Source organism: Aegilops tauschii, chromosome 6, assembly GCF_002575655.3.
Source record: "Aegilops tauschii subsp. strangulata cultivar AL8/78 chromosome 6, Aet v6.0, whole genome shotgun sequence".
In the NCBI taxonomy this organism is placed as follows: Eukaryota; Viridiplantae; Streptophyta; class Magnoliopsida; order Poales; family Poaceae; genus Aegilops; species Aegilops tauschii.
The window spans coordinates 83311355-83367857 of NC_053040.3; the positions used below are offsets into that span (position 1 = coordinate 83311355).

General features: G+C 47.4%; 3 protein-coding genes and 1 long non-coding RNA gene across 4 annotated transcripts; 3 read left to right on the top strand and 1 right to left on the bottom strand.

Moving 5' to 3' along the window:
* The first annotated feature begins 15301 nt into the window (after positions 1 to 15301).
* Positions 15302 to 20774, top strand: LOC109733028 (putative disease resistance protein RGA4). The gene is made up of 3 exons (XM_020292231.3): positions 15302 to 15668; positions 16615 to 20102; positions 20484 to 20774. Exon 2 carries the CDS (start codon positions 16646 to 16648, stop codon positions 20099 to 20101), a length of 3456 nt encoding a protein of 1151 aa, XP_020147820.1. The 5' UTR covers positions 15302 to 15668; positions 16615 to 16645; the 3' UTR covers position 20102; positions 20484 to 20774.
* A 2571-nt stretch (positions 20775 to 23345) lies between these two features.
* On the top strand, positions 23346 to 26125 carry LOC109733030 (uncharacterized). The gene is made up of 2 exons (XM_020292232.4): positions 23346 to 24865; positions 25798 to 26125. Exon 1 carries the CDS (start codon positions 23530 to 23532, stop codon positions 24859 to 24861), a length of 1332 nt encoding a protein of 443 aa, XP_020147821.1. The 5' UTR covers positions 23346 to 23529; the 3' UTR covers positions 24862 to 24865; positions 25798 to 26125.
* Positions 26126 to 34261: 8136 nt separating this feature from the next.
* Positions 34262 to 35482, bottom strand: LOC109733013 (GDSL esterase/lipase At3g14820-like). The gene is made up of 2 exons (XM_020292214.2): positions 35158 to 35482; positions 34262 to 35037 (listed from the first exon to the last, which is right to left on the bottom strand). The coding sequence occupies exons 1-2, from the start codon at positions 35480 to 35482 to the stop codon at positions 34262 to 34264; spliced, it is 1101 nt and encodes a 366-aa protein (XP_020147803.1).
* A 19569-nt stretch (positions 35483 to 55051) lies between these two features.
* Positions 55052 to 56106, top strand: LOC120967386 (uncharacterized). Its single transcript, XR_005761183.2, has 2 exons — positions 55052 to 55511; positions 55600 to 56106. It is a non-coding gene; the product is annotated as an uncharacterized lncRNA (long non-coding RNA).
* Positions 56107 to 56503: the final 397 nt, after the last annotated feature.

Consider the following 56503-nt stretch of genomic DNA (forward strand, 5'->3'; position numbering starts at 1 on the left):
TGATGTCCTACCGAGTGGGCCCAGAGATACCTCTCCGTTTACACGGAGTGACAAATCCCAGTCTCGATTCGTGCCAACCCAACAGACACTTTCGGAGATACCTGTAGTGCACCTTTATAGTCACCCAGTTACGTTGTGATGTTTGGTACACCCAAAGCATTCCTACGGTATCCGGGAGTTGCACAATCTCATGGTCTAAGGAACTGATACTTGACATTAGAAAAGCTCTGAGCAAACGAACTACACGATCTTGTGCTAGGCTTAGGATTGGGTCTTCTCCATCACATCATTCTCCTAATGATGTGATCCCGTTATCAACGACATCCAATGTCCATGGTCAGGAAACCGTAACCATCTATTGATCAACGAGCTAGTCAACTAGAGGCTTACTAGGGACATGGTGTTGTCTATGTATCCACACATGTATCTGAGTTTCCTATCAATACAATTCTAGCATGGATAATAAACGATTATCATGAACAAGGAAATATAATAATAACCTATTTATTATTGCCTCTAGGGCATATTTCCAACAGTTCGCTCTAAGTGTGGAGCAAGCAAGGGCTGGAAAACGAGCCCAGCTTCGTGAGCACTGCCCGATCGCGTTCAACAACTATCTCGCATGGTTTCTTGCAAGTACCCGCGTGGAGGTATGCCAGCCGGCGTATGCTAAGGAGATTCTGGAAGAACCCACCGTTTTTGATGAGGTAGCCCAGCACCAGTACAACGCATTAGTCAGGAAAGGCAACTCGGTGATCCCTTCAGCTCCAATGATGAACTTTGTGGTTTGCCCTTTTTGCTTTTCCATTCGCACTTTTCACATCTTCGCTTGCCTAACACTTTGATACCGTTTCTGTTCATAGCGTGCCCAGATCAAGAAAGCAGCTGACGAGACCGAGACTATTCTGGAAACAACCCCGGCTGGCAAAAGCAATGGGGAAGGTGCACTTCGAGAATTCATTAAGGTTCACATCTCCTTCAAACTAGCACTTAACATTTGTTGGTACGTTCCATGTCTCATTCACTTGTACATGTTGCAGTGCCAGGGCCAAAAGTTAAGGCGGCTATCAAACCTTTTCGGTTGTCGTGACCCCGAGTATGTATCACCAGAACGGTCTAGGTCGGCGACACCATCAGATCCCGCTTTGGGGCAGAGCCATGGTGAACCTTTCAAGGATGAGGATGTGGGTGGGGTCACCCAAGAGGTATGGCATGACGATATATATCCATTTGTTGATGCATTGCTAACTATATCCTCACACACGGTCTTTCCATATCTTTTGTTGATGCATAGGTTGCTGATGATATGACCTTGGGGACGTACCGGGCTCGGTCTGCATACGAGTTGAAGCCTAGGAGGGGAATCAACAAGTACACACCTGAAGACTTCACACAAAGAGGCAAAAGGACGGTCGGCACCTCGCGGATGGCGGCTTTGGATGACTATTTGGATGACGATGTCGAACCGGAGGCGGAGCCGGAGCCGGAGCGGGTTCCTCTTCCTAGGAAGGTGAAGAAGATAAGCGTCAAGAGGGGGGTAGGACCCAGCAAGCGTGGAAAGCACTAGTCATCTTAGTTTTTTTATAATGTTGAACTTCGAGTGCGATTTGTTATGTCGTTGAACTTGGAGTGGTCGTACCTTTTATGTCGTTGAACTTGGAGTGGTGGTAGCTTTATGGTAAACTAGAACTTATTGTGATGGTCCTTTCTATGAAATGATGTCTTTTGTGAACCCTTTGTTTGTTATACTAATTGTTATACTTGGAGAAATGATGTCGTACCTGAATGTTTGTTATACTAATTGTTGAACTGTGGCTGAAAAAGACCCGGTAGAGGGGGGAGGAGGCACAGTAGGTAGGCCTCAAGTTTTAGGCAAAAAAATTGCTAAGTGTCTGTGCAGCGCCCAGCACGGAGGCGCCACACTCTACAGTGCAACGCCCGTGAGCTAGGCGTTGCACTGTAGAGTGTGGCGCCTCCGTGCTAGGCGCTGCATATGTCTGTAACTAGCCAAACTTCTGTTGCTTTCTGGATAGCTACAGACATATGCAGCGCCTAGCTCGGAGGCGCCGCACTCTACAGTGCAACGCCTAGCTCGCAGGCGCTGCACTATAGAGTGTGGCGCCTCCGTTCTAGGCGCTGCATATGTCTGCATCAACTTGTTCATCGGGACCATCGTCATCCGAGTCCGATGCATATGCACGGGAAAAAGGGATGGAATGGTCCATTGTCTCTTGCAAATGATATTTGTCGAGATCACCCACATTGTTGTCATGGAGATCAACTTCATTGTCATCGTCCGCATACTCATCATTGTCCTCTTGCAAAGATTCATCTTGGTTGTTTCTATACGGGCTCAATGTTGGCCTCACTTCTTGGGTCAAAAGAGGTTCAACAATTTCATCTCGCTTCAAGGATGGGGGGCTACTAGCAACCAAAGGGGAGGGGTTCCGGTTCAAGTCCAAATGCAAACTTGAATCAACCTTCTTCGTTGCAAATAACTCAAGAGCCTTGTCTAGTGATTCGGCCACCGTCTCCTTGTATGCAACCCAACGTTGCTCCGAGTTTACACGCATTGTCTTCCAACGGATGTGCATTCCAAAACCAACATTATGCCTTCCCTCCAACTCAATGATATCACTAGGGTCCATCCAATTCAAATCTTTCCTAACTTGTTGCAAGAGCTCCGCATAGCTAGGACTACTATCAAACACCATGTCAAACTCATCCGGGTCCGGTTCTTTATTGCCTTTCAAAAATGCGTCTTTGTCCCCATGATGAACAAACACACATGTTCTTCCCATCCCTATAAGCAATGAACACAAGGTAACATTGCTTCCATGAGTACTAATCCATGGATTAACACCGAATACAAACCCTAATATATATATGAAACAACAACCCTAACCCTAACCATAACCCTAACCCTAACCATAACCATAACCCTAACCATAACCCTAGCCCTAAACCTAACCCTAGCACCAACATAAGAACACCCATAAGAATAACCCTAGCATACTAACAAAGCCTAATCATAGATATTGGCAAACAAACATCTCACATCTCCATGCAAATCTCTAAATCCAAACAAAACTAGGGTTTCCCCAAACTACCAACAAATGAGCAATGAGAGAACTTTACTTCGATCAAAAAAAGGGGATCGGAGATTATTACCTTGAAGGAGGGTTTGACTTCGAAATCCACGGACAAATTCTTCAAATTTGCAAGATTTGGAAGAAGATTTGAGAGGGGGGAGAGTGGGAGAGGGGGCAAAGCTCGGGGAGAGAGTGAGAGAGTGTGTGGTTGGGGGGGGAGGGGGGCCCAGCCAAGTGGCTGGATAAGTCACAGTGCAGCGCCTAGCCGCTAGGCGCTGCACATTACACGTGTAGCGCCTAGCAGCTAGGCGCTGCACATTACATGTGCGGCGCCTAGCTCGGAGGCGTTGCACTGCTGGGTGCGGGCCCATGGGCTGCCACGGTGGACAGAGGTGCAACGCCCCGGAGCTAGGCGCTGCACCGTAGGGTGTGGCGCCGGCGTGGCGGGCGCTACACAAAAGGGTCAGGGGAGTGAAATAGTTTCGCAACCAGTTCATTCTATGATTTGATTTTGATTATAGGTCAAAATTGTCAAATTTGCTAGCTCCGGCATTGAAGAACCCCCCTGTCATCTCCCATGATGCGCTGCTACTGAACCTCCTCCATCGGGCATCATATGTCATTGGCATCACACTGATGTCTTGGCTGGCAGCCATACGTGCCACATGAGGCAAGGACGCCCTGCAGGCCTGCAGCCGCTCACGAGGCGGTGGGCCATGGGCACTCAGACATGCATGGCTCTGTTCTTCTGCCGTCCTCGATCGTGAGAAGCACCAAGTGGCTAGGCAGACGGCGATCGGTCTTTCAGCTGCTACTGTAGCTAGCAAAATCTGCCGTACATTACAATCTGACGGCTCCCTTTCTTCCTCTTACTTCTGTTATTAATTGGAACAAACAACTAAAGAAGAGAATTATCCCATGGCCGTCATCCCAACAGAAATTACCATCCATTGCCTAAAATAAACATCAGACATGAGCTTTCCTGATGTTGCCGAGGCCAGTTAGATCAATCTGTGTATGTTGTGTGGTGCCATGCCAAGCATATAGTACGATGAGATTCCCCTTGCACAAATCGGTGTTTGATTTGTTAGGAAAATTAAGGAAGAGTGAAGAAAGCCGTTAGATTACCTGACCGGGGGCCATGGCATGCACTCGATCTTGATGAGCTGCACTGCGCCACGGTGTAGACCTGCTGCTAGCTGATACCGACAAAGACGCTGGCGCTGGTACTGGTGCCCCCCTCGAGCTGCGTGAAGGTAACGTCCCAACTCATCTCAAAGTCGTCGGCCCTGGAGTTGAGCTGGATCCATTGCCACGGCGCTGCCTCCACAGAGGACATGACGGGAGATTGCAGGAGGTCTGCGGTCACCGGATCGTGACACTGCAAGATTGGGCGAGATAACAATTAGATTAGATTTTTTTTTTCTTTGTTTTTGGAAGGAGACGGTTAGACTTTATGAGTAGATAGAGTTTTTTTAAAATCAAAGTTATATACTACCTCCCTCTCACTTTACAGGGGCGCGCGTATCCCTAGGTTGTCAATTTGACAAATCTAATACAAGTCATATATTACGAAAAATATACCAACATAAACTTCAGAGTTTCTACTTTCAAAAGGTATACTTTTTGTGTTATATAGTTTATATTAGGATGATAAAATTGGCAACCTAGATATACGCGTAGACTTGTAAACTGAAACGGAGGGAGTAGATTGTTTTATTACGGGAGGAAGAATCGGTGGATTAATGGAGTGCTTTTATTACGGGCCGGAGGAAGATTGCTTTTAATACGGGAGGAAGAATCCGTAGATTAATAGCAGTTTTTTTTCACAGTTGACCAAATTTTCAAGGGAAAATTATGGATTGATCTACACCGTAATAACTCGGCCCCATCAGATTAACGGCTCCTAATTATTGACTAACGTGGTGGGAGTCTGTAATTAGTATAGGTAGGTATATGTATAGATGGTTGCATGCATTATCCAGATGCAGAGGCTGGTGGTACATCCTTCTTTAAAAAAACAAACTAGTATCGGGCACTCGGGCTACCAGCGAATGGTACACCGTCCAAACTTGCCAAGATCCGTGCAATCATATGCCCACTCCAGAAGTAATTCGATGTATTGGGTCCCACCACTTTTATTCACAGTAAAATCCACCACTTTCTGTGTAAGAGAGGTACAAACAGCTGCACATGGGCCCCCAAGTATCTCTTTTTTTCTTTTCTTTTTTTGCGAAAGGCAAATATCTCTCCTCAAAACCCCATCTGATCAATTCAACCACAATTACGCAGCCTCTCTTAACCCTACCCGCCGCTGCCAAGTTTCTTGGGGAGCCGTTTGTTCCTTTTTTCCTTCTTAGGTTTTGTTTCCCCAACGACATCAACGAGGTGGTGGCGACGATGGAGTGTTGGAATAAGGTCTCTCCCGTCTCTCGTTACCTCGACGACGTTTGATCCCGTGCAGACACAGGGCCTATAAGAGTTTGTGTCCCCGGATCTGCTAGTTCTCTTCAAATCTTTGAAAATAAAGAAATGGTTAAGGATACAATCAACCAACAAATTCTTACTCCTAAGGTAGTTGGTGTGTCCTTCAAGAAGAGCAATTGGTTGACCATTGGTGCAATGACTTCGACATCTTCGTCTTCTGTGTTGTTCGCGGCATGGTCCGGTATCTCCAACCCTCTGGATCGGTGGTGATGGATTGCAAGCCTGTTTTTGCATTGGGAGATGCTCCAACTGATGCTTCTTCAACGACTTCTAGATCACGTCTTAAGGGGCTAGTGGTTATTGCGGTCTTTGAAACTTGGTACGGCGAAGGCATTAGCAGTGTGTCTCTTTCCTTTACTATTGGTTAAGTGCAATGTTCAATTTTGGGCGGATGTCGTTGTTGGAAATATGCCCTAGAGGCAATAATAAAATGGTTATTATTATATTTCTTTGTTCATGATAATTATCTATTGTTCATGCTATAATTGTGTTATCCGGAAATCGTAATACATGTGTGAATACATAGACCACAACGTGTCCCTAGTAAGCCTCTAGTTGACTAGCTCGTTGATCAACAGATAGTCATGGTTTCCTGACTATGGACATTGGATGTCATTGATAACGGGATCACATCATTAGAAGAATGATGTGATGGACAAGACCCAATCCTAAGCATAGCACAAAAGATCGTGTAGTTCGTTTGCTAGAGCTTTTCCAATGTCAAGTATTATTTCCTTAGACCATGAGATCGTGCAACTCCCGGATACCGTAGGAGTGCTTTGGGTGTGCCAAACGTCACAACGTAACTGGGTGACTATAAAGGTACACTGCGGGTATCTCCGAAAGTGTCTGTTGAGTTGGCACGGATCGAGACTGGGATTTGTCACTCCGTATGACGGAGAGGTATCTCTGGGCCCACTCGGTAATGCATCATCATAATGAGCTCAATGTGACTAAGGAGTTAGCCACGGGATCATGCATTACGGTACGAGTAAAGTGACTTGCCGGTAACGAGATTGAATAAGGTATTGGGATACCGACGATCGAATCTCGGGCAAGTAACGTATCGATTGACAAAGGGAATTGTATACGGGATTGATTGAATCCTCGACATCGTGGTTCATCCGATGAGATCATCGTGGAACATGTGGGAGCCAACATGGGTATCCAGATCCCGCTGTTGGTTATTGACCGGAGAGGCGTCTCGGTCATGTCTGCATGTCTCCCGAACCCGTAGGGTCTACACACTTAAGGTTCGATGACGCTAGGGTTGTAGAGATATTAGTATGCGGAAACCCGAAAGTTGTTCGGAGTCCCGGATGGGATCCCGGACGTCACGAGGAGTTCCGGAATGGTCCGGAGGTGAAGAATTATATATAGGAAGTCCAGTTTCGGCCATCGGGAAAGTTTCGGGGGTTATCGGTATTATACCGGGACCACCGGAAGGGTCCCGGGGGTCCACCGGGTGGGGCCACCTATCCCGGAGGGCCCCATGGGCTGAAGTGGGAGGGGAACCAGCCCCTAGTGGGCTGGTGCGCCCCCCCATGGGCCTCCCCTGCGCCTAGGGTTGGATACCCTGGGGTGGGGGGCGCCCCACCTGGCTTGGGGGGGAAGTTTCCCCCCCTTGGCCGCCCCCCCCCCATAGATGGGATCCCAGGGCCGGCGCCTCCCCAAGGGGGCCTATATAAAGGGGGGAGGGAGGGTTGCTGTACCCTAGCCCCTGGCGCCTCCCTCTCCCTCCCGTGACACTTCTCTCTCCCGCTTGCGCTTGGCGAAGCCCTGCCGGGATCCCCGCTACTTCCACCACCACGCCGTCGTGCTGCTGGATCTCCATCATCCTCTCCTCCCCCCTTGCTGGATCAAGAAGGAGGAGACGTCGCTGCTTCGTACGTGTGTTGAACGCGGAGGTGCCGTCCGTTCGGCACTCGGTCATCGGTGATTTGGATCACGGCGAGTACGACTCCATCAACCCCGTTCACTAGAACGCTTCCGCTCGCGATCTACAAGGGTATGTAGATGCACTCCTTTCCCCTCGTTGCTAGTAGACTCCATAGATGGATCTTGGTGATGCGTAGAAAATTTTAAAATTCTGCTACGATCCCCAACAGTCGTACAATCGGAGAAAGAAGAAGGCTAGTATGTTTTGGCAATGTAATTTTATTTTGTACAAGACATAGACTCTTTCCATTATACTTCCTATTGTTTTCTTTGATAAATCCTAGCAAAACGGGCCATGCGTTGCAATGGGAGAAAGAAATCATAATCTCCAATGGCCATGACGAAATTTTGCTGCATCACCGAGATACACTTTCACTCTCATTTTTGTGAAATCATGGACAATTTTTTAAAATCATGAACATTTTTTAAACTAGTGAACATATCTGAAATCATGAACATTTTTATAGATTTTCAAACATTTTCTACAATCATAAAAAAATGAATTCATTAACATTTTATAATATTTGCAAATATTTTTTTAAAAATTATGAAAATAAAAAAAAACTTGAATAGGCGGACATTTCTAGAATCGGTGAGCATTTCTTTGGGAAATTGTGGAACAATTTTTGAAATTCATGAACATTTTTTTGATTTAACGAACATTTTTTGAAATGCATGATCATTCTTTGAATAAGATAACATTTTATGAATAAATAAATTATTTGATAAGTCACAAACAGTTTTTGCATTTATAGGATAATTTTTAATCATGTACATTTTTTGAATTTCCGAATTTTTGATTAATTTAATTAACATTTTTTAATACAAGAGCTTTTCTAAAAAATCATGAATATTTTTTGATTTTATGAACATTTGTTTTCAAAATTACGAACATTTTTTTAATATGCGAATATTTTCTGAATCCACAAACATTTATGAATTATTAAATATTTTATCTCAAAGTTTTCATTTTTTTAATTTTCGGAATTGTTTGAAGTCCCAAATTATTTAAAGTAGAAAAAAGAAGATGAAAAAGGAAACTTAAAAAAAGACAGGCCGCCCGGACATGGGCTGGCCCAAAGAGGCATGTTGTGTCTTGTTCCAGCATGCGAAGCACAGTATGGAAGGTTTATCACTGATAGGTGGCATCGATGGGTTATATTTTGTAACTTTGGGCGTAATTTCGATGACGTACCGGCAGAACCAATAACCCATTTATTATTAGGTATAGATATAGATATATGAGATGTCCCTTGGGTGTCCCTAAAAGAAGTCTCTAACCCATGCTTTATTTTCTTTTGAAACTTTACATAACTTATGTCTTTTAAACTGAAATAATGTTTTATATATCCTGTTTAAATTCTCTCTCACAAATTGATCGAAGCAAATTTAATAAGTGATAAAAATATTCGAAAATTATTTCAGTTATTTCAAAAATATTTCAATTAATTCAGAAAAGATTTATGCTATTTCTATTATCTCAAGAGTTTTTAATTATTTTTCAACTTTTTTGACTGAAATATATGAAATAGGTTTATTTAAATAATAAACATAGTTGGAATCACTTTTTTGAAATAATAATTTTTTTCATATATCACTTTTTTTAAACGGACCAAAAGATTTGCCTCGTCTATTAATTAAAAGAGAATAGAGTTTGTTGTGTTACAGTTGGGCATTACAACACACCGTCAATACAAAAGTCATTACTCTCCCGGCATCATAGTTCCCCAAGTGTTTGGCACCTGCACTGACCCAAACCGCCGCCTCAACCTTGATATTTCTAAGCAGGACCATCAGTGGGGCGCTCTTTTGACGGAAGACGCGTGCATTTCTTTCATTCCTGATGGTCCAAGAGATAAGCATGGTTAATGAAGCCATCGCCTTCCGGTTTGGAATATTGTTGTCAGATTGACTCACCCACCAATCGTTTGCGGACTGGAAGAGATTCCAAGTGGAGGTGTCGAGATGTCCGAGCTGTAGCCATCCCTTTATCATCTCCCACAATCTGACCGTGTATCGACACTTGTAGAAGATGTGGTCAACAGTCTCTGGTGCCTGCTTGCATAGCAGGCATGGACCAAAATTTTGCCAACCACGTTTTGCCAACCGGTCATTGGTCCAAATCCTATTTTGGTTGGCGAGCCAAGTGAAAATTTTCACCTTCGGCGGTGCCCAAACTTTCCAAACAGTGCATTTCAATGAGGACCGGATGGTGCCTTGGAATTGAGCTTCGCAGGCGGAGGCCGCGGAGTAGGCGCCATTAGCGATGTGCTTCCAGACAATATCATCCTCCATATCTTCCTGAAGGTGGAAGTCACGCAAAATGGCCCAAAGGCGGACGAACTCCTGGAAGTGAGCTATCGAGAAACTTGGCGTGATGTTAATTTTAGAGATCCATGCATCATTTTTCAAGGCCTCTCTAATATTCCAATTTTTGTGCATGGAGGCTGCGTAGAGAAGGGGTGCAATGTCCTTTGGCTTTTGATCATGCATGGACCCAAGGTGCATCCCAAAAGGGGGTGCGCGCCCCATTTCCCACGGCGATGGTGGTGGAGGCATAGAAACGGTTTTAGTCCATCTCGTCACATGGGTTACCTAACCCAATCCACATCTTACTTGGTTCCTTCCACTCAAACCATAGCCAGCGTAGCCTTAGAGCCCTTGTGAATTTTTCCGTGTTGAGCACACCAAGGCCTCCAAATCCAAGAGGTCGACACACCGAATCCCAATTTACTTTACATTTTGCACCAGTGGTCTTGTACGTGCCCACCCAAAGGAAGGCCCGCTCGATCTTGTTTACATTGCGGAGGGTGCCTGGCGGAACAATGAGGGAGGTGATGAAGTATAGTGACTGTGAGGAGAGCACCGACTTGACAAGCGTTGGGTGACCAATGGAAGTGATGTTCTGACCGTCCCAAGGAACCAACTTGGTGGCCACCTTGTCCACCAAGAACTGGAAGTCGACCGCCTTGCATTGAGCTTCCACACCGATAGTGGGAGGCCCAAATATTTCAAGGAAAGGTTGCACGGGCCGCCGGAAGGTTCTACAGTAGACTAGATAAGTTGATGCCTCTACATCAGATTGGAACCATGGAGCTCTTGGTGAAATTTGTGGCGAGGCCGATGACGTCCCTGAAGAGGCGCAAAATGTTGGAGAGGTTGTCAATGTCCTTCTTGATAGGAGCCATAAACACAGCCGCATCGTCCGTTTATAGGGATGTTCACAGCACCGCCTTGCGGCCGCGGATCCTGTGGAACAGACCTTTAGTCGTTGCCACCTCCATGATTTTTTGTAATGGGTCAATGGCTAACACGAATAGCATGGGGGAGAGCGGATCTTCCTGACGTAGTCCAATCCCGTGCGCAATGGGGTTACCGGCAATCCCGTTTCAAGAGGATGCGCGAGGAAGAAGTGCAGAACAAGGCGGCAATCCAATTTCAAAACGTGCTAGGGAAGCCTCGCCGTTGGAGGAGGTCGAGAATGTACTCTCATTTCACCGAGTGAAAAGGTCTTCCTGATGTCAAGCTTGAATAGCAAGACCAGGGTCTTGCGCACATGGAGTCGGCGAGCAAGATTCCGCACATACATGAAGGGCCAGTTCTTTTGAGCTATGCTGTGGAAATAAGCTGTAAATAAGCTCCAGATAATAAGCTAGCCAGTTCTTTTCAATGCCTTTTTTAGCTTATCTGTGATATGATTTGTGAAAAGTCTGTAATGCCCCTAGACTATTATTGTCTCACGTATCAACGAAATGCTCACTTTCTACTGTCAAATATGTTCACAGACGAAATGCTCACTGTCTACAACTATCAAATATGTTCGGTCTCAGTTATCATCTATCAAATATCTCATTGTCTCACATGGCACACACAAGCATGACATAATTCTCACATAGCACACACGCTATAAAAAATGTTCAGTCTCCATAAAAAATGCAGTATGTCGTCGATTTTCACTCTCAATCAAAAATGTTCATACATACGAGGTAGATGGCCAGAGTCAAGGTCAAAACACTGCCGGAGCTTGGCCAGGGGTAGCTCGATTTGGGAGGCGGCGACCTGGACGCGGAGGGCGAATTGGGAGGCGGCAAACTGGGACGAGATGACCGGGGCAGCCGGCGGCGCAGGGTGGCCGGAGCACCGTGATGGGTGGCGGCTAGCTGAGGCTGTCCATGGCGGGCGTGGGGGCGACCGAGGGAATGGCGTGGAGTGAAGGCGCTAGAGGGAATGGCGGGGAGAGGCGGCGCCGGAGGGAAGGGCGAGGAGCGGCGGCGGCACCGGAGGGAAAGGCCGGGAGCGGTGTCGGCGCCGGACGAACCCTAGCTTCAGTCACGGGAGAGCGTATCGTGCGGGAGGGACGAGCGACTATTTCCACACGAGCTGGTCAGGGGTGAGTGGGGTCTTGCTCGGTGGCAGTTTCGTTGTAATATGGGTGAACGTACCCCTCCCCCCCCGGCCCCCGCGTCGCTCCGCTTGGGGCGACTCGGGAGGCGACGAAACCCTAGCCGCCAGCCCTCCCTCCCCTCCTCCTTCCCCCCTCGCCACCGCCTGAGGAGGCCTCCGGCGATCTCCGCGTGGCCACCAAGGACGGCGGCGGCGAGGATCTGGCTGCTCCCGCGCGGAGGGCTTCGGCACCGAGGCGGCGGCCTCGGGTGGTGAGGCGGCGTCGTCTTCTACAGCGAGCGGCGTCGCAGGTGTTGCCCCTGTGTCTCCTCGGCCGCGTGGGCGGCGAGGGACGGCGGGAGCTGTCGCCGGGCGTAGCGGGTGGTCGTCCTCTTGGCTCGCGTCCGGATCTGAAGGTGGACTCCCTCCCCCCCTGCAGCGCTGCTGCACGCCGGATCTGGTCGTCGGAGGCCTCAGGTCGAGGGTGTCGGTGATGGTGGACTGCCAGGAGTCGCGAACCTGGACCGGGAGAAATCCTTGGCTGGTTCTCTGGCCACGGCGGCGGCGACACCGGTCGGTGTCGTTCCCCTCCACGGAGGCGTCGTCGAGGTTCGGTTCCTCTCCCTTCCGCCTCTTTCCCGGGAGAAATCCCTTGTCTTGCTTAGACTAGACGGCAACGGCGCGGTGCGTCGCCTCCTTCTTGAAGGTGCCGTCTTGGGCAAGGTGGGAGCGTGCAGTGGGGCATCGTGGTGGCCGCGTCTTCGGCGAGGGAGATGGAACATGGTGCTTTGTTTCTGAATTAGTGCAGCTCGACATTCCTTGATTTGTTCAGTTGCAGGTCAGCTTCTGCTTGACTGGCGTCATTGCCTTGGGCAGGGAGGGGATAGGGGTCCTCACTAGCAACTGCTCGACGCAATGACACGAACATGGCTGATTTCTATGGGCCTGAGCTAATTCCAATTGTGGTGCTCCATCTCTTTTCGCTGTATGTTTGTTCAGTGACAGCTCCTTTGTGCAGTTTTTCCTCTTCGTGCTTGTATCAGTGAGCCTCGGTGTGGATATCCTCGGTTTCCTTCGTGCAGCGACAGGTCGGGCTGAGTATCCCCCTTGGTGGCCGGAACCGTGTCCGTTCTTTGCTCTAGGGTGAGCAATTCCATCTTCCGGCGGTCCGGCGCCTTTCGAGCCAAGGCGAGGGGCAGGGGTCCCCTCCGGATTTGGAGAACTGCGACATGTTTTCGGTGTCCACCGTCCTGGGTTGATGAGGGCGCGGTCCTTTGTCGTTGGGCACTGGCGCCGTTTGATGTTCCTCTCTGTTCGCTCTTCTGGGTCAAGTGCACTTGGAGGACTCCGTCGACTACAAGCTAGAGCTTATTTAGGATTTTGTGTAGGGCTTGTAGTCTTTGGTGCTTGTAAGCTGCTGGGCAACACTCTGTATCCGCTGTAGCTTTTCCTTTCTGTTCCGTGTTGGTTGTGTTGGTGGCCTTGTGTAATCCCTGGCCGGTTGATGGCTTCGTTAATTCAAAGCCGGGCTCCTCTGGAGCCTTCGTTTCAAAATATGGGTGAACTTAAGTGGCAAAGAGACATACCCCTTCGAGTTTAAGTGGGCTTCTGCGGGAAGCACCCCTCCCCCAGCTTTTTCTCATCGTGAAGGAAGAAGGTGATGGAATAAATTGCCACAAGCACAAAATGTGTTCTTTTGGGCTTCTGAGTTATTTTCACAATAAGTTCCCAGAAGCCTCAAAAGAAGTGGCCCGAAGTTATCATGGATACGTCTCGTCTTGATGAAGGCACTTTGAGCATGCGATACAAGGACATTATATCACTTTTTTGAAATAGTGAAATAATGAAATAGCTGTCAGCGAAATAATTAGAATAATACGTGGCATATTTAAAAAATGTGAATCGCCAGAGAGATATTGGTACTTTAACTTTCAAGTTGTGCAATGCTCTCCAACACTAATTGATGTGACGGCGGCCTGATCTTGCGATGAGAGTGGGGATAACTATCGATTTAGTGGATTTTGACCTTAACGATCCGGCTATACCATACCCGACGATACGCCTCGACAATCGCTAAACCAATCTCCGATGGTTATTGACCTTGCTGTAGGCACGATCAACCTAAACAACGAGGTTCGAGTTCCTGCAAGCAACCGAAGAACCAGCAAGAACAAAGGTGAATTGCAACTGAAATTGCAGATGATAACTTGAGTACACGAACTAGATGAAAAGTTAGGGTTACACTGTAGATCTGACAAGGCGGTAGTCCTACATGTCTCGTAAATGCGAATTATAGCAATGGCTAGATAATATAATAAAACCCGAGTCTAAACCCTAATCTATAATAGCTATTTATTACACGCAGATGTTGCGGGCGAGTCGGTTCGCTGTGTTTCTTCCGGACCGCTGTAGGTCCACGCGTGTACAGGCCGAAGCGTGGCAGGGCCGGACTCTTCTGGCACAGCCAAATATTCTAGTGCCCACATTGGTAGTTGATTCCTAATCCAAGTGCTTTGGTCCTGGTGTCTTTTGTCTTTGTACACGTAACATCAATTGATGGCTGTGATGGATGGTTCCCTGGGTACATGCATGCATGTGACATGGTTGATGGATGGAATGGATTCTATGGACATGCATGTAGTGTAGCTCCATCCGATTTGAATGAACAGTTGGCTTCATCTCTAATCTCTCCTTTATTCCTAAGTACAAGCAAATCGGAACATGAGTGTAGCATCGTATTTTTGTCAGTCAAATCATATGTACGAAGGAGTGATAGTACCTAGCCATTTATTTGACGCGCGTGTGCTCTAGCTATAGGTCCGAATGGAATAACTGATGTAGGAGTGGCGGCAGGTGTAACTGTGGCAGAGATGTCCTCATCATTAATGTGGGCGCAAAACTGAATGCGACATTGCATGGACCCTTGCAAATGTTTTGATGATGCCATGGAGGCGAAGGAGGATGCTTTTGTTGTCAAAGATGGTAAGCTACATTAAAATTATTTCAATTTTCCCACTTTATTCTTTGTAGCTCTGCATTTTTTGCATACGACCAATATGAATGGTACATTCATAGAGGCATTTGATTCCTAGAAAACCGCCTCTTCAAAATGAAATATAGTCATAATTTCAACCGCAAAAAAATAAATATATAGCCATAATTTGTACTGGTACAAACAAAGGCAGTCAGAACTGGAACGTTATGTTCGTCTCACTGGTTCTCCAGCAAGTAAAGTGGAGTACTTTCGATATTTTGAGACGAGAAAGCGAAAAAGATATCTGAGGCGAGTCCCTCGTCAAAAGAAAAAAGAAAAAGATATCTGAGACGAGAAAGCGAAAAGAATTAAAGTACCTTGCTGTGCAGAAATCTAGCTATTGCGAGACGACGGAGCTTGCCACCAGCTAGAGTCACAGGCTGCTAGTTACCTCTAGCTTGGAATAATGAACAGCTAGCCCGATCGGACTCTTTCTTGAGCATGCATGTGTGCTTTGGTGCAGCTACGAATGGCAGGTCTCGGATGTGTCTACCACGCATACATACACTCATCTAGACTAGATCTAGCTACCTAGCCAAATAGAACATGCGAACCACCGCGTCCGAAAAGCTTTTAGCGGTTCCTTTTGGGTTTTGACGACGTGCGAGTGCTCCCCCTCCAGGCAGGCTGTCGGTGCATTCCAGAGCGAGCTGCGTTCGTCGAGGGAGGGAAAGAAGCAGCGCCGCCGCCGCCACCACCACCACCGTCGCCGCCGCTCCTTGGGATTGATGCAGGTGAGCGCCGCCGGCCCCCGTCGATTTCTTGGAACCTTGATTTGCTTTTACCGGATCCACGCATCGATTTCTCCTGCCCGCGATCCACCTCATACTTTTTTTTGGCGGGGCGATCCACCGCATACTGCCTACCTTACTTGACGACGAACGGATCCACTGTCGCCGGCCGCAGCCCTTCCTTGCTCTAGTTCTTCCCCTCTATCTATCGCACCTTTCTTTGCTTTCTACCGTAGATGTTTTTTTTTTCAGATGGGCACTGCGTATATTCCTACTAGAGGAGTAGGACGCGCTGGCAGATTATGCGGGAGCAGAGTGTCATCTTCTGTGAATTTTAACCAAACTTGTAGTCACGCTTTTTTTCAACGTCTGATATATAGAGGGCAACGAAAGCCCTTTTTCTTACCAAGATATTGTAGGGAAAAAATGAATATGTCATGATTATATGAAATGCTTTAAGAGTAAGGATGGAAACTCCATTTTGAAGTTCTACAAGAAAGTATACATAACCCAAAATCTTCTCTTCAGCTTGTTTGTTCTGTAACAATGGAACACACGCGCAGGTGCTCTAAGCTGCCTCTAAATGACACAAGATTACTGACATATACACAGAGTGATGCTGCTACTCGCCAAGCTCTGTTTACCTCTATGCACGTGCAAGTTATATCCAAACTAAGTACTCCCTCCGTAAACTAATATAAGAGTGTTTAGATAACTACTTTAGTGATCTAAACGCTCTTATATTAGTTTACAGAGGGAGTATAGCTTAACCACCAAAATAAACAACTTCAGAACATCACTTAACTGCTAACTACAGAATTATGCCCACAAAACAAAGACGTGTAGAAGATGTATTCGTTGGAACTAGTTTCATTGGAACATTTGCTGGAAGAAAACTCTGAAGAAAAATACTTCAGCATTGCTAACTGCATCCACTGTTTGCTTGCAGGACGAATATAGGTGTCCACACTCCAGCCACCATGAGCTTATCTGCCATTGGGATAATTAGTGCCCTCAATGAATGTGTCACTTTGTTTCAGTGGGCCAAATCTGCCATTTCATCTTTGCACTCCCGATGGAGTGGCTCACAGGAGCAAAATCTTCAGGATCGTGTATTGCAGTTGGAGAGTGGCCTGCAATGTCTCAGGGATACTCTTCCTGCAATGTACAGCCTCATTAATAAAGCAGAGTGGAGAAGCCACGACGACGGTGTGGCCAGTCTCCTTCCTAATCTCAAGGATGCAGTGTCTGAGGCCGAGGACCTTCTTGATGAATTCAGATGGTACGAGAAGAAGGTGCAAATGGAGGGCAATGCAAGCCAATTTCCTTTCATTGACTTCTTTGATACCGTCATCCCAGGCAGCTTCAACAAACTGAATGATGTCCAGTTGAGGTTGAACCATCTTTCGAGAACGATTGACACTATGGGGCTTCATGGAGTTACACATCGCTTTGACAAATTAGTCAGGCCAGAGACCACTTCTTTGCCAAATGAAACAAAAATGTTTGGTCGTGACAAGGAGCTGAAGCAGGTATTGGGTTTTCTCAATGTACCTGCAAATTCAAAACGCAGGAGAGCAACTAGTTCAGTCAGTGCATCAACCAGCGCACCAGTGAGCAACCAAGTTAGTACTGGATCAAGAATATATGGTCTCCCTGTTTTGCCAATAGTTGGAATTGGTGGTGTTGGAAAATCTACTTTGGCCCAACATATCTGCAACCATCAACGAGTGAAGTCTCACTTTGAGCTGATAATTTGGATTTGCGTCTCGGATGACTTTGACGTGAAGAGGTTAATTAAAGAAGTTATACAATCTTGTACTGGAAAGGAGGTAACAACTGATAATTTGGATTTTCTTCAACGTGCTCTCTCTAACCTTGTCACCAATAAAAGGTTATTGATAGTCCTTGATGACATGTGGGATGACGCCTTGAAGGAAAATGAGCAGTGTTGGAAGAGGTTTATTGCACCTTTTAGAAGTGTCCAAGAGGGAAGTGCGATGTTGGTCACCACTAGATGTCCAAAGGTTACCGAGGGGGTGCGCACAATGGAGCCCGTCATATTAGAAGGTCTAAGGGATGACGTCTTCTGGAATTTCTTCAAGTCATGCATATTCGGATCTGAGAATTCTGACAATGATCCTGAGTTAGAGCGTATTGGCAGAAGTATACTTCCTAAATTGAAGGGTTCTCCTTTGGCCGCCAAAACTCTAGGACGGATGTTAAGCATGGACCTTCAAGCATCACATTGGAATTTTATACTTGAGAGTGAATTATGGGAGTTGAGACAAGAGCCGACTGACATTTTGCCTGCACTTCGGTTGAGCTACATGTACTTACCATTCTATTTGAAGCAATGTTTCGCATTCTGCGCTGTGTACCCCAAGGATTACAGATTTGAGAAGGCATGCTTAGCAGAAATTTGGGCAGCAGAAGGCTTTGTGGAACCTCAAGGTGGTGTTCCAATTCAAAATATTGGCTGTCAGTATTTTGAAGAGCTTGTAGCAAGGTCCTTCTTTCAAAAGGTAAATGGTGGATATGTGATCCATGATTTGCTGCATGACATGGCACAAATGGTTTCAGAGCACCATTGCTTCATCTTAAGAAATAAGAGTGACTTTGATAAAATCCCCCAGAATGTTCGTCATCTGTATGTACTCCCTAGCAGTGACTTTGACGATTCCAACTTGTTGGGACTATGCAAGTATACGAAGTTGCGTACCTTAATTTGCAAGAAGAGTTTAGGGAGAAAAGCAAGCTTTGTACTGGATCACTGGTGTACTAAACTTCCGCGCATGCGTGTGATTTCTTGTGCCTCTGTAGATGAGTTACCAGAGAGTATTGGCAACTGGAAGCATCTTCGGTACCTTGAAATCTGCAGAGCTGGTCTTCTCATGAAAAGGCTTCCTTCAACTTTGTGTTGGCTATATCATCTGCAGATTTTATATGCCAAGAAATGCAAGCTAGAAAACTTGCCCGATGACTTTGGTAAGTTGACTAGTTTGCAGAAATTCGAATCAGATGGATTAACATATTATGCTGGCGGCCAAATGACTTTTGATCTAGAAAAATGTGAGGAGGGGAAACGTATAAGTTTAATAAAGAAACTTAATCAGTTTCGCGGACACTTGAAGATAGCTAATGGTGGCTTGCTAAGTAAGGATCAGGCAGCAGAAGCTGAACTAAAGAATAAGAAATATCTTGATGAGTTGACACTGAATATGAATTCACAGAGGTCTCAAACCATCCAGGAGAATGTGATAGAAGTGCTTGAAGTTCTGCAACCTCCTATCAGTCTCAAGTCTCTGTTGCTCCAGAATTATGCTGGTGTCTCACTCCCAAGCTGGCTTTTGCCACAAAATTTGCCAAGCTTAAAATCACTTACTTTTGCAGGTTGTTTTGAACTCAAGAGCATATCATCTCCCATGATCTCACAGGGCATAAACTTAAATGAGATACCTGCAGTTGGTATTTTCCTCTCCCTGGCAGATATAACCATTGATGGGTGCAGGAATATATCAAGCCTCGAACAGTTTCTATGCTCAGATTATGTGCCAGCCATCAAGAAAATAAGAATTGAACATTGTGAGATGTTAGCATCAGTACCAACCGAAAAGTTTGGAGAATTTCATTTCCTTGAAGAACTAGTCATGTGTCATTGTCCAAACATCCACCTCCAGAGATTGGTTTCGCCGTCCCTTAAGAAGCTACATCTCTGGCGTGCTGGTCTCTTTTGCAATATTGACTGCTGCTCCCTCACCTACTTTGATTTATCATGCGAGTCTGTCACGTCCATCAACCTACAAACATGGAGTCTTCCAGCTCTGCAAGAGTTGCATGTTGCGTGCAAAAATCTTATATCTATTGGGGACTCCCCTAATTTTTCCATTTCTACAGGCACCACTAGAGCATTCTCGTTCCTTAATGTTATATCATTTTGGATGTGTCAGAAATTGTCAGCCCTTGATGACTTCCTAACACAAGAATATGTGCCTGCTATTGAGAAAATTGAAATCAAATGTTGTAGGGAGTTAGTGTCCCTGCCAGGTGAAAATTTTGGAAGTTTTCCCTATCTGAAACATTTGGTGATTATTGAGTGTCCAAGTCTCAAGTGGCAGAGGGGATTCACGTTGCCATCATCTCTCCAAAGGCTCAACTTGGCGCAATGTGGGGATATCTCTCCATATGTTCCCAGCTGCCTACTGAACCTTACATCCCTCGTATCACTGAGGATGATTGTGTGCCAGGGTATAACATCCATTCCAGGCGACATTTGGCGCAGTAATCTTACATCACTTGAGGAATTGAGGATTTCGGATTGTCCAGACCTAGTTTCATTTGGTGGAGCAAAGGCAGTTGCAAAGATAAAGAAGGTGTTGATATGCCGGTGTCCAAACTTAAGGGGAGTAAAGGAGATCAATAGAGAAGGGCACTAAGGTATTTTTGCTAACGATTGTTTCCCGTCCAGTTTCTACTTCTATGTACTGAAAATAACTCATGTATCATGCAGTAGCAATCCAACTTACATCATTATTATTGGGGTACACTGCTTGACTGCTTGTTGATGAGTGATGACACCTGCATGTATTGCATGTCCTGTTTCTGTTTGTTACTTCCAATGTTTAGTCCGTACAGAATCATGACATGTTAAATTTCCCGAAAGAGTAGTGCGATGTTTACAGAGACTGCACACGTGTGACGTTTTGAAAAAACTTGCTAACCTGTGATGTATAGGATGCTGCCGTGTTGCGTGTGTTAAGACGAAGCTCTTCTTTTGTTGCCAAAATCTGCTTTACTGACCATGTTCTGTTCTTGAAGGAACTGAACCCTAGCTGCATTACCTGGAAGTTGGAAGACCCGAAGACAACCAGACAGTGCGCGTTTCATCTTGCCGTCTCCATCTCTCCGCCCGTGTCTGCTTCTCGCTTGTTGCAGTTTTAACCAATTATTATTTCTCATATTTCTGCTGATAACTATCGGTCCCCAGTTTGGACAGTCATAGACTGTTGTAACTTGTGAAAACGACAGAGCCGCCGACCCGCCGTGCGTGTCTAAGACATGTCGCACCTGTTTGCATTTGTGTGCTTTGGTGCGTCTTTACGTTGGAAACATCTTTACTCTGGAATTGTTGATAGATTGTTTCCAAAGGAATTGCAGTGTGTAGCAGGGCTAGCAAAGGCGCTGTACTCTAGCTCACTAATGTCGTACTATATGCATGTGAGCTGAGAGCCTGAATCCTGCTTACTACAACATCATTTTTTTAAGACGGTGGGGGTTCAGAAGTAAGGAAAACAGTTGGATGGAATGGCCCTTGTCTTGTAAGGAAGAACCGGCGGTTTCAGGTTTCAGAACGTATGGCATGCACATGACTGACGGAGTGAAAAAGATCAGGAAAAGAGAAACGGTGATGGATAAAGATTACCGCTGCAGCCCGCATGGGGAAGGGAGAAGTCAGGCGGCCCGGGTCAGAGAGGGACGCATACTGCTCGCTCGTCGATTGGCGTCTAGGTTCGTGGATAGCAGGCGTCTGCGGCTGCTCGTTGTTCGCTGCATGAGCAGGCTGCTGCGGCAAGGATGCGCGCGGCGGCCGGAGGTGGTGGCCGAGGGCGCGTGCCTGCGGCTGCATCCGGCGTGCCGGCGGCGAAGCGGAGGGAGTGGCCGAGGACGCGCCCGCGTGCTGGACGACGTACGCGTCCGCGACGGCGACGAGTAGCTTGACCCGTGGAGCAGAGAAAACTTGTGCTCCGCTGCGGCCAGCTTGACCCGTGGACGTGGATCGGTGGTAGCCTACTAGGTACCCACTGGAGATGCCCGACGACAAGGACGGCGCGGCGCGGCTGCAGAGATGCAGAAGATGGGGAACGCGGCGCGGTTGCTCTGGCCAGTGGCCAGAGGAGGGCGCGAGGTGCGACGCAGCGCTGACAGGTGGGCCCCTGGTCCAACTCAGAGCTGGCCAAACGGGCTGGCGCGGCAAGGCCTGGCCTGCCGTAATTGTGCTGGGCACGGCACGGCCCACGGGTCACGTATACTAAACGGGTCGGGCCGGGCCGGGCTGGGCACAACCCGTAAATCCTAAAAATAAATAAACAAGTCTGTCGTGCGGGCCTGTGTGCCCCAACACTGCCCCTAGCGTGCCGCATGCTGGGCACGCCCTGTTTAGCCCGTGCCATGCCGTGCCTGGCGTGCTACTAGACCGGCCAGCTATCTCGGCCCGTTTGGCTAGATTTGATCCAACTTAATGTGTGTTAACATCAGTCCTTACATAGTTATATGCGAACCATGCCCGGTCGAAATTGGCTAACAACGTTATCAATAGTATTTTCTAATAGTATTAATAAGTATCAGCGAAAAACATTAAAAGTGATAGTCTGGAGGAATCCTAGCACGAATTGGATTTTTTTTTGTATTTATTCAAAAATATCATGATTGTTAAATTGCAGACTTCTATCTGCCATACTCATCTTTTGTTGGTTATTTTGCTCACCTTACTTCACACGGGGAAGGCGCGGGTGAGGGATAGGATTTTAGGATGTGACCGGGTTGTCAGACACATGCTTGGCATCGTTTCATACGCCCGTAAAGTTCCCTTGATTTGTCTCCGGTTTGCTAAAAAATGGACGCCCGGACCGGTCCATGGATGGATGAGGGACTGCATTGGATGACAAAATACGTCCGGACCAACCGATCCCGAATGAATGCAAGCGGGTTGAGGTTCCGCGTTGGTGATGCCCTAATCAAACATGGGAACAAAAACGACCCATGCTAAACATAGGTACGAAACCAGCCATGCTAGTGAAATGGGACCATAACATTTCGAAAAATTCCACTCCGTTTTACAACCAAACACATGCTCGGTGCATTTTACACAGCTCCACGAGAGTAATGCTATAGATTTTACGGACTGCAACATGGCAATTTGTGGTTGGCTATCAGTTGGGGAAGTGCCCCCCCCCCCTTTTGAAATTTAGAGGAGGGGGGAATTTGGTATGTGAGAGACGTGGTCTATAATTAGCCCGTAGTAAACCCGCTGGTTTAGCAATTTTGGTTCTGCAGGAAGTAACATCTAAATTCTCCACACTTCCACTCGCTCAGAGCAAGTATATTAGGGTGACTAAGCAGGCTATATGAATTGCCACTTCAGATTTGTGATGATGTGGAGGAGAGGAGAGAGAAGATGAGTGGGTTGTAAACTTGTAGTCAGCTGCAGCACGAGCTCTAGCGCACTTTGTGAGAGGAGAAGGTGGGGTCTAAGGCTATAGATGTGGCACAAAGATAGCAACCGGGGACGCGAACTTGGTGCTCTTGGGTGCTAGCGCACCCTATGTACACCAAATAGTTTAGTAATTTTAAAAAGTCAAAAAAATTCTAAATCATTTTTTGAGCCAAATATGATCAAGTACTCATATAAAAGGTTTGGGCAAGAAATGATTTCTATTGACTTTGGGGCAAAAAGATAAAGCTATGACGATAATATAACATAAATAGTACTTTTTTTGCGGGGTAGCATAAATAGGAGTACTTGTATATAGCATCTTTTATATCTTTGATCAAGGATACAATGAAAGTCATTCTGTGGCTATAATACTTAATCATGTTTGATTCCATAAAAGATTCGGATTTTTTAAACTTTTTTATTAAATTACTAAATTATTTTTACATATAGGGTGCTCTGGCACCCGAGAGCACCGGTGTATTTCTCTAGCAGCGGACGCGAACTTGGTGCTCTCGGTGGGGAGCAGCTGAGCACACACGCTCCAAGTGAGCAGCGCACCACCCGGTCTCCAGTGCTGCCGGCCGGCCCGCCAAATCCGGTCAAACCCTAACCACCGATCCCCTTCCTCTCCGCCCGATTCTTCCGCCCGTCATGGACTCGCCGGTGCTACCAACCACCGACCGCGGGACGCACCTCTCGCTCCTCGCGGACGAGATCCTGGAGGAGATCTTCCTCCGCCTGCCCACCCCGGAGGCGCTCGCGTGCGCGTCCGCCGCCTGCGCCACCTTCCGCCGCGTCATCACCGACCGCCCCTTCCTCCGCCGCTTCCGCAAGCTCCACCCGCCTCCCCTCCTCGGCCTCATCAACGACAGGGGCGGCGCCTTCCACCCCGCCCAGGCGCCGCACCCCTCCGCGCGGCTCGCCCGCGCCCTCCTCGACGCCGCCGACTTCACCTACTCCTTCGTGCCCAAGCCCAAGGAGGGGTGGCTCAGCCCCTGGCATCCCCGCGACGTCCGCGACGGCCGCGTCCTCCTCGACTGCAGGGTCCCGGGGAGGACCTTCAAATCCGCCCTCGCCGTGTGCGACCCCTTGTCGCGGCGCTACGTGCTGCTGCCGCCCGTGCCCGATGACGACATGACCGCCCAGGAAGGACGCCCGGCTGAATTGGCGCCAGTCCTCGCCCCGGTCGGTGACCATGAGGATGAGACGTCCTTCAGGGTGATATGCATGGCGCACTACAGAACCAAGGTTGTCGCGTTCGTCTTCTCGTCCGTTACTCGGCAATGGTGTATAGCTGCATCTCCCAGCTGGAGTTCTTTGGGCACAGACCGTCCCCATGGGCTGCAGAACTGTTCTGATTCGGGAGGATGCCGTGGCTTGTCAAGTTTCGACCATGTGCATGGCTGCTTCTACTCGGCGTCGCCTTGGATGGACAAATTTCTTGTTCTGGATACACGGACAATGGAGTTTTCCACTATCAGCGATCGCAGTGGCTTCGATGAGCTGCTCAGATGTCTGCCTGGCCACGCACTTGCAGAACACGGTATGCATCACCGAACTCGGCCTGGCCAGACCAGAAGTCTCCCTGGCTTTGTAGTGGGTAGAGAAGGATCCCTTGAGTTGTTGTCTCTTGTTGGTGATCACAGTCCAGATGGATCGTTTCGTCTTGTTTATACCACTCAAAATAACAGCGAATCTCCCAAGGAATGGCGGCTGGAGAGTGTTATATCCTTGCCTGGCCAATATGACTATTTCACCGTTGGCGCAGCTGAGGGATTCTTATTTCTCGGAGGCACTACAGAATCTCAGCAGGACTGTCATGAAACTGAATGGGCTGATACTTGGGATATAGATTATTTTTCAGTGGAGGTCCAGACTTCAGAACTTAAGAAAATCTGTAGGATGACAAAGCCATGCTTCAACCACGAACGCGTCCTCCCATACTTCGGCTTCCCCCCATCGTTGTCGAGACCGACTATATGAAGTTGTAAGCTTGTTCTCATACCAAGTGCTTGCTTATTTTCTGTAGATTCTCTCCTGTGAAATGGTAAATCTTATTCTGTTTTTGTTTGTGGTGTTTCGCGGTCCTAATTGTGCATGTAGGACGTTTTTGGTTGATTCTGTTTCTGTTAGGAGAATTTGTCAAAGTAGTGAAGATGGTCTTGGTTTGTTTCTGACCTGTCCAACAAATGTCAAGTGACTGGGCAAGTAACGAAAAAAATTCGTACTTGAAAAGCATTTATCCCACTAAATTTGCATAACCTGAAAAGCTTTTTTGTACACAATATATTACCTTTGAAAACCAGGGAACCGGCTTGGTTTTTCTGGGTACACTGCACCTCTGGTCCTCTGGTGGTAACCAGAGCCAGACTGGTTTGATCATTGGGTCTAACTTTTTGCTGTCCAACTGTTGGTCCACGCTGTGTTTGATTATGCTAGTTTGAATTCCACCAATTGAGCCTATCCATGCCAAATCTCAGATGTGAAAGCTTGATTGTAGTTTACCAGTTTTGATGTTATATAAAAACCGAGACTATCTATTGGAATGGTAGTGCATCTTATAGGGCTTAGTATTTACATATCATTCATTGGAAATGTTGATTCTCAAAATAAGAATGTTGCTTGAGGGCCTTGAAGCTTTTATCTAGCATTGAAATGTTGCGTTTCTACTAATCTATTAGTATTATGTTGCAGAACTAGGATTACATGTCCCTGGTGCTCCTGAAACATGAATGAGCAGCTTAATTATGTGCCGTTTACTCTTTACTTTCTAGTTTTGCATAGCTGGTCTAATTTTTTATATTGCTCTCAAAATTTCATAAGATGGCCCTGGGATTAATTTGAGAGCACAGCGGAAACAACTATTTTTATTGCACCGACATCAGTTTTCTTCTTTGTTGTAACTATTGATATCTGCAGGGATGAACCCATTTTGCTTTCGAGGTCTGTTATCTGGGCCATGCGTCTGCTGCGGATATATGGAACACGGTACTGTGAAAATGTCGGCTCGATGTAGTAATATTTGTTTGGAAATAGTGTTATGTTTTTTTTTGCGGGGGATGGAAATAGTGTTATGTTGAATGTATTTAAGCAAAGACATGATGTGGCTTTGTCTAGCATTAATATGTGCAAGAAAGACATGATGTGAATTTGACCTTATAGAAAATCCATGTGTGTCCTACATGTTCGTTGTTTCTTAAATTCTCAAAAATAATCTTGTGAATATCTGAAGAAATCTTGTTGCTTATATGTTTCATTTCTGTTTTATTCTTATGCTTGCAGTTTTTGACTTATGTGTGCTATGGTACATGCTTGTCACCCCGTACAATTTGGAGGTAATATCATCAGGAGTCATAGAACTTGCGTTCGATGTTCAGTTTGGTGCTAGAACTTTAAAAATACGGAATTGCAGTCACTTAACTTGACTCAAGCATGCACATACGGTCACAACATGCATGTGTGGGCGTATCCGCGTGTATGACCCCACCCGTCTGTGAGTGCTGGCGCTCGGACCACACATTTTTTTTACAAAAAACACCATTGTATTTTTTTATTCATGGAAAAAGCCGACCACAACTACGCCTTTTTTTTCTTAAAAAAACAAACCACTGTAATGCGCGAATTAACACATAAACCGGGTACGCGTGGAATCAATCTCACGACCCACGCTTACAACACTGGCCAGAGCTACTCCACCAAACATTCACATGTCTACTGTTGATAACAAATACATATTCGATCGGGTGTTATAAATATGTCTACTGTTTATAAATTTCAGTAATAAAAATAACGTTTAGAAATTCGTGTGTTATAAATATTCATCCAAAGGAAATAACCTACTTTCAAAACTGTTCATGTATAATTTAAAATTTAAATTCTAATATGAATATTCAATCATGTCTAATATTTAAATCATCTAAAATTTTGAATATAAGTCATGAGTAAAAATAATATACAAGTGAATATTCATAAATATTTTAAATTCATAATTTTATATAATTTAAATGTAATTTGTGAATGTCTAATTGTCTATGGATTTAGTAAACATATTTATTTAATAAAAAAATCAATGTCCACATTAGCTAAATATTTTTTATTGCTCAACCACGGCGATTACAATCATACCGGTGTAGCAACTCAATCTCATTTGGTCCAAACCGTAGCCAAACAGCTTTATATCTAAATGTTTTATTACTACTGATTATTTATTTGTGTAATAATTTTGACACACAAATATTCAAACATAATTTTATTACTTAAGTTTTACAAATTTCGTAAAAAGTATCTTAAATGTCTTTATTACTTCTGTTTTGCTAAACAATTTTTTACAGAATACACAGGTTTATATTTAATTATTTTATTTACTAATAATCGTCTTTATGTATAATATTTTTGATGCAAATATTTGAACAAATTTTATACTTACATTTTACTCTCTTCGTCCACGTCTTACATTATAAGACAAAGGGAGTACCTTTTTAGAATACTTATGTTTTACAAATATACATAAAAAATAGTGCGTGCAAAATGGGCCATAGTGTCTGCAGCCTATGTAAGCTCCACATGCTTTTTCGTTCGTGCATATACATTTCGTATCAACTGTAGTTGCTCAAAAAAAAAATTATCAACTATAGACATGTGAACGTGTTTGGTGGAGTGGCTAAACTGGCCAGTATTGTAAGCATGGGTCGCGAGGTTGATACCTGGCGCACTAATTTTTTGTGTTAATTTGCACAATACAGTGTTTTTTTTTCTATAAAAGAAAAATCAGAGGGGATTTTGTGAAAATGGGTCGTGTGGTCGGCTTTTTCCGTGAATAAAAGTGCACGCATAGTTTTTGCAAAAATGCATCATCCGAGCGCCACCACTCACTGACAGGTGGGATCATACACACGGATACGCCTACATATGTATGTTGTGACCGTATGTGCACGCCTGAGTCAAGTTAAGTGACCGCAATTCCGTATTTTCAAAGTTCTAGCACCAAACTGAACATTGAATGCAAGTTCTATGACTTCCGGTGATATTACCTCACTAGAAGTCATACAACTTGCGCTTGATGTTCACTTTGGTACTAGAACTTTGAAAAAACGAATTGTAGTCACTTAACTTGACTCAAGCATGCACATACGGTTACAAAATACGTGTGCGGACTTATCCGTGTGTATGCTCCTCGGCCAACGCAGTTTTACGCACAACACCATCGTATTTTCTTTATTTGCGGAAAAAGCCGGCCACCATGATGCATTTCTGCAGAAAACCCCCTCGCGTTTATTTTACTTACAAAAAGGCCAACCATTGTACTGCTCATTCGTGCGAAAATAAACACACAAAAATTGCGTTTGTGCGTGTTGAACCGGCGACCTACAATTTAGAGACAATTCAGACTAGCCACTCCACCAACAATGGTCCGATGACTGGAAAGGATAACAACAGTATGTGTAATGGATTCGGACGCATGCGGAGCTTAAATGCGCTGAAGATACTGCAGCCAGTATGCACGCACTATTTTTACAAAGATATTTTATACAAACGATGATCAGTAAATAAAATATTTAAATTTAAACCAATGCATTATGTAATTTTTTAGTAAAACATAAGTAATAAACATTTAAGATATTTGTAAAATGTAAGTAATAAAGATATGTTCAAAAATTTGTCTATTAAAATATTATATATATATATATATATATATATATATATATATATATATAGACGATGATTAGTAAACAAAAACATTTAATTATAAAGCTTGAGCTATACAAATATGCGTGTAATTACTGAAATGCTTTTATAAGTAAAATATTTTTTTGAATTATTAAAATTATACATACATTCTTTATAATTCATAAATATCATTTTAAATATACGTATATTTATAAAATAATACATGATTGTTTTAAAGTAAGTTATTTTGTTTGTATGTTCAGCAGTCTAAATTTTGAATATTTTTAGATATAAAAACATTGAGCTGTATAAATAATATTTTTGCATTGCAATTTTGAAAATATGTTTATTATTTAAATTATACAAACAATTTTTATGAATCATAAAAAAGATTTTAAATATATGAATATTTTTAAAAGTACGTTATTTCGATTGTAAGTGCAATATTTATAACACATGAATATCTTAACTTTTTTATTAGTGAGATTATATTGTCAGTGCTGGACGGCTGGTGAATATTTTAAAATTCCGTTTATTCCTTGGTTTGGCTGATGTCCACGAGAACATCGTATTAAAGAACTTTTGTCTGTTATTGACAGAAGAAAATTTCCTGGTTGAGTGGTTAGTGTGTGAGGTACTCTGCTCTGAGATCGTTTGTTCGAATCTTGGTGGTGCCATTTTTTAAGTTCCTAGTTTTCCCAGCCGCGTTTAGGGTGTGCTTGTTTGCGCTATTAAAAAAGAGAGGGTTTTTTCTGCAAAAATAAGTTGCGATGCACCGACAGTGGGGCCATACGCACATGGCACGCCACACAAGCAGCTCCTACTTCCGCATACATGTTGGGTGACCCGTATTTGCACGTGATGTCAAGTTAGATGACTACAAATCCATATTTTCAAAATTTTAACATCAAACTGAACATTTAATGCAAGTTGTATGACAACCAGTGATATTACCTCATACAATTTTTGTGGGAACTTAACAATGAAAATAGAAGAGTAACTACAACTAGAGATGATATCATGCGTGTTACCGCAGGAATCGGTTGCAATTATTTAAATGAGATTTGGTTGTATGAAACAATTTAGATTAACAATATGAGATTTAAAACTAAAATGTATATAAGCTACTTGTGTACTGATTAATGTATAGTTGTAAAATATATATTGAATACGAGTATCATGCATGATGCATTTGAAAGGTGGGTCTTTTTCATGAATTGTTGCATGGTGAGTTGGTATAGTTGCATTAAAAATGTATCTTTTTTACGCATTTTGGTATAGTGAGTTGACATAGTTGCATGTTCAAAGAATTTATGGAATTAGTGGGGACCAAGTACAAAGTGGAATTTACTCTAAATCTCTTCTCTCCCTAATAATAAAGCACGGATTGACTTTGTCGGGTTCACCGTCACAATACGCTTTCTTCTCATGTCATAATACGTTTTTACAATTTGTATGGACAAAATCATAATATAAACGAGGTGGTACTAAAGCGTTAATAATAAAAATAAGAAAAGGCCAACCTAAATCCCGACACATCCACCCCCACGGCCCCACCTACGCCATCGTCTTCCTGCCCCGATCCCAGCCCACTAGCCGCTCCCAGCCAATCGCCCCACCCCGCGCCTCCTCGCTGCTGTGCCGCCGGCGATGTGTGGCGCTCCCGGCCACGCGCCACTAGCCTCCTCCCGGCCACGCGCCCCGGCGACTCCTCCCTACTCCACTCCCCGTGAGTCGCGCCGCCCCCGACCACGTTGGGACTGGGACACGTCTCCTCCCAGCTCCGTCCCATTGACCAGCGCAGCTCCTCCTCCATGTGGCCTGCTGGTGAGAGCTCTGGCTGCTCCTTTGATTCGTTGTTCTGCCCAGCCATTAGAGATTTGTTTTTGCATCAAATTGTAGGACATCTGTTTGATACAATGTCCACAAGAATATTCATGTGTAACGCACGGTGCAGCCCCACCCAAGGTTTTGGTTACCGGTCGAAATTTCAAGATTTCCCATGGTTACCGCGTATTTCCGTGCCCCTCGGTAAATCACCATACCAAGCAAAAAATACCATTTTTTGAAATTTTTGAATTTAAACACTCGATTTACAATTAAGTACGTAGGTTCTAATTAATGTCATGAGAGTTGGTTCTGGCGTGTTGGTAGCAACCTAGTTCCTGTTTTGAGAGGTCTCTAGTTCGAATATTCGTTCATTCACTTATTTGAATTCATAATTCAACTATAAAATTTGCTCGAAATATTCTCGGTATTTCTCGGTAACCGTGGTAACCACATTTATCAGTCCCCCTCGGTAAAATTGCCTCATTCGGTAACCAAAACCTTGGCCCCACCTCTCTCTCTCTCTCTCTCCTCCTTCTCTCTCTCTCTCTCTCATACAGCATGCTCTACTTGCAAGTTTGTGTTAGCCACCTATTTGTTAATATGCTTTTCAAGGCCTACAAATATTTATAAAAGAGTGGAATCACAATCTAGAAGGCCAATTTATATAGAGGCAATGAGCTACTGAACGTTGGTAATAATGATGCTACAATTTTTCGGAATAGACCGAAACTACAGGAACAATATAGTAGTGGTGAAATTTTGGATAGAGTGATAAACAACTTTTGTACTTTTCTTATTCAGATTAAAGGGAGATCATCCTCCCCAGCTACTTAACAAACAATAAAATATATATACACGCTACAAATAAGTTCAAATCCTTGGGTGGGTTCAAATATTTTGTCATGAGAAGTCCATATGTTCAGTTTTGGGAAAGTATACCTCCCGCTGAAAGAACAGGGGAAAGACCGTTTCATTTACGCCAAGGTCGCCCTGATGCTGATCACCAGTGGGGCGTTGGCAGTAGCATGCCGCCTGGCCGGCCGCCTCTGCAACTACACGGTTGAGGAGGAGATAGGTGAGGTCGAGCCTGAGATCCGTAGCATGCATGACTCCGTAGACATGGCGGCGGCCATGGTGTGTGTAGGTTTTTTCTGGTAGTGACACCTATGAAGAAGGTTAGGTGATCCATACGGGCAGGGACGCTCCTGAGTTGGAAGAGTAGCCAACATAACACCAACCATAACATGTGCTTCTTACTCTGTGTATGGCAGTATGGCTTGCTGTCAAAACACCAAACATAACATGTTCTTGGTTAGTTTAGTCAAGCCATTATTTGTCTATAATGTACGAAATTGTAATGTTCTCATGTGTGTTATGATGTTTCAAGTATACTACTTCTCTGTTTTCTCGGAAAAAAAGTATACTACTTCGGAGCCAACGAGGCATCACATAACTGTGTATGATGCATTCTTCAGGTCGAGGGTCTGATAATGGACATAACACAGCTACTGGAGAGGAGATTAAAATATGGAAGATAGCAACAGCGGGGGAAGCTGAGGCTGGTAGATCCATTGAGCAAGAGTGCCAGACCCAGGTGTGTTTATAATTGAGCTGTTTGTAAGACCAATGCTGCATGGATGGTTGCACTCAGAGTCTCTGTAGTTATTTAGCTGAAGGTGTGCATGAGTTTGAGCTATATATTATTTTTGTAGTTTTAACTTTAGAACCATGAAAGTTGTCCCTTTTTTATAAATAACTTCATGTGGAGAAATATTGTTTTTGAGGGAAACAAGGTCAAGAATTCGCATTAGTGGTTGGCAGTGGTAATATAATAAGTTCGCATTTTATACCAGCTAGCAAGACTTCACAGAACCACTGCCTCAAACTTTAGAGAAGATGAGCATGAATGATTGTTTTGGTTGCAACTCCAACAACACGTGCATCATATTTCTGTGAATCCGGTAGCTTATGCAGCCCATAATTAGTTTCCCGGCAGATTGATGATTGGGAGAAGTATATAGAATGCCCCTGTATAGGTGCGTACAGAATGACGATTGGGAGTTTTCTGAAGGTTAGAATTTCAGCATATTAGTATCTTCATTTTCCAACAGACTAAAAGGATATAAGTTTTGGTTGTGTGCCCATTTGTGTGTGCACGTGGGTAAAAGATCCTTGGAGATTTTCGTTTTTTTAGATCTCTCATGCACCTTGAGCTAGCAATCCAACCTACAATGTTACTTTTCGTATGAACAAAGCTCAAAAAAATATTTTGAATATTGTCCTGTCATTCTTGTGAATCTGCACCTCAAAGTTATAATTTTCGCAGCAAACAATGCAAAGAAACAAGAGTAACGGAGTAATAGATCATATAAATGTATGGTGGTGATTGATCAGTCATGGTCCAAGAATGACAGGGAAATTAAAACTAAGCACCACATGCCCGCATAATAGCAGAACCAGAGCAAGAGAAGAATGTTGACTAGCAGGTCGACAACGACGCCTGCTAAGGGAGCATCCACACACGCATCCTTTTGCCACTGCCGAAGCCCCCTATCCTCGAGCTTGACAGGCTCGTGTGCCATCCTGGACGACGTCATCGCCATGGCCCCCAAGCCTCGCAACCACGTCGCCAGCTGCCGCCAAAGCTGAGCACGTTGGAAGACCAGGATGAGGACAGCCCATACCGCATCCAAGGTAGTACTTTCAGTCATGCTTACAAACAAGTTTTTTTCTATGAAAACAAAACTTTTGTTTCTGGGCAGCATGTTCCTCCCGGGCATCAAGACTGTGCAACTTTGAACCAAAGGGTGAGGTAGCTAGCTCCCTTACTGTTGTTTTATTTGATTTTCCTAAGGCATTACATACATAATTGTAACCCGGCCTAAGCTTCCTAGAAATACATACGTCTCGCTAGGAAGTTTGGATATGTTCTAACTCTTCTCAGTTAGGATTAGCTAGATATATTCTAACTGTTCTCAGTTTGGATATGCTCTAACTCTTCACAACGAGGAGTATATATTGATCATAGAAATTTGTCAGTGATGCAATGTTTTGTGTACAAGCTGATTCGTCTTTTTGGTGACATCAGATTTTTAGTAGATGAAGGAGAAAGTCCGCGCCAAGAAGACCATTCTGATGGATTCAAGAGAATCAAGAGTGAAGCATCGAGATACGATAAATATGTCGATGACAAATATGCCTACCGAGACATTGAATGGTTTCAGATATCTTTGGTTGATTTGGATTTGCTCACATAGAAAAAGGATGGCCACATATATATGGTAGTTACTTCCATGTCACAAAGGTGTTCTTCAGTAGGTACTGCACAATCACGTTGAAGTTTCACAACAATCACATTCTCAGTGTTGTTGTCATATCATATATCTCTACAGTGTTTGATCACAATTTAGACAATTGATCTAATGTTGCTCATCTTTCAATATAATGTCTTCTTTTTCCAGATTTACATTTCCATTCTGCAGGAGGACCTATGCTTTAGCATGTTGATCTCTTTTTAATTTTCATGTTGCTATATACTTTTGTCCTAGCTTAAGGACCTTGGCGATTCAAGAGTTGTAGGACATGATACATACTGTCAGTGTTAGTAGGAACTGTGGGCGTTAGCCCCCTGTCGAGTATTGCATATTTAGTACGTGCAAGTCTGCTAAGGGGCCTTGAGATATGCTTATTTATGATGCTAGGTCTTTTTTTTCGTTGTAACGCACGGCCTTTTTGCTAGTTAAAATAAAAAGTAGAGCGCTCCTATGACGTACTCCTATTACCCTTATTAAAAAACTCGCTAGTGAATTATACTACTGTACCAAAAGAGAGAGGAGAGAGAGAGAGAGAGAGAGAGAGAGAGAGAGAGAAAAGAAAGTTGGTATCGCTAGTGCATGAATCTGAAGTATTTGGCGACGACGGCGTCGATGAGGATCTGGTAGCCCCTCTCGGTGGGGTGGTAGCTGTCCCAGAACAAGTACTTGGAGGGGTCCTTGCAGAGCGGGCTGGCGAAGTTGCAGAGCACGGCGGCGGCCAGCCCGATGTAGCCGCAGCAGGCGTCGTGGGTGTTGGTCAACCCGAACGCCTCCGGCCGATAGATCACGTCGGCGAGGATGGTGTAGATGTCGACGTTCACGAGCGTGACCCCCGGGAGCCTGACGCCCAGCCTCGCCATCTCCTGCCCCACCCTGTGGTTGAAGAGCAGGGCGAGCTGGTTGCGGTCCGTGGCGCACTGCTTCCGGAGCCCGCCGGCGATCATGCGCTGCGACGGCAGGCACCCCACCGGCGGCGCCCCCACCAGCGCGATCCGCTTCGCGCCCAGGTCCGCCAGCGACTGCACGTAGGCGATGGCGCGGCTCACCATGTTCTCCGCGTACCCGGGCTCCGTGATGCCGTCCGCGAAGGTGAAGTGCTCCACGATGTCGTTGCTGCCCGTGACGATGAAGTAGAGGGCCTTGTCCGGGACGCTGCCCCCGACCCTCTCCTTGTACTCCTGGAACAGCTGCAGCTGCCGCTCCATCGTCAGCGCCGACATGGTCCGGCAGGTGGCGTTGTCGAAGCCGTTGCCCGCGGAGGCGAAGCTCACGCCCGTCTTGAGCTCCTCGACGGAGAGGCCCTTCTTCAGGTACGGCGGCAGCAGCTCCTTCACGCCCAGCGCCGACGCTGCACGCACGCACGCGTTTCCAAAACAAAACCATCGTTGATCCTTGGCTGCTTCGGAGATACTATTACTGGTGAATTGAAACTGCGTTTTCATGGAAAAAGTATATATTGTAGACATGCCTAGGAGGTCGACGCTGATCTTGCCGTTGGAGAACCGGCCGGTGTGCTTGTGGCCGGGGAAGTCCTTGCCGTAGGGTGGGAAGTTGGCCCGGATGAACGTCCGGAGGTGGTTGTTGTTGCCCGTGTCGGCCACCGAGTCGCCGAACGCGAGGATCGCCGGGAACTTAGGCGGCCCGGCCGGCAACGGAGGCGCCTTGGGCGGCCCTACCGCCGGCGGAGGTGTAGTGGGTGGCCCTCCCGCCGCAGGAGGTGGCTGCGCCGTGACCACGACTCCGGCGAGAACCAGCAGGGAGGAGATCACGCCAGACGCGGTGGCGACCGCCATGTGAGTGGCAGCGAGAGTTGTGAGCCGGAACCACCGTGGACGAACACCGCCCGAGATTTGTGATGTGGTGTGCATAAATAGGCCGCGCAGCTGCTCGTTTCACCAAGTGACTTCGTCTAAAGGAAAACGGCAGTTGCATGCGAGATCATGAAGAAGACCCGGTGTGGTCACATGCATGCATGTCCTTGGCAGGGTTACATTTGTGAATGGATGCGATACATGCTCTCTGTCTCTCTGGGTTTTTTCTTCTTCGTCTCTGGATGAAGGCTAAATTTGCCCAAGTCTAGGCCGGGCCAGGGCAAGATGGAATGACACTATATTAAAGGAAGCAGGTTGTAGGAATTCTGTTATGAACGATGCTATACGTACGGCGGTTTCTGTACAAATCCACCCATTCATGCATTGGGACAAAGTGTACAAGGGCATGTACAGTGGTTGATAAGACAATTTTATCTTAAACCTTGCATGTAATTTGGATGCGAGAATAAAAGTATGTCTACAATGAGTCATCTCTTAGTATTATCTTTAATAATTAGCTATTCCTAAAAAGTGGTGAGACATATTGTGCTAATACTACTAGAATTACACCCTACGTCGAGTGCTAGAAAATCTCAGGCAAAGAATTACACCCTACGTCGAGTGCAACCCTAAGCAAAGATGCATTGTTGTTGAGATACTCATGATCGCATGTACTTAGGCAGCTAGGATCTTCTTTTATTGTTTCCTAGTCTACGGATATCTCCCGATCCTTTTCATGTATATCGGATACGGTTGAGATATTCTTGCCCTTGTACTCTATGTATGCTACGAGCATACGATCAATGAACATATCGACAATCCACATGGTATCAGATACCGCGTCTCTTTCCTAACGCTTCCGCCGCCGCCGCCCAGTTGTCGCCACGCTCCCCTGCCGCCGCAGTCCCTCCTGCCGCTGCACCCCATCCCGGCCACCGCCTTCCCTTCCCGCCGCCGCCCACCCCTACTTCACTAACCTCACATAGCAACCATGTCGTTCGCTTCCTACAACTCCTCCTCCTTCCCCACGTCCGGCGCCACAAACCACTCCAACCCGTTTGCCGGCCCTGACCCCATCCCCGCCGAAGACATCTGCAACGCCGACATCCTCGCCCGTGTGCCCATCCGTCTCTCCCAGGAGGACTCCTCTTACTATGCATGGAAGACATACTTTCATCTTTTTTTTCGTGAGTTTCATCTCCAGGAGCATATCGACGGCACTTTTGACTCCAAGGCCATGGCGTTCGACGCCGAGTGGTCGGCCGTCGAGGCGACGATCATTCGCTGGTTTTTCTTAACCATCTCCAAGGACTTGTTTTACACGGTGGTGCAGGATGACGATGATGCACACGCTGTCTGGACGAAGCTCAATAGCCTCTTCACCGACAATCGGCTCCTGTTGAGGATATAACCATTAGAGTCACCCGCCCAGGAGGGGCCGGGTTACTCATAATGGTCATCACGCGAAGCCTAGTACCGAGCTTGAAGACGGCGGGTCAATAATGGGCTTAAGACCCGGAGATGGCTTAAGGCCCGTAGTGATAACCGCCATTATGGTGGAACTTGTAGTGTAAGGCAAGAATAGTTGAGAGTCCGAGCCGGACACTCTTATGAGCCGGCCGGGACTCTGAGAGCCGCTGGGCGTCAACCTCTCTATATAAAGGGGCGACCCGGCGGCGGTTTAGGGACAAGTAAGATCTCGTCGAGAACCAGGCATAGCGATTAAGCTCCCTGGTCATCGAAACCATCATCAATACCACCTCAACTGGACGTAGGCTTTTACCTTCACCGTAAGGGGCCGAACCAGTATAACCCCCGTGTTCCTTGTCCCGTTTAACCCCTTTAAACTTCCTAGCTGCGATGGCTCCACGACTAAGTCCTAACTCGAGGACATCTGCCGTGACAATTCCACGACAGTTGGCGCCCACCGTGGGGCCAGCGCACGGTGGATTTGAGTTCTTGAAGGGCAGCTTCGAAGGGCTCAAGGGATACGCTGTGGGCCGGATGACCAAGAGTCGTCGCGGCAAGCTCTACATCGACGATGCAACCTGGGGCCCCGACACCGGCTCAATCGAGTACGGATACCGGGTCCCCTTCGGCGGAATCCACGTCTTCATTGGTAAGATTGGTGAGCCGGGCCCTGAGCCGAAACTCTGCACCGATCTCATGGAGACGGCTCAGCGTGCACGACCCGCCCGGGCCCTACCTGCCTTGAAGCATGCTTTCGTGGGATGTGTCCATGGAGGACTCTCTGAAGGGTCTGGATCTGGTGATGAGACGGCTGCCGGCTCTGACAGCGAGTCGGCTACGGATGAGTCAAATTCATTATATCAACTTCAGGATGGCAGGCTCAGGGGCTGTTCCGACGGCGACAGCATTCCAGACCCCTTTGAACCGCCGAGCCGGGTTGGAATCTTCATGGCCGGCACGCAACCTGTTCAAAACCCCGCCTCCAGGTCAGGAAGCCCGGTGCCCTCACCGGCTCAGGTGCTGATGGATCTCACAGACAAGATGACGGTCCTGTTGACCGCTACGGTGGCTCCGGTGGATCAAGTTCAACATGACGCGGAGGTGGCACAGTTAAAGTTGGATCTAGCAAAGGCCAAGGAGGATCTGGCGGCGGAGGGGATCAGGATGGCTGCAGAGAGGGCGGCTCTCGACGCCCAGACTCAGCTGATTCAGGCATAGTCCTTCCGGCTCACGATGGATCAAAACGCATCCAATGAGGTCATGAGAAGGAGGCATCAAAAGGCCCAATCTCGACTCCCTCCGGTTTACGATCCTCGAAACCTCTTCAACACGCCGGGTGCAGGGTCTAGTAACCCGCCGGAGATCATAGTGCCCGGGGCTGGGACACCAATTCAGCCCCAAGTGATGGGACCTCCCCGGGTGAACCCTGCCCCGCCTTAGTACGTGCCAATACCACTGGGTCATTATGCCAACCCGCTGGAAAACATGGTCGCCGCGGGTCATTATGCCAATACCACCGGCTCGTCTTCCTTCAGCAAGAATTCTTCGGGTGCCATCAAAATAATTCCTCCGTGGATGATTTTTGCTTGCGCCTGAAGCGTCTTTGCGACAAGCTCCGCGACATCCGCGAGAAAGTCTCCGACGATCTTCTCATCAGCACCCTCATCGCTGGCCTCAACGAGGAGTTCACTCACGCGGCTGCTAGCCTCACGCTCATCCCCAACCCGACCTTCCCCAAGGTCATCGCCTACTTGCGTTTGGAGGAACGCAGGATGAAGAAGATGAGGGCGCAGGCGGTTCACACCGCCCTCGCCGCTGACACGTCGCGCGGTGCTGCTCCCCAACAGCAGCCGGTGGCCCCGTTCCCGCTGCCCCAGCCGGTCCAGCCGCCCTTCTTGTTTCCCTAACAGGGGCGCCGGCGCCTGCTGTCCCCAACGAACGCGGCGGTCGCCGCGGCAAGGGGGTGCAAGGGCCAGCACCGGCGGCCAACTCCGCCGGGCCACCCCGAGTCCACCACCAGCAGCAGCCCGTGGCGCCGTGGGCCTACGGGCACAATCCTTGGACCGGCGTAGTCCATGCATATTCTATGTCGGTCCCCCGCCCGACCGCTCCTGGCATCCTAGGTCCACGACCGGCGCAGCCCTAGGCATATCACGTCGTCCCGCAGCCACATGCGGCGTTCGCGGCGTTTCAGCAGCCCGGGTCATACCCGACCTACCCACTGTTGCTGGCCCCTGCAGCACAGCAGCCCGACGTCGTTTACTACAACACGACACCCACCCCGCTGCCTTGGGATCCGGCCCTCCTAGCTGCACTGCAGTCGGCCCCCATCCCCAACGCTTACACCGGTGGCGGCGATTGGTTCATGGACTCCGGGGCAACCGCACACATGTCCTCTAACCTGGGTAACTTAACCTCTTTCTCTCCCACCAACACCGCCACTCGCATCACTCTCAGCGATGGCTCTTCCCTTCCCATCACACATATTGGTTCTACTTCTTTTCCTTCTTCTAGTACACCTATTAATATGTCTCATATCTTAGTTTCTCCTGACTTAATCAAAAAACTTGTCTCTGTTCGCCGTCTTACTCATGAAAATCCGATTACAGTTGAATTTGATGGTTGTGGTTTTCTGTGAAGGACGCCCGTTCCCGGATGGTTCTTCATCGATGTGACAGCCCAGACGATCTCTACCCGGTCCACCCACCATCCTCCACCGACGCCGCCCCCGTCGCCCTCTCTACCGGTGTGGACCTCTGGCACGCTCGTTTGGGTCATCCAAATCACGCCACGCTCCGTCATATTCTTCGTAGTTTTTCTTTCACTTGTAATAAGGTCGATGACCATACTTGTCATGCTTGCCGTGTTGGCAAACACGTGCGCCTTCCCTTTAGCAACTCTACCACTATTGTTGCATACCCCTTTCAGTTGATACATTGTGATGTTTGGACATCGCCCATTGCGAGCAATTCTGGCTATCTTTATTATCTTGTCATCTTAGACGATTTTACGCACTATGTGTGGACTTTTCCCCTTCGGCAGAAATTGGATGTTCTCTCAACACTTACATCTTTTTACTCATTTATCTCTACGCATTTTGGTTGACCCATTCTTGCGTTTCAAACAGACAATGGGAAAGAGTTCGATAGTCTTGCTGTCCGCAACCTACTCGCCACACATGGTACTGTCTTTCGTCTAACATGTCCTTACACCTCGCAGCAAAACTGGCGGGCGGAGCGTGTACTTCGCACTCTCAACGACTGCGTCTGTACCCTCCTGTTCCATGCCAACGTCCCGCCACGGTTCTGGCCCGATGCTCTTGCCACAGCGACTCTCCTCGACAACATCCGGCCATGCCGTGTTCACTGGAATTATGCGCCACATCAGTTGCTCTATGGCACTCCATCATCATACGATGATCTTCGCATCTTTGGTTGCCTCTGCTATCCTAGCACCACCTCCACCGCCCCCCATAAGCTTGCTCCGTGGTCTCTCGCATGCATCTTTCTTGGGTACCCCTCCAACACAAAGGGCTACCGGTGCTACGACCCCGTCTCTCATCGGGTGATCACTTCGAGGCATGTTTACATTGACGAAAAAGTGTTTCCATTTCAGCAGGTACCTCCCACGGACGCACCAACTTCGTCGACCCCGCCTCTCCTTGGCGGGCCACCTGCCGTGCTGCCGCCCCCTCGCGGCGGCCGCACACGCCCGTCCCTCTCCGATTTCGGCGACTCTGTGGGCGTACAGAGTGCCTCGGATGTTTGGGTGTCGGGCAACTCCGCGGACTCGGCCGCCTCTACGGCCTCGGGGTCGCACGCCTCCGTCTCGGGCGCCTCGGCCCCGCCCTCGTCAGCGCCAGCCCCGGGCCCGCTTGCCGCCGCCCCGGGCCTGCCACCTGCGGCCCCGCCAACAGCCGCCCTGGGCCTGCCTACTGCGGCCCCGATCGCAGCCGCCCCGGGTCTGCCACCCACGGCCCCGACCGCCGCCCCTCAGGTCTAGCCGCATGCGGCCCCGTCCATGTCAGCCGCACCTGTGGCCTCGGTCTCCTCCGCTGCAGTACCGGATCGGCCCCTTGGTGACGCACCGCCGCTCCACTGTTGGAAATATGCCCTAGAGGCAATAATAAATAGGTTATTATTATATTTCCTTGTTCATGATAATCGTTTATTATCCATGCTAGAATTGTATTGATAGGAAACTCACATACATGTGTGGATACATAGACAACACCATGTCCCTAGTAAGCCTCTAGTTGACTAGCTCGTTGATCAATAGATGGTTACGGTTTCCTGACCATGGACATTGGATGTCGTTGATAACGGGATCACATCATTAGGAGAATGATGTGATGGACAAGACCCAATCCTAAGCCTAGCACAAGATCGTGTAGTTCGTTTGCTCAGAGCTTTTCTAATGTCAAGTATCATTTCCTTAGACCATGAGATTGTGCAACTCCCGGATACCGTAGGAATGCTTTGGGTGTACCAAACGTCACAACGTAACTGGGTGGCTATAAAGGTGCACTACAGGTATCTCCGAAAGTGTCTGTTGGGTTGGCACGAATCGAGACTGGGATTTGTCACTCCGTGTAAACGGAGAGGTATCTCTGGGCCCACTCGGTAGGACATCATCATAATGTGCACAATGTGACCAAGGAGTTGATCACGGGATGATGTGAGTTACGGAACGAGTAAAGAGACTTGCCGGTAACGAGATTGAACAAGGTATCGGGATACCGACGATCGAATCTCGGGCAAGTAACATACCGATAGACAAAGGGAATTGTATACGGGATTGATTGAATCCTCGATATCGTGGTTCATCCGATGAGATCATCGAGGAGCATGTGGGAGCCAACATGGGTATCTAGATCCCGCTGTTGGTTATTGACCGGAGAGTCGTCTCGGTCATGTCTACGTGTCTCCCGAACCCGTAGGGTCTACACACTTAAGGTTCGGTGACGCTAGGGTTGTAGAGATATTAGTATGCGGTAACCCGAAAGTTGTTCGGAGTCCCGGATGAGATCCCGGACGTCACGAGGAGTTCCGGAATGGTCCGGAGGTAAAGATTTATATATGGGAAGTCTTATTTTGGTCGCCGGAAAAGTTTCGCACTTTATCGGTATTGTACCGGGAGTGCCGAAAGGGGTCCGGGGGTCCACCAAGGGGGTCCACCAGCCCCGGGGGGGCACATGGGCTGTAGGGGGTGCGCCTTGGCCTATATGGGCCAAGGGGACCAGCCCCAAGAGGCCCATGCGCCAAGAGATAAGAAAAACGGAGAGTCCTAAAGGGGGAAGGCACCTCCGAGGTGCCTTGGGGAGGAAGGACTCCTCCCTGGCCGCACCCTTCCTTGGAGGAAGGGCCAAGGCTGCGCCCCCCTCTCCCTTGGCCCTATATATAGTGGGGGGGAGGGAGGGCAGCAGCAATCCTAGCCCCTGGCGCCTCCCTCTCCCTCCCGTGACACCTCTCCCTCCCGTTAGTGCTTGGCGAAGCCCTATCGGGATCCCCGCTACTTCCACCACCACGCCGTCGTGCTGCTGGATCTCCATCAACCTCTCCTCCCCCCTTGCTGGATCAAGAAGGAGGAGACTTCGCTGCTCCGTACGTGTGTTGAACGCGGAGGTGCCGTCCGTTCGGCGCTAGGATCATCGGTGATTTGGATCACGACGAGTACGACTCCATCAACCCCGTTCTCTTGAACGCTTCCGCTCGCGATCTACAAGGGTATGTAGATGCACTCCCCTTCCCCTCGTTGCTAGATTACTCCATAGATTGATCTTGGTGATGCGTAGAAAATTTTGAATTTCTGCTACGTTCCCCAACAGTGGCATCATGAGCTAGGTCTATGCGTAGTTTCTATGCACGAGTAGAACACAAAGTAGTTGTGGGCGTAGATGTTGCCAATTCTTCTTGCCGCTACTAGTCTTATCTTGTTTCGGCGGCATTGTGGGATGAAGCGGCCCGGACCGACCTTACACGTATGCTTACGTGAGACAGGTTCCACCGACTGACATGCACCAGTTGCATAAGGTGGCTGGCGGGTGTCTGTCTCTCCCACTTTAGTCGGAACGGATTCGATGAAAAGGGTCCTTATGAAGGGTAAATAGAAATTGGCATATCACGTTGTGGTTTTACGTAGGTAAGAAACGTTCTTGCTAGAAACCTATACAAGCCACGTAAAAAAAACTTGCAACAACAATTAGAGGACGTCTAACTTGTTTTTGCAGCATGTGCTATGTGATGTGATATGGCCAGAAGATGTGATGAATGATATATGTGATGTATGAGATTGATCATATTCTTGTAATAGGAATCACGACTTGCATGTCGATGAGTATGACAACCGGCAGGAGCCATAGGAGTTGTCTTTATTTTTTGTATGACCTGCGTGTCATTGAATAACGCCATGTAAATTACTTTACTTTATTGCTAAGCGCGTTAGCCATAGAAGTAGAAGTAATCGTTGGCGTGACAACTTCATAAAGACACAATGATGGAGATCATGGTGTCATGCCGGTGACGAAGATGATCATGGTGCCCCGAAGATGGAGATCAAAGGAGCAAAATGATATTGGCCATATCATGTCACTATTTGATTGCATGTGATGTTTATCATGTTTTGCATCTTATTTGCTTAGAACGACGGTAGTAAGTAAGATGATCCCTCACTAAAATTTCAAGAGACGTGTTCCCCCTAACTGTGCACCGTTGCGAAGGTTCGTTGTTTCGAAGCACCACGTGATGATCGGGTGTGATAGATTCTAACGTTCGAATACAACGGATGTTGACGAGCCTAGCATGTACAGACATGGCCTCGGAACACATGCAAAACACTTAGGTTGACTTGACGAGCCTAGCATGTACAGACATGGCCTCGGAACACAAGAGACCGAAAGGTCGAGCATGAGTCGTATAGAAGATACGATCAACATGGAGATGTTCACCGATGATGACTAGTCCGTCTCACGTGATGATCGGACACGGCCTAGTTTGACTCGGATCATGTATCACTTAGATGACTAGAGGGATGTCTATCTGAGTGGGAGTTCAATAATCAGATGAACTTCATTATCATGAACATAGTCAAAAGGTCTTTACAAATCATGTCATTGCGCTTAGTTCTACTGTTTAAGATATGTTCCTAGAGAAAAGTTTAGTTAAAAGTTAATAGTAGCAATTATGCGGACTGGGTCCATAAACTGAGGATTGTCCTCATTGCTGCACAGAAGGCTTATGTCCTTAATGCACCGCTCGGTGTGCTGAACCTCAGCGTCGTCTGTAGATGTTGCGAAACATCTGACATACACGTTTTGATGACTACGTGATAGTTCAGTGCGTATTGCTAACGGTTTAGAATTGTGGCACCAAAGACGGTTTTGAAACGTCGCAGAACATATGAGATGTTCCGAAGACTGAAATTGGGATTTCAGACTAGTGCCCACGTCAAGAGGTATGAGACCTCTGACAAGTTTCTTAAGCCTGCAAACTAAGGGAGAAAAGCTCAATCGTTGAGCATGTGCTCAGATTATCTGAGTACCACAATCGCTTGAATCGAGTGGGAGTTAATCTCCCAGATGAGATAGTGATGGTTCTCCGTAGTCACTGCCACCAAGCTAGTAGAGCTTCGTGATGAACTATAACATATCAGGGATAGTTATGATGATCCTTGAGCTATTCGCGATGTTTGACACCGCGAAAGTAGAAATCAAGAAGAAGCATCAATTGTTGATGGTTAGTAAAACCACTAGTTTCTAGAAGGGCAAGGGCAAAAGGGATACTTCATGAAACAGCAAATCGTTTGCTGCTCTAGTGAAGAATCCCAAGGTTGAACCCAAACCCGAGACTAAGTGCTTATGTAATGAGGGGAACGGTCACAGAAGCAGTACTACCCTAGATACTTGGTAGATGAGAAGGCAGGCAAGGTCGACAGAAGTATATTGGATATACGTTATATGAATGTGTACTTTACTAGTATTCCTAGCAGCACCAGGGTATTAGATACCGGTTCGGTTGCTAAGTGTTAGTAACTCGAAATAAAAGTTGCGGAATAAACGGAGACTAGCTAAAGGTGAGATGACGATATGTGTTGGAAGTGTTTCCAAGGTTGATGTGATCAAGCATCGCATGCTCCCTCTACCATCGAGATTTGGTGTTTGCGTTGAGCATGATTGGATTATGTTTATCGCAATACGGTTATTCATTTAAGGAGAATAATGGTTACTCTGTTTATTTGAATAATACCTTCAATGGTCTTACACCTAAAATGAATCTCGATTGTAGTGATACACATGTTCATGCCAAAAGTAATGATAGTACCACATACTTGTGGCACTGCTATTTGAGTCGTATTGGTATAGAACGCATGAAGAAGCTCCATGTAGATGGATCTTTGGACTCACTCGTTTTTGAAAAGATTGAGACATGCGAACCATGTCTATTGGTATATATGCATGAAGAAACTCCATGCAGATGGATCGTTTGGACTCACTTGATTTTGAATCACTTGAGACATGCAAATCATACCACATGGGCAAGATGACTGAAAGTCCTCGTTTTCAGTAAGATGGAACAAGAGAGCAACTTATTGGAAGTCACACATTTGATGTATGCATTCCAATGAGTGCTGAGGCATGCAGTGGATATCGTTATGTTCTTACTTCACAGATGATTTGAGTAGATGCTGAGTGTATTTACTTGATGAAACACAAGTCTGAATTATTGAAAGGTTCAAGTAATTTCAGAGTGAAGTTGAAGATCGTCGTGACAAAAGGATAAAATGTCTGTGATATGATCATAGAGATGAGTATCTGAGTTACGAGTTTGGCACACAATTAAGACATTGTGGAAAGTGTTTCACAATTAATACCGCCTGGAACACCACAGTGTGATGGTGTGTCCGAACATCATAACTGCACCCTATTGGAAATGGTGCATACCATGATGTCTCTTATCGAATTACCACTATCGTTTATGGGTTAAGCATTAGAGACAACCGCATTCACTTTAAATAGGGCACCACGCAATTCCGTTGAGACGACACTGTTTAGAGAAACCTAAGTTGTCGTTTCTTAAAAGTTTGGGGCTGCGATGCTTATGTGAAGAAGTTTCAGGCTGATAAGCTCAAACCCAAAGCAGATAAATGCGTCTTCATAGAATACCCAAAAACAGTTGGGTATACCTCCTATTTCAGATCTGGAAGCAAAGGTAATTGCTTCTAGAAACAGTTCCTTTCTCGAGGAAAAGTTTCTCTCGAAAGAATTGAATGGGAGGATGGTGGAGACTTGATAAGGTTATTGAACCGACACTTCAACTAGTGTGTAGCAGGGCACAGGAAGTTGTTCCTGCGGCACCTACACCAATTGAAGTGGAAGCTCATGATAGTGATCATGAAACTTCGGATCAAGTCACTACCAAAAACCTCGTAGGACGACGAGGATGCGTGCTACTTCAGAGTGGCACGTGATCCTGTCTTGGAAGTCATGTTGCTAGACAACAATGAACCTATGAGCTATGGAGAAGCGATGGTGGGCCCATATTCCGACAAATGGTTAGAAGCCATGAAATCCGAGATAGGATCCATGTATCAGAACAAAGCATGGACTTTGGTGAACTTGCCCGATGATCGGCAAGCCATTGAGATAAATGGATCTTTAAGAAGAAGACGGACATGGACGGTAATGTTACCGTCTATGAAGCTCGACTTGTGGCAAAGAGTATTTCCACAAGTTCAAGGAGTTGACTACGATGAGATTTTCCCATCCGTAGCGATGCTTAAGTCCGTCGGAATCATGTTAGCATTAGCTGCATTTATGAAATCTGGCAGATGGATGTCAAAAACAAGTTTCCTTACCAGTTTTCGTAAGGAAAGGTTGTATGTGATACAATCAGAAAGGTTTTGTCGATCCTAAGGATGCTAAAAGGTATGCTAGCTCCAGCGATCCTTCCATGGATTAGAGCAAGCATCTCGGAGTTAGCATATACGCTTTGATGGAGTGATCAAAGTTTTTTGGGTTTATACAAAGTTTGTTAGAAACTTGTATTTACAATAAAGTGAGTGGGAGCGCTACAACATTTCTGATAAGTATATGTGAATGACATATTGTTGATCCGAAATGATGTAATATTTCTGGAAAGCATAAAGGGTTGTTTGAAAGGAGTTTTTCAAAGGAAGACCTGGATAAAGCTGCTTACATATTGGGCATCAAGATCTATAGAGATAGATCAAGACGCCTGATGATACTTTCAAAGAACGCACACCTTGACATGATTTTGAAAGAGTTCAAAATAGATCAGCAAAGAAGGAGTTCTTGGCTGTGTTACAAGGTGTGAGTATTGAGTAAGACTCAAGACCTGACCACAGCAAAAGAAGAGAAAGGACGAAGGTCGTCCCCTATGCTTCAGACGTAGGCTCTACAGTATGCTATGTTGTGTACCGCACATGAAGTGTGCCTTGCCATGAGTTCGTCAAGGGGTACAATAGTGATCCGGGAATGGATCACATGACAGCGGTCGAACTTATCCTTAGTATATAGTGGACTAAGGAATTTTCTCGATTATGGAGGTGAAAAGGAGTTCGTCGTAAAGGGTTACGTCGATGCAAACTTTGACACTAATTCGGATGACTCTGCATAGTAAACCGGATTCGTATAGTAGAGCAATTATTTGAAATGGCTCCAAATAGCGCGTGGTAGCATCCACAAGATGACATAGAAATTCGTAAAGCACACACGGATCTGAAAGGTTCAGACCCGTTGACTAATAACCTCTCTCACAAGCATAACATGATCAAACCAGAACTCATTGAGTGTTAATCACATAGTGATGTGAACTAGATTGTTGACTCTAGTAAACTCTTTGGATGTTCGTCACATGGTGATGTGACCTATGAGTGTTAATCACATGGTGATGTGGACTAGATTATTGACTCTAGTGCAAGTGGGAGACTGTTGGAAATATGCCCTAGAGGCAATAATAAATAGGTTATTATTATATTTCCTTGTTCATGATAATCGTTTATTATCCATGCTAGAATTGTATTGATAGGAAACTAAGATACATGTGTGGATACATAGACAACACCATGTCCCTAGTAAGCCTCTAGTTGACTAGCTCGTTGATCAATAGATGGTTACGGTTTCCTGACCATGGACATTGGATGTCGTTGATAACGGGATCACATCATTAGGAGAATGATGTGATGGACAAGACCCAATCCTAAGCCTAGCACAAGATCGTGTAGTTCGTTTGCTCAGAGCTTTTCTAATGTCAAGTATCATTTCCTTAGACCATGAGATTGTGCAACTCCCGGATACCGTAGGAATGCTTTGGGTGTACCAAACGTCACAACGTAACTGGGTGGCTATAAAGGTGCACTACAGGTATCTCCGAAAGTGTCTGTTGGGTTGGCACGAATCGAGACTGGGATTTGTCACTCCGTGTAAACGGAGAGGTATCTCTGGGCCCACTCGGTAGGACATCATCATAATGTGCACAATGTGACCAAGGAGTTGATCACGGGATGATGTGAGTTACGGAACGAGTAAAGAGACTTGCCGGTAACGAGATTGAACAAGGTATCGGGATACCGACAATCGAATCTCGGGCAAGTAACATACCGATAGACAAAGGGAATTGTATACGGGATTGATTGAATCCTCGATATCGTGGTTCATCCGATGAGATCATCGAGGAGCATGTGGGAGCCAACATGGGTATCCAGATCCCGCTGTTGGTTATTGACCGGAGAGTCGTCTCGGTCATGTCTACGTGTCTCCCGAACCCGTAGGGTCTACACACTTAAGGTTCGGTGACGCTAGGGTTGTAGAGATATTAGTATGCGGTAACCCGAAAGTTGTTCGGAGTCCCGGATGAGATCCCGGACGTCACGAGGAGTTCCGGAATGGTCCGGAGGTAAAGATTTATATATGGGAAGTCTTATTTCGGTCGCCGGAAAAGTTTCGCACTTTATCGGTATTGTACCGGGAGTGCCGAAAGGGGTCCGGGGGTCCACCAAGGGGGTCCACCAGCCCCGGGGGGAACATGGGCTGTAGGGGGTGCGCCTTGGCCTATATGGGCCAAGGGCACCAGCGCCAAGAGATAAGAAAAACGGAGAGTCCTAAAGGGGGAAGGCACCTCCGAGGTGCCTTGGGGAGGAAGGACTCCTCCCTGGCCGCACCCTTCCTTGGAGGAAGGGCCAAGGCTGCGCCCCCCTCTCCCTTGGCCCTATATATAGTGGGGGGGAGGGAGGGCAGCAGCAATCCTAGCCCCTGGCGCCTCCCTCTCCCTCCCGTGACACCTCTCCCTCCCGTTAGTGCTTGGCGAAGCCCTATCGGGATCCCCGCTACTTCCACCACCACGCCGTCGTGCTGCTGGATCTCCATCAACCTCTCCTCCCCCCTTGCTGGATCAAGAAGGAGGAGACGTCGCTGCTCCGTACGTGTGTTGAACGCGGAGGTGCCGTCCGTTAGGCGCTAGGATCATCGGTGATTTGGATCACGACGAGTACGACTCCATCAACCCCGTTCTCTTGAACGCTTCCGCTCGCGATCTACAAGGGTATGTAGATGCACTCCCCTTCCCCTCGTTGCTAGATTACTCCATAGATTGATCTTGGTGATGCGTAGAAAATTTTGAATTTCTGCTACGTTCCCCAACATCCACATCACGGCGCGATCGCGCACGGGTGCCCTTCGACCCAGCACGCGCTATCCGACGGAGGAGTACCTGTGTGCGGCTTCGTCCTCCTCACCATCGTCGGTCCCGTCATCCGTTCGGACCGCTCTTCGCGACCCCAACTGGTTCACCGCCATGCAGGAGGAGTTCGATGCGTTACAACGCAACCACACATGGCAGCTCGTCCCACCTCCCTGCTGAGGGAGTCCTGGACTAAGGGGTCCTCGGGCGTCTGACCTGTTGGACATGGGCCGGACTAATGGGCTGTGAAGATACAAGACCAAAGACTCTCTCCCGTGTCCGGATAGAACTCTTGGCGTGGAAGGCAAGCTTGGTGATCACATATGAACATTCCTTTCTCTGTAACCGACTTTGTACAACCCTAGTCCCCTCCGGTATCTATATAAACCGGAGGGCATAGTCCGGAAACGAGGACAGTCATACAAGCTAGACTTTTAGGGTTTTAGCCATTACGATCTCGTGGTAGATCAACTCTTGTAATACTCATATTCATCAAGATCAATCAAGCAGGAAGTAGGGTATTACCTCCATAGAGAGGGCCCGAACCTGGGTAAACGTTGTGTCCCCCGTCTCCTGTTACCATCGACCTTAGACGCACAGTTCGGGACCCCCTACCCGAGATCCGCCGGTTTTGACACCGACATTGGTGCTTTCATTGAGAGTTCCACTGTGCCGTCCCCAAAAGGTTCGATGGATTCTTTGAACATCAACAACAATGATGTTCAAGGGAAACCTTCCTCCCCGGACAGATCTTCGTGTTCGGCGGCTTCGCACTGCGGGCCAACTCGCTTGGCCATCTGGAGCAGATCGACAGCTACGCCCCTGGCCATCTAGTCAGATTTGAGAGCTTGAACTACGTCGCGGACATCCGCGGAGACTTGATCTTCAACGAATTCGAGACCACAGCAGCCGCTCCCTATCCCTACGATGAACATGATTTAAATCTGTCATCGGACCATACTCAGGAAATTGCACCTGTAACCGCTCTGGCCTTAGATCCAGAGCAGACCGTGCCATCCAAGGATGGGAAGCTCAACCCCGCCATGGAACCGCAGACTCCGCGGCGTTAGAGCCACACGCAGACCCAACTTCGGGTGATATCTATGTCTCCGAAACCTCGGACTTGTTTCCGGTGATAAGTTCCGGACCATGGGCGTCCTCTTATATCGAGCTGGATCGGTCATCGATCACCGAATTCAGTGCAGCGGACATCTTCCGGCACTCGCCTCTAGGCAACGTGCTAAACTCATTAAAAAATCTGTCCTTAGCGGGGGACTCGCAGCCGAACTAGGTCCGGTTTGAACCGGAGGCTGATGATGGGGAATCTTGCTTCCCACCCGCCACCCACTACGTAGCCACTGTCGAGGACTTAACCGACATGCTCGATTACGGCTCCGAAGACATCGACGGTATGGACGACGATGCAGATGAGGAGCATGGCCAAAACCCGCCGTCTACCGGACGCTGGACGGCCACTTCGTCGTACGACGTATACATGGTGGATACACCCAAAGAGAATAGCGGCGAGGACAAGGAAAAGCCAGTTGAGGATGAGCCTCCCAAGACACAACCAAAGCGCCGGCGTCAGCGGCGCCGCTCTAAATCCCGCCGCAGCAAGGACAGCAACACCGGCACAGGAGACGATCACACTCCGAACGGTGCCAAAGACAGGGAAGATCCCGACAAACAAACGACCGAACAGGATGATCGGGAAGATGGGCAAGTTAGCCCTGACAAATAGGCCATAGACGACGACTCGGAGGGCAGCACTTATCTTCCACCCTCCGAGGATGAGGTGAGCCTTGGCAACGAGGATTTCATCGTGCCTGAGGAACCTCTCGAGCAAGAACGCTTTAGGCGTCAGCTAATAGCCACTGCAAGAAGCCTGAAAAAGAAGCAGCAGCAGCTTCAAGCTGATCAAGATCTGCTCAACAATAGATGGACTGATGTCCTGGCAACGAAGAATACGGCCTTAAATGCCCAGCCAAAAGTTACCCGAAGCGCAAATTACTACCTCAGTTCAATGACGAGGCGCCGGAGCCCGTAGCATCATCCCGCAATGCGGCTGACCGATACCACGCGGTCGGGATAAAGCGGCAACTCAAGCCGAACAGTAGACCGCCCCACCTCACCGTAAAGGCAGGGACAAACAGCTCGGGGTTACACATATGACCTTCAGCAGGACCTGGATAGTAGAGCAGGACACACAAGATCAATCTATGGACCGCGAGGACGTGCTTCGACACGCGACGACGGCTACCTATTCGGACGTGACAAACCTAGTCACGCCCGGGCCGAAAACCGCAGACGGACTCCATTGGAGCTATGTCGCGATGCGGCCCGATATAGAGGCGCCGCACACCCTCTTTGCTTCACTGACGAAGTAATGGATCATGAATTCTCAGAAGGGTTTAAACCCGTAAACATCGAATCATACGATGGAACAACTGATCCCGCGGTATGGATCGAGGATTTTATTCTCCACATCCATATGGCCCGCGGAGATGATCTTCACGCCATCAAATACCTCTCACTAAAACTCAAAGGGCCAGCTCGGCACTGGTTAAACAGTCTGCCTGAAAATTCTATTGGTAGCTGGGAGGACTTGGAAGAAGCATTCCTTGACAACTTCCAAGGTACATATGTCCGGCCACCAGGCGCCGATGACTTAAGTCACATACTTCAACAGCCTGGAGAGTCAGCCAGGAAATTCTGGACTAGGTTCCTAACTAAAAAGAACCAGATCGTCGACTGTCCGGATGCCGAAGCCCTAGCGGCCTTTAAACATAGCATTCGTGACGAATGGCTCGCCCGTCACCTCGGCCAGGAAAAGCTGAAGTCCATGGCAGCCCTCACGGCACTCATGACCCGCTTTTGTGCGGGTGAGGATAGCTGGCTGGCCCGTAGCAAAAACACAGAAAGCGAAACGGGCACCCTCGAGGTAAAAAATAGCAACAGCAAGCTCCGACGCAGCAGACACAAATGCCGAAGCAATGGTGACAACACCGATGACACGACAGTCAACGCCGGATTCAGTGGCTCCAAGTCCGGTCAGCGGAAGAAGCCATATAAAAGAAACAATCAGGGACCATCCAGCCTGGACCGCATACTCGATCGTCCGTGCCAGATCCATGGCACCCCAGACAAACCAGTCAATCATACCAATAGAGATTGTTGGGTTTTTAAACAGGCCGGCAAGTTAAATGTCGAGAACAAAGAAAAGGGATCGCAAAGCGAGGACTATGATGAGGAGCCCCGGCAACCGAACACAGGGGGACAAACGAAGTTTCCCCAGGTCAAAACGGTGAACATGATATATGCTACACACATCCCCAAGAGGGAGCGCAAGCGCGCGCTCAGGGACGTCTATGCGATAGAGCCAGTCGCCGCAAAATTTAATCCATGGTCGTCATGCCCGATCACTTTTGATCGACGGGATCATCCGACCAGTATCCGTCATGGCGGTTCAGCCGCATTGGTCCTGGACCCAATAATTGACGGATTCCACCTGACGCGAGTCCTTATGGACGGCGGCAGCAGCCTGAACCTGCTCTATCAGGATACAGTGCGTAAAATGGGCATTAACCCATCACGGATCAAGCCCACAAAGACTACCTTTAAAGGAGTCATACCAGGGGTAGAGGCCGGTTGTACGGGCTCAATTACGCTAGAGGTTGTCTTCGGATCTCCGGACAACTTCCGAAGCGAAGAGCTAATCTTCGATATCGTCCCTTTTTGCAGCGGCTACCACGCACTGCTCGGACGAACCGCATTCGCTCGATTCAATGCGGTCCCTCATTATGCTTACATCAAGTTCAAGATGCCCAGACCATGCGGCGTCATAACAGTTAATGGAAATACGGAACGCTCCATCCGTACCGAGGAGCACACCGCTGCCCTAGCAGCAAAAGTACAGAGCGACCTTTTCAAGCAAGGCCTTAATTCGGCGGCCGAGCCCCCGGACACTATCAAGAGGGTCCGGACTACTCTGCAGCAGGACAGCTCGGCTCGTCAAGAGCTCGACTAGAAATTTGGCCTCCGTCCCAGTCCCGATAAAGTGGCGGCATTCGCACCACGCGTACATAACTACGCACTCAAAATACCATGGGGACATGCGGAGGCATAACTAGCTTGTGATCCACAATACGGCTTGACTTCTCCCGGACACATATACTTTCACTGTTTCTTTTCTGCTTTTCAGGTTTCTTCTCCAGAGGCCTTCCCTGACGACTTGATCACAGGTCCTTTCAAAGGACAAATACAGCAAGCCTGCAGTCAGCTTGGACGTAGAGGAGGATTTCTAAGTGGTTTCTTAAACAACCACTCTACCTGTCTCCAGGGTCCCACACGCAGCTCTCCCTTGGTCGTGGCATGTCAAATAGCTTGTTGCTTATCGCACTACTTGTATCAATGCGCTTTGACGTATTAATCAAATCATAATGGAAACAATTTGCGGCCCAACTTTTAGGGCCCCTGCTTATTGCTTTTACTCTTTTTCCGTTTTTCTTTTTTACTAGCAAAAGAGCCCGTGCGTTGCAACGGGAGAATAAAATACTGCATGGCCCTAACCCAATAACCTTGACTAAGACCCCCAATAGGTCTTGTTGAGGGTCTCTCTTTCTCGGCATAAGATGAAAAATCTTCTTTTTTTCATGCAGGATTCTACCGAGGCGTACATGCACAATTATCGACGGTTTCTTTCGCCTCCGATTTGGCTTTGATGAGGTGTTTATTGCAATATGGGTCGGTGACGGTATGAAAGAAAGATAGATGGACCGTGCGCTATTGACTAAGGTTGCATCTTAAATAGTATTTTAAAATATTTAATAGGTAAAATAACATCATATTTATATTCTATGTATTTTTCTAATCAAATTTCATATATAACATGTTAAAATTGTAGTTAGGGTTTTAAAAGATATGAGTATTTTAAAAATGTATTATTTGTTCAAGATGGACAGCGGGTTAATTATACAAACTGCAAGGGGTTTAAAATCCGGCTCGGCCACGGCGCGCACGGGCTTCGACACTGTCCCCGGCGTGGCACAACAATCCCGACGCGCACAAGCTCCATCCCCGGTGGGCACGAGCTCTAGCCGCCGCCGTGAGGCACCGTCTCCTCTGCCTGCGCCATTGCCGTGGTAGAAGGAGTGGGTGGCCATAGGTGGCACAGTCTGGAATGACTATGACGTGGACCTAGGTGCCCTGGCATTTCCGGTCACTCTTATATTGCTCTTAAATTTGATTCCGGGTTGAGATACGCCTGTCAGTCCGGGCGATTAAGGAGAAAATAAGGGGTCCGGTTGGGTTAATTTTTTATCGGACACTAACCGGACCAAGCAGACATTTCGGACGTTTAAGAATGAAATAGGGTCCGGCTGTAGTTCTCTTATCTACTGCAGCTTCTAGGTCCTTCGGATCCCTTCCCCTGTTAAAAAAACCTTGTCTGTCACTTGGTGTGGGTATGGGTGTTATGCAGGAGAGGTCGCATGTGGGTGGGAATCGGTGGAAATAAACAACTGGACCAGGATGAGGTAGTGGTGCGTGGGACCCCTAGTGGACGCGTGTGCATCTGACGCAAGGCGGCTAGAGGCATTTACAATGTGCTGGATTAGATCAATTCTCCATCTCCATCCAGAGACTTGAAAACAAACAGCACAGCGCTTTCCTTTTTCCCCTAAAAAAGCAGCGGCAGAGCGCAGCCCCCTTCTCCCCCCATATCCAATCGCGCCCTCGTTGAGGAAGCAGGCAGCCTCCGAGGCGCCCCTCTCCCGCAGCTCGAACCCGAGTGGGTCGAGCCAGTCACCCCCGCCGGCGATCTGCAGCAGCAGCAGCAAGACCCGCCGGTGAGCCGGCTCTTCCCCGCGCTTCTCCCTCCCAATTCTACCACCAGTCTCATCTCTCTCCTCACCCTCTGTCTTCTCTGTTGAACAGGAGAACTCAGAACAACAACAATGGCGCTGCCACTATAGAGCTGCCGTCACGCCCGCATCAAGTTCGCCGAAATCTGTGCACCCACGCCCGCCGCTGCGACCTAGCATGCCCGCGTCACAGCAGGAGAAGGACCATCTCCGGCAAGTGGCCTCGACCGCCTCCTTCTATTCCTGCTCGCGGCCAGCGCCTCGTCCAAGCGCAGACCACCAGCCGCCTCGCCCTCTGCTGTCGTCCCGATTTGGCCCGCCACTTCATCCTCGTTGGTGAGCGGCAAGCAGGCCATGAGAGAGGGGGCGACGAGGAAGGGGGGTGTACCGAAGCTGGTTGCGTGGGAGCGAAGGTCGCGTGGCTATGTGGGCCTGATTTACTGGGCCGAAGCGCACGGGTGGGCATCGTTTGGTTGATGCACACGACCTGGTTCTCCGAATTAGTATCATCTCACCCATATGTTTTAAATTTAAACTGAAAGCGTAAATTTACAGGAAGAAAACGTATTGTGACGATGAACCCAAGTAATCAATCCGTGCTTTATTATTAGGGATAGACTATTAATAAGCTTACCAGATAGCACTCGTACACTGTGATACGTTTCAAATTGCCACGGGCTTCATAGCGCCCTGCACTATGGCAACAAAGTCCGAACACTTTTTACAGTATAGTTCGGCACTCTGAATTTAGCACTATATGCATTGGCTCCGAATCATGTCTTTGGTCAATAGTTGAGTTGCCCGGCTCCTGTGCTTGCTACCTTACGTTCCGCTATATCGGCTAAAGTAGTAAAGGGAGCACTATTGCGATCGTGCCCTGGTTTATCCGAAGGAGCACCTCAGTAGAAAAAGCCGAAAACTGACTGTCATGATGTGGCGAGAGCCGGTCAGCTCTTCGGAGGTTTCAAATCGATAGA

Excerpts from the sequence above, each read along its gene's own strand:
- LOC109733030 (XM_020292232.4), top strand. The coding sequence starts at position 23,530 with ATGGACTCGCCGGTGCTACCAACCACCGACCGCGGGACGCACCTCTCG.
- LOC109733013 (XM_020292214.2), bottom strand. The coding sequence starts at position 35,482 with ATGGCGGTCGCCACCGCGTCTGGCGTGATCTCCTCCCTGCTGGTTCTC. Across the intron at positions 35,038-35,157 it reads GATCAGCGTCGACCTCCTAG|CGTCGGCGCTGGGCGTGAAG; the intron begins GCATGTCTACAA and ends GCGTGCGTGCAG.
- LOC109733028 (XM_020292231.3), top strand. The coding sequence starts at position 16,646 with ATGAGCTTATCTGCCATTGGGATAATTAGTGCCCTCAATGAATGTGTC.